The following is a 71,551-nucleotide window of genomic DNA, read 5'->3' as shown; positions in this document are numbered from 1 at the left end:
AAGCTAGTGGCAGTCACATTCCAAGGCTGGATGTCGGGGTAGCGGCTACTCCGCCCGATGTAGATAATCATCTCACACCGAGGGGTCCCGCAGTCCTCGTACTCCCTGCTGGTGTACTCCGGACGCTCATAAATTCCAAGGCGGTCCATGCAGGCGAACAACAATCTGGGAAAGCCAGGCTCCTTTAGGCAGTGGCTGTTGACCCATCCTTCCTCAGCCATCTGGAAAAGATCCGGGGCATAAATTAGTTTCGCAATAGAGCAGAGGTAGGCAGAAATTTTGTAATTCTTTTATTTTGGTCAAAAAGGGCTAATCCGGTCCTAAGGTCACGTCCTACAGCTAACGAAGGCTCTGATACCACCTGAAGCGTCCCCACATAAGTAGAGACTAAATGTGATACAAATATCAGTCCCAGGAGGCTGATAACACATTTATTCGACAGATAATTCAGTTACCGTACAACTCCCGAGGGAGTGGGCGTGAAAGCCACGCAGCGATAAGAAGTAAATAAACAACAGCGGCTAACCAAGCGACTGCCAAAAGACAGCACTCGGGACTACACGGCAGCAGCAGCATCTTGGAAAGGCCAACACCACAGCAGCGTTGGGTGCGGACACAACCTCTACTCAAGGTCTTCGGCGATGAAGTCCGGGTCTTCCTTTGTAGTAACGAAGCAAGGGTGAGTACGAACGTACTCAACAAGTCCAACCCCATCCATGGAGGGGGATACAATCAAGTATATGCACAGGGTATATCAAGGATAGGCTAGGGTTTATTTGCAATAAAGCTAGATTTTTCAACACATGCATAGGCTCATTTTCAAACAAGTTTTCATAAAGCTTTTCCTTTGGTAACCGAAACATTGAGTGGGGTTGATCCTACACAAAGGATCCAAGTTTTATCGCTATCGGACTCCCCGTCCGCCATAGCGCACGGCACAACTGCCGGACTCTTCCAAAATTCAACTCACACACACACACACACCATCCATGCCCAAGTGCTAGTTATGTGACCAAGCCGTAACTCGTCCAATGCCGTGGACACGGCTACCCGGATAGGTTTTAACTCTGCAGAGGTTGTACACTTTTCCCACAAGTAGGGTACCGCATCATGATCACCATAGTGCCGGTGCGGATCCTAACAAAGCCATTACCCACCTTAGCTAAGACTGGCTAGCCCTCACGGAAGCACCCAAGGGGTTCACGGCTCATCCACGAGACCGTAACCGGGACCTAAGTCACCAAGATCTTACTCCTTTTCCATGGGCTCCCGCTGCTCACCAGCACCCCTTAAGACCAACAGTTCAGCTAGTGGGATTTATGCTAAGCCGTTGCCCATACAACGGTCGAGTGGTTGCACGATGGTGGAATTAGGCAAGATGACACATCAACTCGGTCCTTAACCATGACAAGATGGATATCTCCCGACACTGCTCAACCACTAAGGTACGAGCACAACATCCTGGCATCCCACACAAGGAATACCCATCCATCCTGTCTACACATTCCTTTCCTTTGAACCCGGAAAAACATTTTCCCAATTGAACACACACACGCTTATTTTTCGAAAACATAGTTGTAGTGGTGATTGTACTTGAGTAGTAATTTCCTAAGCATTCTAGCGGTGGCTATCGACCAAATAGAGCGAATCATATTTAGAGACAACCATAGGATAACGAGGAATGTTCATAACAATCAAGGGGTGGCTATCCAACCATGTCTTGCGATGAAATAATATGAATTTTGTAAAACAGGCCAATGGGTTGTGTTTGAAAAACTAGGTATTAAATATGCATCAAAGGGTGAGATTGGACTTGCCGTCTTCAAAGCCTTCCGGGAGTTCCGGCTCGTGCTGCTGGTCCTCGGGCTTGGGCTCGTGGTCAAACACCTCTTCGGGGTCCTCCTCGGGCAATCCGCGATCTACGGCACACACAAACGGACACACAAATAAATAAAAGAAAGATCGGTTTTCAACCGTGAGCTCCGAACAGAAAATGCGAACGGAAAATAGGTAGAAAGATTATTTTTGGGAAATTTGGATATGGATCGGCGAAAGTATTCTGGAGGATGAAGTGGTGAAATTTGGGATTAATTGGAGGAAGTTTGGCGCATGAAATGATGGTTAAACATGAATTAGGGGCTTAAACGGAGGTTTAGGACTGATTTATAATAAACCAGGGACCTATTTGTAAATAATTTTGGAGGTGGAGGGGCTTATCCGCGAATAGGTTTATGAGAGTGGTGGAAGGACTGTTTCGCGAATAATAGATTCCTTGGGGTTAGATCGAAAAGGAGGGGTTTCTTCTTCCCTTCTCTCTGTACCGGAACAGAGGAGATGGAAGGGAGGGGCGGCCGGCCTGGGGCGGCGGCCCAGGCTCGCCAGCGGCAAGGGGAGGCAGCGGGAGAGGCTAGAGGAGGCCGTGGGGGCTTCATTTTGCCCGATACCTTGGAGCTTCGGATAGGGAAGGGGCGGCCGGTGGTGGTTCGGTGGAGGCAGCGGCGGAGGTACTTGTGGCGGCGGCGCTTGGCGAGTGGTGTAGGTTGGGGTGGCGAGCTAGGCGGAGGTGCAGTGGCAAGGGAGGCCAGGCGAGCGGCCCTTTTTATAGGCCGGCGAGGGCCGGCCAGCGGTGGGGGACCGGGCAGCTGGCGGTGTGTGGCGTGGGGGTGGGGGCCGGGCAGGCCGGGCAGGCGGTAGGGGCTCGGGCGCCGGAGGTGGGTGTCGCGGGGAGGGCGGCACGGCAACGGTGGCGTGCGGCGGGCGGCACCGGAGGAGAGGTAGGGGCCGGCAGGGTCGGGCGGTGCGGAGCGGGGCCGGAGGTGGGGTCAGCGGGGTCGGCCGGCGCGGAGCGGGGCCGGAAGCGAGGTCGGCGGGGTCGGCCGAGCGGCGGGGCGCGGCCCGAGGCGGCCGGGCGGCGTGGAGCCAGGAAGACGTGGGCGCCGGGAGAAGTAAATGCGCCAGTGGGGGGCGTCCAAAGGAAATGGCGCCAGGAACCGGGAGGAGTGGCACCAGGAAGAAGAAGAGAGGAGGAGAGAGAAGGAGGAGGAAGAAGAAGAAAAAGAAAGGAGAAGGAAGAGGAAAAAGAAAGAAAGAGGGAGGAAACAGAGAAAGAAAAAGGGGGAACCGGTGGCCATTGCGGCACGCGGTCGGAGCACGCGCACGGCGGTCTGACGACGGCACACGGCGAGATTTACGGGCACGGGTAAAGATGATGGCTGTCGGCTTAGGTGCCGGGACGGCGAAATCGCCGGGAAAGTTTTCGATATCCGGGAGCTCAGCGGTAAAAAGATTTTGAAAGCGATTTTTAACGGATGATTTTAGTTGGTGATTTCTGCGGATGTTACACCACCACACACTCGGCAGATAATAAATAGTGTCTAAGCTTAGTGCAGGAGAAATATAGGCACAGACACAATCTCTCAACTGGAAAATACCTGGTCTCTGCGTCCAAGAGTCTTCTGCTCACATAATAAATAACCCATTCTTTTCCTTCAAATTCTTGGACAAGAGCCGACCCGATAGCACACTCATTAGCTTATAGGTACAACCTGAACAGCTTGTTAGCTTGTGGAGGAACCAATATAGGAGGTGACACCAGGTATTGTTTGATATCATCCAATGCCTTGTGCTGCTCCGTCCCCCAAACAAACTCCTGATCGGCTTTCAGTTTTAGCAACGGGCTAAAAGATTGAATCCTTCCAGACAAGTTTGATATGAATCCTCGGATGAAATTGATCTTACCGATCAACAACTACAACTTAGTTTTATTTTGCAGAGCCACGACCTTGTTAATAGCACCAATGATCGTCTGATTAATTCCGATGCCTCACTGATGAACCATGAACCCCAAGAACTGCCCAGCCGACACGCCAAAAGCACATTTATTCGGGTTCATTTTCAACCCATGTTTCCTTGTGCATTCCAGGACTTCACGCAAATCGGCTAAGTGCTCCCTGTACCCTTTCGATTTGACTACAACATTATCGATATAAATCTCCACTAAGATGTTGATAAGTTTATGGAAGATGTAATTCATAGCTCGTTGATATGTAGCCCCAGCATTTTTCAATCCAAAGGTCATGACTACCCATTCGAATAAGTCAATATGTCTAGGACACCTGAAGGCCATCTTGGAAATATCTTCTTCGGCCATCAATACTTGGTTATATCTAGCGTTGCCATCCATGAAACTAATGACCTTGTGTCATGAAGTAGCATCTATCAATACATCAGCTGTCGGCATTGGATAACCATCCATCAGCGTGGCTTCATTGAGATTCCTGAAATTAATACAAACATGGAGTTTTCCATTCTTCTTGTACACAGGAACGACATTAGAAATCCACTCAGCATACCGACATTGCCGAATAAACCCCGCTTCAAATAATCTTGTAATCTCAGCCTTAATATCAGGTAATATCTTTGGATTACAACATTGCGCAGGTTGCTGATACGATCGATATCCTAGCTTATTGGCAACCGATGTTCAACAATAGATCGATCTAAACTAGGCATTTCATGATACTCCCAAGCAAAACAATCTTTGAATTTTTTTAACAACTTAATTAGTTCATGCTTATACTCAGGATCTAACTTAGCACTAATATACGTTGACCTTGGCTTTCTCCCATATCCAAGATCTACCATCTCTAACTCGTCGGCTGACGTAAACTCGTGCGCCAGCTTCCCGTCTTCTTAGGTGAACTCATCCATCAGGACGATTCTTCAGAGCCGACTGCTTGGATCACCTATAGTCCGAAATCAGACATCTTCAGGAAGTTTGTGTCCCAGACTTTGCCAGATATGCAGCTGACTTGTTCATAATTCCACTGTTGTGCATTGGCTACAGCGACGCTGAAAGAAGAATCGGCGGTGACCACCTCAACTGAGTCGTCGATCCATTGGACGAGACATTGATGCATCGTAGATGGGATGCAGCAGTTGGTGTGAATCCAATCTTGACCCAAAAGCATGTTGTAGGACCCTTTACCATTAAAGACAAAGAAAGTATTAGGTAGGGTCTTATGGCCGATGGTGAGGTCAACGCAGAGTGCCCCCCGGGCTGGGGAGACGTTTCCTTCGAAGTCCTTCATCATCATGTCTGTCTTGATCAATTCTTCCTCACCTTTGCCGAGCTTGTGGAACATGGCATACGGCATGATGTTCACGGCTGCGCCGCCGTCCACCAGAAGCCTAGTAATCGGCCTCCCGTCGACTTGTCCCTTTCTTGCAACTGACTCTTTCCTTTGACGTCGTTGGCCGACACCTGTACTCTAGGGTCCACAACTCCACTTCTCCTGGCCGATTCTGATGTCAGCACCTTTGTGGAAGGTGTGCTTTTGCCCCCAACTTCCACCATATTGGTTGGGAACGGATGTTCATCGATCTTCATCGGCTTTGCCAATTTTGAAGGAGCATCAAACTTGAGCCTCCCTTGCTCAATAGCCGATTGAATCTGCTGGCGGAAGACTTTGCACTCATTGGTGTCATGAGATGTGGCATTGTGCCACTTGCAGTACTTGATCTTCTTCAGTTCTTCGGCCGACGGGATTGTATGGTATGGTGAGAGCTTGATCTATCCTTCTTGCAGCTGCAAATCGAAGATCTTATCAAACTTGGAGATGTCGAACCCGAATTTCTCAGGCTCCTTCTTGCCGTATGGGCATGAGATCAGCTTTTTGGTCTTAACCCATTCTACCAAACCAACCTTTGCTTCTCCTTCTAAGTCCGTACACTCTACGTACGCCACTTTCTTCTGGAAGTTCTTTCTCTGATCAAACGGGTGCACGTCTTGGTTCAACAGCCGGTGAACAATCTGGCTCAAATTCTCAAACTCCTGTGAAGTATATTTTTCTTTGATGTGTGGTAGGAGCCCTTGAAAGGCCGCGTCGGCTAGTTGGTTGTCGCTCAAAATCAAACTGTAGCACTTGTTCCTGACTTCTCTGAACCGTTGGATGAAACTAGCCACCAATTCATCACTCCTCTGCCTGAGACTGGTTAGATCTGTCAGCTTCATCTTGTGAACCCCAGCAAAGAAGTACTTGTGGAACTATTTCTCCAAATTGGCCCAGGTGATAATGGAGTTAGGTGGAAGCATCGTGAACCACTGGAAGGTCGACCCAAATAGGGATAACGAGAATAGCCAAACCCTCAAAGCATCTTGCGCAACTGCCTCTCCACACTGAATGATGAACCTATTGACGTGCTCCACCGTAGATATCTCATCTTGTTCGGAGAACTTGGTGAAATTGGGTACCTTGTATCGGTGAGCGAACGGCAACATATCATAGGCCGGCGGGTATGGCGTTCTGTACATGTAGGTCTACATTTTAGGTTTTAGCCCGAACTGATCTTGCATCACCTCGGCTATCTTTGCAGCCCAATCAACCTGTTGCTGCTGCTAGACCGTAGGTTGGAGCATTGGCTGGGCTGCCGGCACCTGCTGTTGAATTTGTGGCACCACGATCGGCTATTGGATAGCCGATGTATGTTGCAGGGGCTACGGCTGGGTCATCTGCCAGGAAGGATCAACGTGCTGCAACACGCCGGTTGTCTCGTCGTACACAACTATTGGTGACCCATCCCTGTGAGGCTCCGGAACACCATCCTCCCTGCTGACTTCTGGTGGATTCTGCTAATAACGCTGGACCATTGGCTGCGAAGCCCATGGTGACCAAGGTTGTACTGGAGATCTCGTGGTCGGAACAAATGACCCTGGAGGCATCCCATATCCAGTGGTCGGATTCCAGACGGGTCCAAATGGCATCCCTATTGCCCCCCATGATGCTGATGCTGGGAACGGCGACGGCACGGTGTATGCTGAAGCAGGTTGGTTCGCCGTCAGATTGAACAAGGGTGCCGTAGCGTTGGTGTTCTGGAGTAACACAGCACCACAACCTCCACTTGACATCTGGATCGACTGAGAAGCTGACTGTCCTACCATAGATGGATTCATCCCGCTTCCGACTGGAATGCTCCTAGGTGGCCCGTACGCTGGACCGTGAAACCCCTGAGAGCTTCCACCATAGAGAGTGCTGAGAACGGCGTTGTGCACGGTGTTGGTCATCACTGCCGCTTGGGTGATCAACACGTGATTGAGAGCCTGGTCAATCATCTCCTGCATCTTCCCTGTATCTTCAGCAATGGTGATTTGATGAGGAGTTGAAAGGGCGTGCTTCTTGATAGGTTCCCCTTTCCTGGTACGGCTGAAGGATTTCAGGCATAGCAATCTGAACTCTTCTACAGCTCTTGCCACCTCGCTCCTCTGATCTTCCTGGAGCTCACTCTCCACGATCTTGATGATGTTTTCATCCGAAACTTCGGCAGTCTTAGGCGCAAATATGTTGAGGCTTTGTAGGGTCCCACCGGGCGTGCCAAAAGTGTGTTGACACAAAAATCGAGAGACGACTCCCGCGCACTAACACACGAAACCCGGTAGAATCTGCTTCGCTCCTTTTCAGGTTGTAGCCTTATCGATCCACGGCGTGCCAGTCAATCTGACCTTTTGATTGATAAGGACATGTAAAGTGTCAAATATAAGAGCAAATCGGCTAGCGTTCCAAATCGCTCCACAGGATGTATTGGCAAGACTGCCGACACAGGCAAAAGACAATCGGCTAGATCAGCCCGATGTGGACGTAGTATATGTAAAGTGTAAAATACAACCTAAACAGTACTACGTGAACAACACTTAAAATAGGTATAACCAGCTATGTGACAGTAGATTGGTACGAGAAAATAAAACAAAAGCCAATCGGAACGTGTTCTAAGCTGGATAATTATGATAAAAACTACAACAAGATTTAATGAATAAAACTTGCAGATCTAGGAAATATCGATAACTTGTGAATAAATCTAGACGAAATGACAGCGATGTGCCCTAAGTTAAAGCCTAGAAAGTATTCGGTAAACGTAGAATTTATAGTCTAGCGATCGAAGCGATGCAGCCCAACTAGCTTGGAAGAACTCGTGAAGAAAAGAAAATGATGGCGAATGTCGCCAACTTGAAAGTAAATTGCAAAAATAGTAGATTTGTCTTGATTATGATGTGTATATCTCCAAACCTTACAAGGCTCCTATTTGTACCCTATACATCAAGATTTCTAATCCTAGTCAGTTATGACAAATCATAAAATCTATCTCTAAAGAAACAAACTTTCTAAATAAAAAATAAAATAAAAATAACTTGCGTAGGAGTCGGAAACAAACTTGACCTCTATCGGCCAAAACCTTCTTCCTGTCGGCCGAACCTCCAACATTTCCAATCGGCTAGAACCCTCCTGCTCGCATCGACTGACTCCATCGGCTACGCCTCCATTATCCTCCATCGACTGCACCCTTGTGATCCCATCGGCAAGGCTCCTGTCTCCCTCTATCGGTACAGCTTTCACCATCATCGGCCGATCTCTTATAACTTCATTGGCTGAGCCCTCTGCAACCTCATCGACCGATTCCACTAGCCATTATCTCTCCACTATGCATTAGCATCTCCTGCTTCCTTTTGGCGCAATCTTTGATGTATGTCAAAAAATAGTGTCAACACTCTCAATTTTCCATTCTTCTTGATGACTGGAACAATCTTTGAAACCCACTCCGCATACCGGCAGGGTCTGATGAACTTAGCTTCATATAGCCGGTTAATTTTAGCCTTAATATCTTCCAATAGCTTTGCTTTGAACCTTATAGCCAGTCGTTTGACTAGCCGATAGACAGGCTTAACAGGTAACTGATGTTCTATGATATACCAGCTTAAACCTAGCATTCCATAATATTCCCAAGCAAAAAAATCTCGATATTCCTTCACTAATGCCATCAACTTTTTCTTGAATTCAGGATGTAACTTGGAACTTATAAACGTTGGCCTTGGCCTATCACCTGGTCCTATATCAATTTCTTCCAAAAGGTCAGCTGATGTAAAACCTTGTCCCAACTTTCCTTCAATGTCATCAGTTGCAGCATCCATTAGGGCTTCCTCTGATGAGCCGACCGTAGATCGGCTTAATGTTTGACAATTTGTCCCACCGAGCATGCCAAGAGCGTGTTGACGTAGAATTCTGACTTTAGACTTCTACATTGAACAAAATGGAGGACCTGGGAGATCTGCTTAACTCCAGTGTAGGTTCCAAATGGGCTCACGAAGGTGCAAGGCGTGCCAGTCAATTTGACATGTAATTGACAAGGAAAATGTTAAATTCCTAAACTGATAGGCGGCTAAGCCTTCTCATAAACAAGCGTTACTTTGAATAAACACCATTAAAATATGTTCAATGTAATCATGCGGTGTAAATAAACAGGAGCATTAATGGCATGTGCCATCGGCTATATGAGCCGACGGGCTAAGTGTTGGGATATGAGGTAGGCTATACTAGCGCAAAATAAAATTTTCTACCGCGTAAACCAGGAAAACTGCCATATAAAGATCACGGGATTACCACTCAACGCAATGATGCGGAAGATGTAGATTCGCGTCGATGCAGCGAAGTCGATTAGCGTAGTCTTACATAGTCGATCACATCGACGTCCAGCAGCTCCTCAGTAGCTCGTCCACGTGCAGCAAGATCCCCCTCGTGCCGCGGCTCGTCGGCGGCTCGTCCAAGTGCTGCAGGCGCAACACTTCCAAGGTATCCACACGTGCAGGGAGGAAGCGTCGCAAGCCGGACTGCTAGGTCCGCGAGTTGCAACACGCGAGGGCGTGGGAGGCGCGGCAGATGTGTTTCGCCAAAAAGGTGTGAACCCTAGGGCACCCCCACCCCTCTATTTATAGAGGTTCCTAACGGGCCTCTGGGTCCGAGGCCCATTAGTACTTCTAAACCTAATCCAACTCGGATCACATCCGAATTGGGCTTCCAGCCCCTTAAGTGTGTGACCCTATGGGTTCGGATACGTATAGACATGGCCCGAGTACTCCTACTCGGCCCAATAGTTGGTAGCGGCCTCTAGCAAGACGTGCCAACTCCTATATGCACACGAAGATCATATCAGACAAACCATCACAACATTATATACATGCTATTCCCTTTGCCTCACGATATTTGGTCTAGCTTCAAGCCGACCGCTCTTTCTCTATCCTGTGATTCGGAATCCCTTTGTAGGTTAACTCTTAACCGTACGTAGCATGGCCATGCATTTTCAGATCTGATCACTCGAGGGGCCCAGAGATATCACTCTCAATCAGAGAGGGGCAAATCCCATCTTGATTGACCATGTCTCATAGCATGCTTCTTGACAAACCCGAAAGCTACCTTTATAACTACCCTGTTACGGCGTAGCGTTTGATAGCCCCTAAGTAGGTCGATCCACATCTTGAATACATGCGACAATCTCAGGTCTAAGGACAAAGCGTATATGTTGTTTAAAGAGAGAACTACTTCTCGTGTTGGATCAGTCCTAGCACATGTCTCCACATGTGCCCACATTATTAGTTCAACATCTCCATGTCCATGACTTATGATACATAGTCATCAACTAATACATGTGCTAGTCTAATATTCATGTGTGTCCTCACATGAACTCCGACTAGGGATAACTTTAGAATAACCATACAAGTAAAGAGTTTCACACACAATTCACATAATTGCAAATCAATTCGAGTAGCCTTTAATGGATATTCAAGGAACACAATATAAATCATGGATATAGATGGAATATCATCATCTCTATGATTGCCTCTAGGGCATACCTCCAACACTAAGATAGATACAAGTCATAAAAGGAGCCTCTGCTAACCATGCGCTTATCAAATAAATTAATAGATCTTAATTAATGTCATGAGACGTGTATTGACTTTAATCTGTTAATTTAAAAGATTAGAACACAGCAGCAAAGACCTCTTGCCCACCACATGTGAGCCGATTAAGTTAACAGATCTAATTAATATCATGAGATGTGTATTGAACTTAGATAAGGTAACACAACTTAGAGGATATTAACTTCGACCTAATAACTTAACAGACTAATCCGCAGCAGCAAGGCCTCGCACACTCCACCATCGCTCAATGACATCATCCCGCTACCAAGTGATATGGATAAGACCCAGCTGATGCATCGGCTCTCATAAGTAGTGTTTTAACGATAAGGATCTGACGGCTAGCAATGCGAAGGGTAGGAACAAAAATCTATTGGACCTAGCATATATAAATCAAGTAAAGCATGTGAGATCTAACCAGCCGATACGATCAGATAATTTGTGAACGCTTAAACAAGATCAAGAAGCCGATAAAGACAACCTAATCAGATCTAAGCCGTTCGATAAATGTTAGCGCTTGATAAAACTAAGAGAGCGCTTGGTAAAACTAAGAGATCGATACGATACAACTTAATAAAACCAAACAACTCGATAGTTGTGAGCAACGTTGAAGACAAATAGAATATTGGACAAAGTCTAGAAAGTTCTACTTGCAATCTAAGTTAACTCAATAAGTAGCCACACGACAAGGGATCATAATATTGGACAATGCCTACAAAGTTCTGATACAGATAATGTAATGACTCGATGACGGTATCTACAAACTCACCTGAGATCGAAGCTGATGCAGCCCTTCGCGCAAGAAGAAACTTGTTAGTTTCTACTCTACTCCTACTCATAGAATTTGGCGGTGTAGCGCGGAAAGGTTATATTGATTGATTGATAATTATTCATTACAAGGCTCATGGGTTTATATTTATACCCCGGAGCAAACAAAAATCCTAGTTGGTTACGACATGAACCGGTACAAATGAATCTAAAACTAAGATAAATCTCCACACTTTTCCTTATTTGATGGAGTCAACTCTATTTCGGATCGGATTCGCCATGTCTTCTAGCGGCTTTTGGAATCTGGTCGCCCGTGGCTGTATTTGGTCAACGCAGGGTCATCAACAGTCTCTTCTTCTGCAAGTCCATCGGCTGTCAAAACCTTATCCTCATCAGTTAAATCTGACCAAAAACCGGTGTCAACAGTGACAAAGTGACGAAAATGTCAAATAAGGAATAAAAGATAGAACTCGGTGTCATATAAGAGTTAGAGTTATCTTCTAGTGTCAAAATTCTCAATATAATTGGAGAGGGTAACGGCTTCAAGCCTTCAACTCGTTTGACTGTGGCATCTGTTTACAACATTTTGATAAAGCTACCGATTGCTCTCCGCGTTAGGCTTGCCCTTAAACCTCCGCGCGGCCCTTGCGAATGCTAGACTAATGGTACCGGGTATCTTCCAGAAAGTAAACTAGCCAATGGCATATCACTTTAATCAGCAATCTGGGATCCGAGATCTCTGAAGAGACAGTATTTAATTTAATTGAGGAAAGTTAGCAATCCCAGCTCACCAAAGCAACAGTATCAATCAGCACATCCTTAAGTACGGATCCACCAACCACACCATGGCATCCATTGGATCTAAATCGTGAGGCGAACATAACACAGCCATCATCACAGCCAACTTGCAATTTGATTTGGTCAATCGGTCAAATGGTCGAGGAGACGAGATCCGTGGCGCCGGCGAGCCGCCGGCCGGCCTGCTCCATGAGCGCCACCATGCCCTGGCATTCCTGCAGCACCATCTCGTCAAGGCCGCCCTTGACCATGGCCGGGAAGAACAGCCAGAACCCCGTCCCGGCCACGAACGCCAGCGTTAGCGGCACCGCGGCCGCCCGCGGGGGCCGCCACCACCCTGGGTGCGACGCCCACCAGCCCTCCGCGGCAGCGCATGCGCCGTGCAGGAGGAAGAACGCGGTCACCTCGCCGCTGGGCGGGCTCCACATGATGTAGTAGAAGATCAGTTCGTGCATGAGGCCGGACACGAGGAACGTCGCCATGACGCCGGCCGCGTTGCCGAGGCGCGCGCGGACGGGGCGGAACACCGACGGCCGGAGAATGGAGGGCACCATGAGGTTCCACCGCCGGCCCCAGAAGTCGCGCAGCGACGACGCCAGGTACGGGTGGTCCACCTGCGGCTCCATCTCCATGCCGAGCAGGTCGTGGATCACGGTGTGGACGGTGGCGAGTAGGAGATCCAGCGAGAAGTAGATGTGCAGGGTGTACAGAGCGAGGAGTTGGTACCGGTTCATGGAGTCCTTGAATTGGTACGCGTAGATGATGGCCGGGATGACGGCGCCGCAGAGGAGCATCCTGGCGGGGCCCCGGACGGGAGCTTTGCTCTTTTCTTCGGCGGCGGTGGACTTCCGGAGCTTCACCGGAAGCGAGGCCGAGCAGACGAACTGGTGGAGACGGAGGGAGGGGTCGAGGGGTCCGCTGCCGGTGGCGAGGAGGAGGAGCTTGAAGGAGCCGAGCCAGGTGAGGAAGAAGCCCGAGGTGCCGCGGAATGTGGTGGTCCAGAAGGCGAAAGGGATCGCGTAGAGGAGCGCGACAACGGGCAGAAGCGCGGCGAGGCGAGGCGCGCCTGGCCGGAGACGCGCCGCGGCGAGGCGGGCGTAGGACATCGCCGCCCACACAGCCGCCGAGACCTTCACGATAGCGTCGAGCTCGCCGTCCATTAGCGCCGTCGCCATGTTGATGGACAAAACGGAAATCGATGGGTTCTCTGCTGCTGTTGCCGAGGTTCTTGCATTGCTTTTGTTATTTGTACCACTTCCTCCTCCCGTGACTTCCGCGGCAGTGTCTGTGACGTCTGACGGAAAAAAATTCAGTGCGTCCTCCCCGCACGCGGATCCCGTGGGCACCAGCTCCTACTGATGACGCGTGTCCAGTAGGATGTCCGCTCGGCTCCGTTCCCAGCGCGTGGCTCGCACGTCTTCGGCTCGCAGCGGACGAGTCCACGACGACGTAGCGCTGGGCTCGCAAGTTGGTTTCAGTTTTGCACCGCCCGGCTCATCACCATGTAGTCAGCGCCGTAATCATAGGATAGCTTCGTGAGTTGGTTCCATCCACAGAGAAAGATCGTAGAAACAGGTCACGCCGCCGCCGCCGACGACGACGATACACGTACTGCGGCCGGCTGTGCGAGTTGCCGCCGGTTGCCTTATGTCTTGTAGCCATGCAAGCCAAAGGGACTCCACCTTCGGAGATCATTCAGATGGTGAGGAGAATTTTTCCCCATCAAATCCTCTCGTAGACACCATGGAAACGACGAACTCTGCCCTAATCAATGGTGCTGTTGATGCAAGACAGGTATGTGCGGAAGCCATGTACCCTTATAACATTGTAGATCTATTTGTGCTAGCTAGATTTGTGGGCGGGAACATCTCAAACAACTGTTTTTACATACGTAGGGGAACATCACTGCTGTCATCGAGTCCGCGTCTACATCAGTTTCTGAGTTACCAGAATCTATGGCACAACAATCAGATACGGTATGAGATGTCAGTTTGACTACTATAAGCATTAAAAAATCATACTATCTATTCCTAGTTATTAAACAGCTTTAAATTTTCTCTCATCGTACAACAGGTATTAGATAAAAATGGACAGCCTTTGATTGCTCCTGAAGTTGGAATGGCTTTCGATTCAGAGGATAAAGCTTACGAGATGTATAATAACTATGCTGGTAAGGTCGGATTCAGTATTAGAAAGAGCCATACGAAGCGCCGAGTTGATAAAACTATATGCCAGAAGTATATAGTTTGCAGTAACGAAGGACACTGTGCTAATGCGTCGTCACAGAAGGATGTTACAAGGACGGGTTGTGATGCCCGTGTTCAGTTTAGTGTCAGCAGAGAGGGGATTTGGAAAGTGCAAAAGGTTGTACTTGATCACAATCATTATCTTGCTAGTCCTAATAAAAAGCACAAGCTGAAGTCCCAGCGTCGTGTTACAGATGCAGACAGGCAGCTGATTGGTCAGATAAGAGAAGCCGGGATGAAGCCAGCCCAGGTGTATGAGTTCATGAAAGAATTTTATGGAGGATCTGACAAAGTTCCATTTGCAAAGATGGATAGCAACAATGAGATCGGTCGCGAGCGGAAGAAGTACTTAGAGTGCAATGATGCGCAGTCATTGTTGGATTACTTGAAGAATAAGCAGAGAGATGATCCTGGATTTTTTTATGCTGCTCAAATAGACGAGGAAGATGGTCGGATAGCTAATTTCTTCTGGGCAGATGGTCAGTCTATTATGGACTATGCATGCTTTGGTGACGCCGTATCATTTGACACCACCTTTCAGACTAATAAGTTTGAAATGCCTTTTGCTCCACTCCTGGGAACGAACCATCACAAGCAAACAATAATTTTTGGGGCAGCATTGATATTTAATGAGAGTATTGAATCATTTGTTTGGCTCTTTGAGACCTTCCTAACAGCTATGTCTGGCAAACATCCCAAAACAATTTTCACTGATCAAGACGCGGCCATGGCAAGAGCAATTGCCTATGTATTCAGAAATACAAGTCATCGTCTTTGTTTGTGGCACATATGTCTTAATGCAGCTAAACATCTAGGACCCTTAATTAAAAAATTTTCTGAGACATTTTTACCTGAATTTAAGAGATGCGTGTATGAAGAGAGATCAGAGCCGCTGTTCATTCAGATGTGGCAGAAATTGTTGAGTAAGTATAAACTAGAGAACAACCAATGGATGGCAAACCTATATGCTTTGAGGAAAAAGTGGGCTACTATATACCGTGACTCTTTTACAGCTGATATGAATTCAACTCAAAGAAGTGAAGGTATGAATAACGTGTTCAAGAAAAGATTTCGTAGAAAACTTGGACTTACTGAACTTCTTGTAGAATGCGAGAAGGTTTCAGCTAGCCTTCGTGAAAATGAGTTAGAAGCAGATTTTAACTCACGCCGAAAGAACCCAGTTACTTACAGTCCAGATTTACCTCTATTGAAATCTGCGGCTGAATCATATACAAAGAGGATGTATTTGGAGTTTGAGGAAGAATTTAAAGAACATTTTTCATTCTCTTGTAAATTGTTGCAAGCTGATGAGTCAATCCTCACATATATGGTTACACATATGCATGCTAATCATGGAGCAACGACTGTTTTCAACAGTGCGAATATGTCCGTTACATGTTCTTGCAGAAAGTATGAATCCATAGGTATGTGCACACATTTTGAATTATAATATAGTTTCTAATTTGAACCAATGGAAACTTATGTTTTTATTATGTAGGTATACTGTGCAAGCATGCCTTCAAAGTTTTCAGTGTGAATGATGTTTTTAAATTGCCGCCGCAATATATAATGGGAAGATGGAGCAAATATGCAAAAAGAGGATTTTATATCGAGAAACCAGAAACCGAGGAAGAAAGTTTGAAAGCACGTGCTGCACGTATGTCACGAAAGGCTACATCCATTACATTGAAATGTTCAGTGTCAAAAGAACTTCTTGAGAATTTGGAGAAAGGCCTAGATAAGTTGGACTTAGAAGCAGATATTGCTATGAGCAAGTTGCAAGAAAAATTCGATGACGTTGTTGTAGTTTCTACTGAATGCGCTACAGACACATTAAAAGGTACAATATCATTTAGAGTTCCACATGTCATAAAGGGCCCAAAGAATAAGCGACTCCAAAGTGCAGTTGAAAAGAATACAACAAAGAAGAAAAAGAAAAGTACTAAGAAGAAAGGTATTCACCCTACCTTGCTGATTTTGTTCCCAGGAAAGGTCCAACTTGTATATTAATTATTTTTGTTCACAGGAGATGGTCCAATTAATGCCGCAGAGAATACATATGAAACTGTTGATCCAAACCAATTGATCGTAAATGACTTAGACTCATTATTCTAGTTTTATATTTTTTTACTAACAACAAATTGTAACAAACAATTTGTTATACATGACACAGGACCTTCATGGTGGCGGTAGCATTGGCGGTTATACTAGTACAATGCAATTTGCAAATGATTCAGCCATGGCTGCGCCACTCATCCATGGAGGAGATACTAATGCTACAGTGCCAAACTTCACAGACTGTGTGTATGGGCAATCTTCTACCATGTCTGCTCCTTTCATGCAAGGCGGATATACAGACCTTTTACATGGTGTTCATCAAGATGCCGCAATGTCCTTATCCGCTAGGAAGTTAAATTTTGATGAGAAGATGTAACTGTGTTGATAGACAACACGCCACTTTGCAGTATTTATTTGTTTCAAGTATGACACATTTGAGATGGATTTTGCTAGTTACATATGATATTTCCTATTTCAGCTGGTTATCAATTTGAAATTAATACATATCCTATTCACTACAGTCATAGAAACATTCACAAAATACTGTGATCATTTTCGGCAAAAATAACCTCGTATATACAAGTTTAAGAAAGGCCAAAATATCATATGTACCTCCAAAAGGTTTGGCACCATCTGAAAAAATCATGGAGAATAATCCTGATCCTGAAGACTTGGTCGGAGAAGCAACACGTGAAAGCCAGGAGCAGAATATTTTATTTATTGTATTACGAGCCGGGCAGTGGAAAACTGAAACCAACTTGCCAGCCGAGCGCTACGTCGTCGTGGACTCGTCCGCTGTGAGCCGAAGACGTGCGAGCCACCGCTGGGAACGGAGCTGAGCGGACATCCTGCTGGACACGCGTCATCAGTAGGAGGCTGGTGCCCACGGGATCCGCGTGCGGGGAGGATGCACTGAATTTTTTTCCCGTCTGACACCGCCGATTCTTTTGCCCGTTATATTGGCTCGTAAAACGATGAACTTGAACAAAACAGTGGGATTCTTTCATGATTTTACCATTTGCAACTCGTCGGACTTTTATAGGTAGGATTTTTCTATTTCTACTAGTACTATGCTTTGATCCCTATAATCTTTCCGGGCTGTCCCAAAGGCAAACCTGAGATGGCATGACACACATGTTTAGGGAGGGGTACTAATCCAAGTTCACTTAGAGCAGTCCCAACCCAAGACACTAACCATAATTTTTATAAGCTCCACATCATCAACAAACTAGAGTAGATACTACTCTTCCAATGCAAACACCATTATTCTATACTTGAATTTAATACTATTCATCTCTCATTATGTTTTCGATGGTGTGTAGAAACTAGGTCTCATGCAAGATATGATTTCCTTCTCTTTCCTCATTTACTCTCTTGCCACATCATCTTTTATCCTAGGTGGCAGCTTATTTAATTCTATGAACACCACCTTAATCATTGGATTGGGACTGCTCTTATTAGAGCAAATCCAGTAGTTCTCAAACCAAAGCCCTAAAGCCAAATGGGGGTTCTCTATTTTTTTTAAGGCCCATAAGATGTCCCCAACTCTACCAATAGTTCTCATGGATAGAGGGCTCCCAGGAGGCCTCAGGAATAGAGAGCGAATGTGTGGGTGTGTGTGTGGGCGGGGGGGGGGGGGGGGGGGGGGGGGGGGGGTGATTTGGATGCCTCCCTAGAACGGGAAGTCTAGTAAAGGGCATGCTGAAGTGCGTTTTTTCCACTTGACCCTCTAAACTTTGGGTAGTAGATTGTTTAGATAGTCTGTTGAAGTTTCTCTTACGACAATATAATGAACAAATCATATTATTTTCTTAAAATTAGCCACTTACCGTTTATGGTTATTCTTCTTCTCCTACCTACCCTTCTCTCCTGGGTTGGTGCAACATTTGTTTCGTCACCAAAGAAGCATGGGAGCATGGTGATGTACTCCCTCCATCTATGTTTATAAAGTATTGGTATGATTTGACACGGTATTCCAAACAACACTTTGACCATTCATTTATATTATATTATATTGTTTAGGGTCATAAACTTATAATCTTTGTAGAGTATATTTACTTACGAATCCAACTTAACCATATAAAGTTTACATTATAAAAATAAAAAATTAATAGTCAAATTATTTTCAAAATTTATAAAATTTGAATGTGTGTGTCTTGTAAATAAAAATGGAGGGAGTATATCTAGAATAGCTGCCATCACAGCTAACTTGGATCACTTGCTGGAGAGGTTGCAGAAGGACTTCAGAACCCTGAGTCAGCGTCGAGCTATGTGCCCAAGATAAGCTAACTGGCGAGTGGAGGTGCACGACTTAATAACGGAATGGAGTCGGCCCCAACCACTTGCAGCGCAGCCAGAGCACCACAAGCCACTGTTGCTGTCTTACATGGGCAATGATAGCAGCAGCACCACGACATAGCCCATCGGCACATAATCGTGTGATGGGTGTGGAACAAGATTTGTTTGACGAAGTGCCCACTCCTACTTCATTAATCCAGCACGCATCAAGGGCATTAATTAGCCAAGCAATCCAAGAAGATGCTTCATCAGAGGTGACCAAGGAGGCTTGGTTCATTCGTGATCAAGTATTTGGTCCTTACTTTGTGCTAGAAAATTGGTCCTTACACAGCCATGTTGCTCTTCCCACGAGGTCACGACAGTTGTTTCAGTCCTTTGTTGCAGCCCTCAAATATAAAGATTATTCTCACCGGAAGTTCATGCAGTCCTAACCCATAATATCCATGGATAGTGTCTATGCTGCCACATGAGCAAAACACTACTTTAGAAACTACACTCTTCAACCTATAATTTCTTGATGTGGGTTCTTAATAAATTCATCATCTTTCTTTTCAATCAATTATATTTGTTCTTTATCAATCATGTATCATCTTCCAATGCAAAATTTAATAGTGTCCAGTGCAAAATTTAATAGTGTCCAGTGCATAGGTTCTCGTGTAGAATCAGTTCTTGCATGAGACTCAGTTTCATCCTCTCTTCACTCTCTCTCATTTAATATAATATCACATAATTAAGCTAAAAGTTTTATGTGGCAATGTAATTAGATTGGGACTGCCCTAACCTGAAATGTGTGGATTGGTGCCCTTAGGGTCTCCACTCTCCACCAAACACTTTTTAGTTTAATTTCTAGTCTAAAATAGAATAAAATTCAATATAATTAATTCAGTAGGTGAAATGATCTGAAATAGCGTAGCAACGTAATTAATCAGCCGTGCAGAAAATATCTTCGCGTACCCATTTGTATCCTATGATGTGCACAATATATAACATTTGTTGCTTTGAGATGCATGTGGGGGCTTTTTTATTAAAAAAAAAAGGAATGCTTAGATGACAGTTGAGTTATTTTGCAGGGGCAGAACACTCGCCTTTTCTTATAGTTGATTTTGACCTTACGGTTTTAACGTTTCTTTTTCTTTCTTCATGCTCGTTGGTTTTCTCTTTCACTTCATTCCTTCTTGCTCGCTGGCGTGCTTGCTCTTGCTCATCAGTTGGTAGGTACTAGGGGTTAGGTCATTAGTATGAATTTGCTTAGGTCACTAGTATGAGGTGGCGAGTCCTGAGACCTCGGCCATTCAGTTGTAAGAAAATAAGAGAATGGTCTGACAGCTCAAAAACCGTTTGAGATGAGGTTTTCCAAACCATCAATGCGTGCTAGTGATGAATAATGGACAAAATTTTGAAACATTATAACGCAACTATAGGCATAAAGACAAACAACTAGCCAATGGCCACGGCCACGGTGCACAGTACCAAAAGTCCGGAAAAGTGCTCGGTCCAATGGTAAATGAAGGTTGTTTCAGAATTTGTCTTAGTCGAACTTTTAAGTTTTCACCACCGATATATAAAATATTACATGGACAGATAATATAAGATATTTGTTACTATAACCATTCCTAAGTATGCCTATTAGAATAGACAATATTTCTTAATCGAAATCCTAAAGTATCATCTTGTTGATCATCGTACGAAGTGTTCTGGATGACCATTACTACTACAGAAAAGTCTATCACCAACGCGCTATCATCGCCAGTTTTATGTAAACCGGCGGCGATATCCTTTTACCGCCGGTTTAGAAGCAAGTATGCAGTGATGATGAAAGCTGACGGTGATGCTTCTTTTCACCGCCGGTTGGTGGCTAGAACTATCACCGCCGGATTTTAACACTAGCCGATAATAATATATGGCACAGAACCGAAAAAAGACTTCAATCTGCTTATGTCCGTCTTGAGTCCGTTGACCCACTCCCTCGGTCCCTCCCTCTCCCAGTCACCCTAGCCCCACCACTTCTCCCTCTCCCTCAGACCCTCGTGACCCCCCCTCTCTCTCTCTCTCTCTCTCTCTCTCTCTCTCGGCCGGCTGGCCAGCACGTAGATCCACTCACCCCTCACTCCCCTCCCTATGCCCCCCTCCGTTCGCCCCTCACTCACGTGCCCGTCGCTCATGGCAGCGGTGGGGCTATGGGGAGTAGCGGCAGGTGAGGGGTGGCGGGGCAAGATTCGCTGCGGTGGTGGCAGGCTGGGCACGCTCGGACGAGTTGGAGCTCCGGTGGCACGACGAGGTGGGGGTCCGGAGGGGGGAGGGGCGGCGATGCGGGGCTCCAGCGGCGAGGTACAGATCCGGCAGCGCGCGTGGCGAGGTTGGGCTCCGGCGGCAGGGAACAGTGAGGTGGGTCTCCAATGGTGCGACGCAGCGAGGTAGGGCTCTGGTGGTGTGTGGTGCGCGTGGCCCAGTAGGGCTCCGACAGCATAGGCCATGCCACGGTGCGGCGACATGTCGCCACGACACGGGAAGCGGCAGCGATGGGGCTGAGGCGACAGCAACGGGGGCGGTATGAGGAGCGGTAACGATGGGGCCGAGGTGGTGGCGGCGGATGGGTCAAGACGCACAGGTGGTGGGGGTCAGTTTTTTTTTTTTGTTTTTGGCCATGGGCATCACAGCCGATTCTTGATCTGTTTGTGATGGTCTCTATCACTACCGACCTAAATCCAACAGGAGGCTAAACCAGCTGTGGTGTTGGGTTTAGAGCCAGCGTTGATAAGGGTTCTGGAGTAGTGAATATTTTTTGTTAGATGAAGTAGAACGCAGCTGAGGAATGTTTTATGCCTACTAAAAAATTAAACACTAGTCAGTTTTTAGGACTCAGCCAAACTCTGTGTATGCGTGTCTACGAAATTTTACATCCGTAGTTACAATGCTTTTAAAGCAGTGGTATTTGTGGTACTTTCCTTTCTTATCCTTCTTACCAAAAAATAATTAAATAGATTTACACATAATTAAAAGGGCATCTTAGTAATTTCTCACTATTTTTGGTACTTGGTCCCACCAAATTGGTACTTTTTGGTATTTCTCTTTTGGTACTTCCTTTCTTTCCACCGTTCGATTTCGCCGGATGAACTACTCTCATTTTTGTCAAGCACTCTAAACTTTCTCTTCAATAAAAAGAAAGATTGGAAAGTAATGCACATCACTACTCTCTCCATTTCAAATTATAGGTCATTTAAATTTTTTCTAGATCCATAGATAGAATTATACATCTAGACATGCATTATATCTATGTGCATCGAAAAAATATGCACCTAAAAAAGTTAAAATGACCTATAATTTAGGACGTAGGGTGTAGAATGTAATTCAAACCACTGCCATCGCTGTCATGGAGAAGGAATTGCAGAAACAATCAAGCAAAGTACCCCCGTGATCCAGAAATCAGCAACCTAATCAAGCTTCATCAGGCATCCCTTGTTACCCGATGCAACATAATGAAATCCGCCGGAAGGTAGCGTTCATGTTCAGAACCAGTGTAAATGAAATCCGCTGGAAGGTAGCAAATTTGCAATTATTCACTTTGGCTTCGGCAATCACCTACTCAAGCTTAATCAGGCATCCCTTATTACCCGATGCAACTTAATCAAATTATAAGTTATTTTACTTTGCACCTAGATATAGATTATGTCTAAATGCATATATGAATCTGACCTATAATTTTTTTTTAGGGGGGGGGGGCGAGCATTTGTGTTCAGAATCAGTGTATGATTGTTTGACATAAAAACATCTTTGCAAATTTGCAATTATTTACTTTGGCTTCGGCAATCACCCATCGTCTAAGAGTTAAGAACTATGTATGATAACAGCGTCAATAGGAATTCACTTTAACTTGGATACCTGATACATCCATTACTTGTACATCTAGCACAAAACCCCCCAAGCTTCTTTCAGATACATGGAACAATTGTACAACAGATTCCATGCAGACAAGTACAGGAGTCCCGCGAATTCTTCAACTACGACTAGGAATCAGAAATGAATTCACATGCCTCTGTATATATACCTCTACATTCATCGCACCGTGTAGGTCAGCCATACTGATGTCAATTGTCAAGGGATGCTGTACAAGTAGATACTGACCATCATGAGACATTGTCCTGGTAATGAAGGCATGGCTGTAACATCAAACATGTTATACAGAGGGCAGCTGGGCACATTCAACTCATCTAATTACAGCCCTTGCCCATCAAAATCTGATCTTACAGGATAATCTAGGCCCTGTAGAGCTGGTATTATTCTTAAGTCCTCCTCTGAGTATGACGGAATAAACCAATACCACTTGTTGTTTCCAAAAACCTGGTAACAGAACATGTTAGAAAAACATTTCATAACAACAAAAGAATGTGTCCTACAGGCATCCAACGATGGCAGCAAAGTTGAATTAAGTCATAGTGCACATAATATCAGAAAACAATCTCGCTAAAAAAAAAACTTGACCTGCGGGGGGTAAGACCACCCCTGGACATTTTGCTAAGAAGACCTTCTCACGCAGGTCGAACCCAGGACCTGAGGAGTGCTACTAGAGCCACCTAACCAACTCAGCTAGAGGCCCGTTAGCAAACAACCTCGCTAAGAGGTATCAATGCATCCGAAATGGCTAGGAAAAAGTTAAAGCTATGAAAGCTGAGATGAATAATTGTTGTCAGGAACTCACATTATTAGGAATTGTACATGTCAATCCTAACTCCTACAGAATTGTAGTCTTTCCTTTAGGAGATTAAATTGTAGATCTTTTACCTACATGTACACATACAGTACATTGAATTGCATACACTTCTTAATTCTGGTCAATCAGCATCGAAAATCCAACACCACTTGCTACACATGTATTATCTTAACCCTCTAGATTGCTTTGATTGTGCCAAGGAATCACAGTGATTAGAAAATGGAATGGTGATACACATTTTGGAGATTTCAATTTTGGAAGTATGAATGAGAAATAAGAACATCAGCTGTAGCTGGCCATACCAGTACGGAAGGTTATAATTTAAACTTTTGATTTTAAATTTAAAGCCACTGGTTAACAGTTCATACTTCCTTTAGCTCAAGCTACTGAAACTGTACGAAACTAGAGGAGATTTGTTTACTCAGAGAAGGTAATGACTTGATGATGCTGTTCATTTAGATGACACAGCAAAGTTCAATATTTGTATGGCCATTGATTGCCGATAAAGTTGATGGTTGCTTGAGCTGTCAGTATTTGTTCGCTAAACAACATCTACACTCTAGTGGGCTTGCTTGTCAGTCACTGGTAACTACTAAATTTTGGCCGGTTAACAGCCAATTTTGAATTTAGCTGGTATACCATCAGTAACTGATTGGTTTCTCTACCAGTCCAGGTCTTGCATTTTTCACACTTCAGGTCTTCCCATCCTCTGTTTTCATCAACTGGTATGCACATGTGATGGTGGTGAAACTACATACTACATGGACAAGTGGTAGAGCCACATTGCAATTGGCACTCATAATTTCAACAGATGTCATATCAATAAAATTGCCCCAGGAACAAGATGCAATTGATTTAAGCTGCCAAACCGCCCATGTGATAAAACAATTATACAAACACAGCATGTATTAATTTAAGTAGTAAATTGTATAGTGCAAGTGCAACGCAATTTTCTCTTTCATTCATATGTGCAATACAAAAAAAACAATCACATAGCTTTATTGAGTAACTTAATTAATCTGATCTATGCCCAGAATGTATTAGAAACATTTTTGGTGGATTGTCAAATTAGTTGATAAGATCTGATTGGTTGATCAAATCATCACAGATTTAGAGTGAAGAGACCAGAAAAAAGCCTGACCTGAGCAAAATTCCTCTTCCGGCCAAGATCATACTTCCAGAATGGAGTAGTTTTTTTCTCATATGCCTGCACTTGTAGCACAACAGATCAGATTTATCCTGTAGCATATTTTCCAGGGAAAAATATTGGAATGTTAGGTACTTGCCTCAATTGTTGTTGTGTTACCAGAAACAAGTGATACATGCATGATCATAAAACCAAGGACACTCAAAGTAAAGGCCAGATTCAGTACTGCCAGGGAAAGGGAAAGTTTCAACAATGTGTCTTAAAAAAATTTTCCAAGCAAAAGAGTTAAATGGAAAGAAAGAGCTTCACAGAATGTATTTACCGAAGGTCAGGAATGTGGTTGCAAGTGCTCCAGGAGTTCCTGGAATCTCAACATCACTGAAGAAAGCAATAAAGTGGGGCAATAAGGACAGGGTAACAAGTGCCGTCTCAAGAAAAGTGTAGAGCTGCATTGTACAAAAGACAACAAAATAACTTGAGCACCCCTATGATCCAAAATGAAATATACTTCTAACAAAGAGAACTGATTTAAATAATCCTTTCATTGTTCAATAAAGTTTTCCCAGATCCTAATAATGGCAAGCAAACATCTCATTGACTTGTGATGCGAACACATCACACCAGCCTCAGAGTAAGGTATTTCAAATGAACCAATGATACATACTCCCTCCGATTCAAAATATTTATTGTTTTAGCCTACTTTACAATATTCAAAATACTTGTTCTACAACTTTTAGGAAATCTTGACCTGCTTTTTCCAGTCTTACCACTCCTTAATTGCACCTTTAAAATACTTCTTTTTTCCGTGCATACACTTCAGAGAATATTAATATGGGTAAGAGGTCCATTTTGTCCACATCCTTAATTTTTGTGCCCAGCTCTAAAACAAGAAGTATTGTGAATCGGAGGTAGTACTGACTTTCCCCATGAATACATCAGTTTGATAGAAATATGCAAAAGTAGGTTGCACCAGCACTGCTGATAATATTAAGATCAGAAGCAGTGCACTATTAAAGTATATTGTACTTAACTATGAAGTACATCACTCATTCCTGACTCAAGACACCCGGTTGTTGGTGAAGTCTACAATCAACAGAAACCTAGAATGATGTTGGCATTTGCGGAGCGGATATGAGATACCTTACACAAGCTCCTAAGTTCTCCTCAAATTTACTTTTGAAAGGTTCTCACGGACCATCAGAGCTTATAAAAATTAATATAAAATATTCACATTTGCAAAGGATAGCTGGTATAGTCAAATAGTGAAATGAAAATGCAAGGGCATATCATGTTTTTTTCCCTCTTAAACACACATAGCATAAAGTCTAACATGAATTTTATCAGTTTGTATATGCAGTCACATTTCGAGTAATCTGGCATTCTGGCCAACAAACCAAGGACAGCTGATTTCACAAGTTCAACCATTCACATAATGTTTTAAATTCATATAGCTCTTTCGCTTTTGTATGATTTATATTATGGAATTGAAATCAGTATTCTCATTCATGCACTAAATGATTAAAAAGTTAACCACAACTAGACCAAAGAAAACTTTTGAACATTAATACATTGGTCTCTAATGGAATAGCTCAAAGATTTATTGCATAAATAAATAAGCTAAATAATGTATACTTCAAACACATGCAGAAAATGTGTTAAGCATCCTACCAGGAAGAGAAGGAAGAACTTGTAGTTCAGTGCCCCAACACAATTCACAACCCATACACAATGATGATCCATCTTAAGCACGCATCTTCCACCTGAAATCAGTTAAAGGCATAGGTATACCACAAAAAAGAGGAATGTGCAATTCAAGCATGTTTGGGTGATGGCCAAACTTTGCCGTGTTCGCCATAGTTCGCCATACCTCTGGCATAGTTTGGCAAAGGATTGGGTCCACAGTTTTGGTAGAGGACCAAACAGCAGCCTAAGAAACTGCACCTAAACTGTGGCGTGACAATGTTTGGCCATGAACCAAATACACCCAAAATCTATAACCAAATTTAAAGTTCTGGGGAAAAAACTTACAAACAGAACAGTGATGGCACCGAGGTGGCTTTAGCTGGTTACATTTCCTGCAGTACCTGATTCTTGGACTCCCTGTATCACTGAGAGCCATAGATTGCTGTGAATTCATGAGATCACTGAACTCTGCGGTGGACAATGGTGCAGTTTCGCCGCTCTCTTCATCAACATCGGGCCTCCAATTTGGTGGAACACCACCAGGGTCAGTAAACACAACAGAGAAATAGCTCCAGAGAAGCATGGCAAGCTGCATCACCAAAAGACAAAATTGTTGCTGTTAGGTTCTAGCATATCAGGGCATCAGGCAACGGGAAAAAGATCACAGTATGAAAAGAATTAAGTAGAGCTGAAGCAAAGCACATGCGTGAAATGCAAGGAGAATCTCTAAGCAAAGCACATCAAGTTGCATCTAGAAATAAAAGTGAAAGATCCAACCCCTCCACCCAAAGATCCGGCAATGGAGTGCCAAAGCCACTGAATCACGCCAAGAATCACCAAAAACAGAGGAAAGGGCAGCGCAAGGGGCCGAGGGTGCACCAGGAAGTGGAAGAGGACGAGGACGACAAGCGCGACGAGGGCGTCGAGCGCCCCTGTGGCGGCGAGCAGCACCGGCCCGTAGTTGCAGAGGACGAGCGCGTAGTAGGTGACACCAACGATGCCGAGGACGAGGAGGATCATGACGGAGCCCAGCCCCCGCAGCGCCGTGCAGAACTTGAACACGTTCCACGCCATCGCCGTCCCCGATCTGTGCATCTCCGGCTCTCCGCCTCCCAAGGCTCGGCGGCACGGCGCCCACCAACCACTGCCGAAGCGGCGTCGAGAAGAAGAAAAGCGGGGACAACCGCGCCCCGTAAGCAGCCGCGTTACTTCGTTTGCGGGATACTACCTGCCGCGGCAGAGAATTCGCCCGGTTTCTTTCCTTCGTCTAGATTGGATTGGGATTGGGGAGGGTCAGGAGACTGGCTGCAAGCTCGAAATGGAGAGCGGTCAGGAGCGCATGACCGACCCGCTCCACCACGGCTGGATTGCTCCGCCTCCGCGCTAGTCCGCGGATCAACGGGCGTTTGGCTATCCTGCGCGTCGCGTCGCACCCTCGGCTCGTTCTCCCTAACGGTTCAAGCACGGCAGTCACCAACTGCGCCTGCGACTTGTTAAGGCAACTATGTCAATTTGCGTTTAAGAACTAGACTGGCATACGAATGTGAATAGGTGATGGTTAAAAAGATTGTTTCCTCATATCAGCCATCCAAAGCTGAACGGGCAACGGAACTTTTTTCCCAATAGTTTTGGAGGAAATTCAAATTTTATTTAGTACGAGAGGTATAGAAGACAGCAAGTAGTACCTATACCATAGCAAATTGAGTGGCAGCTAATAACTATGGAGCAGGAATAATATGTTGGAGGATGAATTGGAGCCTAGCAAAGTTTAAGAAAACAACCCACAAGCTCAGTGTTTGTGCACCATTGATTTGTTACTTGAATCAATGGTTGAGATTGCTCCTTGAGAGGGAGTAGCAAGCAAGAAAACCCTAGCTCCCATTTTCTCCCAAGTCTGGACGTCACTTTAGGAGTGAGGGAGAGCTTAACACACATAGCACAGAAGAGAGTAGAGGAAGAGGAAGGAGAAGCAAATATGTCCAGATTTGGTGGCTCTACGCAGATTTGCCTCAAGCTTGAGATTGGAGGATCAAACGTGCTTGGATTTGTGCTAAATTTGGTGAGCTTGTTCTACACTTAGAGTACTTCGATTTGGTCAGTTGGTTTGAGGTTTGGTTCAGGAGAGTATCAGATTTGAGAGGTGTTCTGTTAGGGTGACTGCAGGTTCGGAAAATGAATAGATGATCAGTTTGGGTGATGAAATAGTATCCAATTGAGATAAAACTTTGTCAGTGATTTGGAGACTTGTGGAATTACAATCCTACCAAATTTTGTGCACGGTGAACCTGTAGTTTGTGAGATATGAATTGATTGTCGAAGGGAACGGAATATGTGTATTCTCTGTTTGACAATTATCATACCTCTTCGTTTGTGGTTGTTATTTCAAATATCAAGTTGCATTATAGTGAATGTGTTGATGCTAGTGTAATCATCTAGAGGTCATAGAGAAGACCCTTTGTAGTTATTTGTTGATTATAGTGGAAGCTTGGAGTGGACCGATTGATCCCATGGGTTTTTACTCCTCACATTGACAAGGTTTTCCCACATAAATCGTTATGGTTATTATTATTATTCCGTTACATATCTGTTGGTAGATGTTCTCCTCGTTATTAATTACAAGATGAGGGATTAATCGGTATATTGCTGCTATCTGTTGGTAGATTTTTTTCGTCGCTATTCATTACAAGATGAGGTATGATTTGCTGCCATTTATCCCAACATAATACGCCACCGTAAACTATGTACCTGCAACTCGCACCTACGTTCACGGACTAGTGCCACTGGGCAGGCATCGAGCATCAGGAAAGTCTTAAACTCTCCTTAATCATTCTTAGAGCTTAGTGATTTGGAAGCACTGGATCGATTACGTACTTAATGGAGCTACTCCTAGCGTCGAGGCTATGCTTTTGTGAGATCCCTGACTAGTTCACCACGGCCGCAGCTTATGGGGCAAAGCTTCTTCGTAAGGTTTGAGCGCGTCGCGCTTGCTGGACCTCCTAATGCCTAATTTATGTTCGAGGAAAAAACAAATATACAGCCACTGGGAGAAACGGGCTGCCAGCGAAAACAAACATAGGCCACGAGTTAAAAGGATTAGTTTCCATGTAACATTATAAGAGAAACATATTAAACACCTTCATAAAACGGATGTGATTAAACAAACTACCTAGGTCATCTCTGCCAGACTAATCGATATAGGATTTTTTGGATTACAGAATTACTGTCAATCGGTTACAGACGATCAAAACGAGCGCCGCACATTCGGCAAGTTTCGGCGTACAAAATCACTACACGGATGCGGCACGCCACAAGTCTGGAAGCTAAACAAACACTGACCTCATGTTCGGCACGCCTGACCTTGGGCGTGAGTTGGAAGCCAACCAAACACAACCCTAAGCTACAATTCAACATGATGTACAACATCATCTTCACTCACTCTGTTTCTTTCATTCACTCAAATCATTCGTGCCCGGGCTAGCTTGTGCTGCTGGTCTCTGGACTGGCTCGTCATCTTCAGATTCTGACCAAGCTCGTCTCTTCCGTTCTATTGCAGATTGAGGATGTCCCTGCAGGAGAAAACAGTACGTGGCAATAGGTAGCTTATTGTGAACCTAAACAGTAAAAGCTAGATCGAACAGGTAATTTGATTTTCTGTAAATATAAGCAGAAGTGGGCATCTAAATTTTTCCAATGGAATGCTTATCAATATTAGATGTATCACCCGAAAAAAAACACATGAACAGGGAAAAGGTAAATAGAAAAATAATGAACATAAATTGAGTACGAAAAAGACCACAACCCTACCATGTCATCTTCAGCATCAGAATCCTCAAGACCAGCAGCAGCAAGAAGGTGATCAGGAGCTCTCTCTGAATTGTCACCGTCGTTATCCCTCAACAAGTTTGCATAGTCATCTTCTCCTTCTGGTTCATCTCTGTATTCATCTTCTCCCTCCTCCCCGTACTGCATCTTTGTCTTGTGATCCTTCCTCCTCTTATTACCCCTCCTCCTCCTCTTTTCACTTACCCCCTCTTCATCTTCGTTCTTGGATCTATCTTTTCTCTTGCCAGGGGTGTGGCTGGATGTTTTCCATTGTTCCTAACAAAAAATATATAATATCGGAACATACCTTTTGCAGTATACAAAAAGGTGACCAGAAGAACATAATTCATACTTCCAAGTTCCAAATAATGATTGTTTTTCATATATGCGTGCCACTATGAAGTAGCTTATTTCATACATGGTTTTCAGTGGCATATTTAAAATAGCATTATAAATGAATGATAATGTGCAAGAATTAATGAGATGGAGTATCCTCTTTTGACATCATCATTTTTTAACAGTTTCCTCTAATTTATGCATAATAACATGTAAAATACCTTCACACGCTCGAAGTGTTCCTCCTGTTGCTTTATTTGCTTTAGCTCGTCCTCTTCCCTCCTCCTTTCTAACTGTTAAATAAAAATACTATATTAACAAGATTACTTCAACAACAAATAATGTCATTGAAGTAAATGCAGCTAATATTCAAGAAAGAGATAGACCTGGAATTTCCTCTGCTCTTCTGCCCTTCGGCGAGCTTCCTCTGCCAAAGCAATCTGGCGGGCAACTTCCATTTTTTGCTTGTTTTGCTGCTCAGCTTGCTCAGCTGCATCACGGTGAACCTTAGCAGCATCAAGCAAATGTTTGCAGTACTCAACATGAGTTTCTATTTTCCTCTCGTCAAAACCATGGGAATGGTACGTAGATGCAACAGACAACAGACTGAACACTCTAATAGCATTCTGAAGTTCACTGACTGTGGCACGAACCTAAAAATAGAAAATGTAAAAGGAGAATCATTGAATACTTCTGATGAATGAACTAATATATAATATGAAGTTGTCAAAATCAATGTCAAGAGCTGTCATCAAAAGAAATGACAAATTTGATGAAGGAAAAAAAATTATGAGGGCTTTTTATTTCATATGTTAGAGCAGTATATATATTACCCATTTCTATGCAAATCCAATCTAGGTCCACATACAAATAAGGCTGAAAGCATTACTACCAATTTCAGAGCATTGGAAATTTGCAGCAACTAATGCATGGAAAGGTAGCTTCATCACAGTAAGCCTGTTTCACTGTTTTGATGCAAGGTTTTGTTGGAATTCTGAAAACAATACTAAGGTTTTATAAAAATGCTTTGCTTTGGAAAACTGTGATGTTTGGAAGCAACAATGCAACAATTCTTATACTCTGAAAACTATGGCATTGCTAAACTGCAGTCTGTTCAGATTTAGAAACTCAGATCTGGACCTCTTTTTCTAAACCATGGTTTTAGTCGTCTTTGGTTTCTAAAACTACTGTTTGCCAATACCTTGGTTTCTAAAAAACAACAAGATCCAAACAGGTTACTTTGTAGGTTTTATTGCCAGTATATATATATAATAATTAGAGACAAGGTAAAAAAAGAAACAGTACATACCTCATCAACTGTTCGTTTTGTCTTTTGCAGAGTAGAAGCTGAGAATTTCTGCATTGACACACCTACATTAAACCTTAGCAAATAATTTGATGGAGCCAAATGTATAGCTCTCAGCAAAGTTTTCCTGCAGTCTTGCCATTGCTCAGCCTCATAGTGTGTTCGGGCAAGGTATAAAAGGATAGTTGCATCTGTGTTGTAGAAGAACTTCCGCAGGCAATTTTGGTACTACAAGAAAGAATTAGCAACATCACCTCAGAATTTTTATGTGTATGCATGAATTAGTAACTTTGCCACAGCTGACGCATGTGCCACAGACGAGGGAGGGAGCTTACCATTTTAACTGCTTGTTGAAAATGACCTTGAGCAAAATATACATGAGCCAGATTGATCCATACATCAGGCATGTGTACAAATATACTTCCAGATGCAGCTTCATGTACCTAATTCATTTCAAATTGCTGACTTAATTATTTAAAGTTCATATACAGCACCAACATGGAACAATGAACTTTACATCCCTCCTGACCTGTGTAAACAACTCCTTAGCAACGTCCCATTTGGCTTTTTCAGCATATAAGATTCCAATACCATTTGCAGCAAACATATTACTACGATGCTGCTTTAGTACTTGCTGGCAAATGTACAACTTCATTAGAATGAACCATTAAGGGACTTGATAAACAAGAGGAACTTTGCACATAGCACCCTATTCAAAGTATGAAATAAGATGTACAGTACACTACAGCTGTAAACACCTAGAAGATATATTTAAATCCCCAAAGTGAGCAACATTAGCACTTAAGTGACCTCCGGTACTATAAAATATTATGGTTTAGTTCTGAGCAATCAGCATAAAGACAGCGAAATACTGAACAAATTCAGGTCATTCTTATTACTTAAGTGGTGCAGTAGACATAAGCTTTGTAAGGGACTAGTGTTGTACAGTTTTCTGTCTTCTACTTTAATGAAATGATCGCAGCTTTCTGGCTTATTCAAGATAAAAAAAAATAAAGACAGCCAAATTGTACCATTCTATTCGATATAACAGGCTCTTTTTTATACTTCTCCAAAAAACTAAATGCGCCAACATAATGTCGTGTCCAGCATCAGTCTGGCACCTAAACTAAACTTCCAGTCTTTCACCATGATAAAGTTCCAATAGGAAATTAAACAGTGATCCAAAGTGATATTATGCAATGTAGGTGGTGTCTCATTCCAAGTCGGATAGTTATCTCTCATAACAAAATTACAACAAAACAATGAAGGGGGCTATTGATGCAACTATACTATAAATAAGGATAAAAAAGCGCAAAAATGCTAGTACCTATTTGCTACTTCGACCAGTTGAAGAGTCAGGTGCTTACAGAAGTTTAATTTCGATTAATCCAACAGTTCCCCAAAAGAAATATGTAAATTCCCAGCAAGCAACAACGTATGAGGCCATTTTCCACTATTTGAGATAAAAATTCCTTTTCTCAATTGAAATCCAGTTGCAGGCTAGAAATATCAGATACCATATGTGGTGACTGGAGTTGCAAATGGATATACTAGCATAAGAAAGCTAAGTAGACGTTCAAGCTGTATTGGCAGCAAGCCCCAGATAATTCAATAGAATATAAATGGTTATAAAAGCAGATTGACTTCTGAGGGGGGTTATATTACTCCCTCCGTTCTGCAATGTTACCATGCGCAGTAGTAGTTCCATGTAAAAGTCGATGTGAAATGACCACCCATACCCCTATTAAATAATATGAACAACCAACTTCTCATTTCTCAAAGCATTTAATTAGAGGTAGTGAGTGGAAATACTGCAACAACTACACTCTATACCCTCAATGGATAAACAATTGAAACATTTTCTCCTGAGGCCATGGACAAACATATGGAACGGAGGGAGTCCTAGCAGTTTCAACAAAGAAAAGTTTTATTCATCCAAAAAAACATAGGAAAGTTTTTGCAATCTTATCTCATTAGGGAAAACTAATATACGCAGGAACAAAAAAGATATGCCACATGAATTGAGCATTTAAATGAAAGAAGAATCTGATAGGGTGTAATGTAAATTTCATAATAGTGAGCCATCCATTTTAACTGGTACAAATAACACATTGGAAATGAAAGCGTAAAGCAGCATACACTCTGATAGAGTTCCATGGCTTTCTCCCTATGAGTAGCCTCAAATTTCGGGGCCTTTTTCTCAGGGCGATTGGCTGCAAAGTAATTCCAGTTCCCCTTCAATAAAATTAAAAGGCATTCATCAAAAGAAGAATAAATACATATAACTGATAAGTTGAAACAAAAGTATGCATGGCAAACAACATAGATGTGAAACTTTTAAGTAGAAACATGCAAATGCTACATGAAATTGTCTGTTGCTGTAAATGCAACTACTGATTCATGAGTCACTAAATGAGTTCACATTTTCAGTTCCACTTTAACTGGGCAGAAGCACCACTGAAATGACATGAGGATTTGCGCCAGCTGATTTGTTTTGGCCAAAGGGGCAAAATAGCCTTTAGCTATTGTCTGTACAGCTCAGTTCAAATTACAGCCACTAGAACTTAGACCAAATTCTGATTCACCAGTTTTATTTACATATAGTTTGAGAAACCTGATGAAAATGAACAATCTTAGCAAGGTTAAAAGCCCATTATTGTTGTAAACTGTTTCATAGTGTCAACAAATTTCCTTAAGTGAAATCAGCTTACATACCAATTGAAGCAAAGAGTAGGCATCTCCCTTGGTGGCCTCCTTAGCATTACGGAAATGCTCCTTTGCGGTAAGCCAGGTTTCATCACTCTGGAGCTCAAGACTTCCAAGCATAGACAACGCATTCGAGTTCTTCTCATCTATCTTTAAAGCATCACCTACCTAAAAACAAAAACATTAATAGTTTTCTCAATTAAACCAAAAGAAATGAAACAGAAGCATTGATCATACCAGTTCAATGCTCAGTTGGGCATTGTTTCTTTGTTTCGCAATAGCCGCTAGCCTCAGGTAGGCATCTATGTAGTCAGGGTACTGTTATTGAAAAACAAGGGAATTATAGCACAACACAAAAGATGCAGGAGATAATTTTCATTGCTGCACAGGAAATCCAACTTAAACAAACACAATGCTATAGAAATATATTTTAGTATTTCATTAGGAAGCCAGTGCAATTACTACCCCCATTCACAAGTAGACAGCACCTTTGGAAGAAAAACACTCAAAAATATAGTTATTTTAACATTTGAGAGGTACACTTATTTCCAATACTACTTTTATTACTTATGCAACTTGATGTCTCAAACTTCAATGCCTCACCATTTATTCTTCTGGTATTCATAAATCGTGTCCAAAGCATGATGCATTACTTTGCATAATTTGGTCAGAAGCGTCAAGCTTTTGTGAATGGGAGAAGTGCAAATATTTGAAAACACAAAACATCTGGCTTTGACATGAAACTATTCTTTTATCTTTCATATGAAAGATGATCAGTGCATGTGTGCCATCATGAGCTTTCAGAAGGGACAGGAGCAGGAGTACCTTGAAAATAATGAAACGGTAAAAGAGGCTTGCTCTGACAGAATCATGACGTTCTTCCAGTAATCTTGCATAATTAAACAGTGTGGTGACCTTATTTGAATGTAACTCAAGAGGCACACCTTCCTCTTCAAGTTGGTGAAAGAAACTCTGATCCTTATACTGACCACTCCAGTTGACCATAGAGCTACCTACTTTCCCATCCATAATTGAAACCCAAAGACCATCACCTAGTGCTTCCTTAAAACTTTGTTCAGCCATCTGAAAGTACAATTAATAAGGGTAGTGCCATGTATCAATGATAGATCATAATATTCGAGTGTGCAGTAAGCAAACCTCAAACTCTCCCTTCTCAAAATGAAGAAGTCCAATTCCATTGAGCAACTCAACAGGAACATCCTCCCCTGCCTTCTTGAGGAGATTACGGGCCTGTGAAGCACTAAGTAAGATTTCATATTCTAAGAATGAAGCAGAACGGGGTGTGCAGTGTACCCAAAAACAGAGGCAAGCAGTCAGCACTAACAAGATAAAGTGAAAAGGATGCAACAACTTATTAGCTTTGACAAGAAGCAGAGCATAAACTGGTAGACCAACTTAGAGAAACACCAGCCCATGTAACTACTATGTCCATGGTTCATCATGCTGATGCACCTAAAACTTTGTGAATAATCATGCCAAGGATATGATGTAGCACAATCTAAAACTCAGATTCTGAGAGAGCAAAGCTGTTTTACTCCACAGTTGAGAAAAAAAAACACATAAAGGAAGAAGACAGTAAAAATACATGCAGAAGGAATACAGAACTAAATAAATCTCAAGCACTAGCAGTTCTTTATGTCTTCAGTCATACAGTTAAGGGAAACAGAGCTCATGAAGCTAATTTTTCATGATTAATTATGTCAAAAACATGTGCATGTTTTGATTGGAAAGAATGGGAGGGGGGTCATAGTAATTTATACAGAACTACACTAGAATATGATATCAGTCAAATGAATAAAACTCAAACCCAACACTAAACAGCCAATTGAAAAGCTTACCGTCTTCAAGTATTCCATAGCAGCAGCCCAGTCAGATTCTACCAACAATTCACCAAGTTCCACAAATGCCTGCAAAGTGATTTCATCGACTTGGGTTATTGCAACTAGGACTGAACAAGAACACAAAGTAACAGAATAAACACCAAACTCATAAAATCTGAGATTGAAATAAAAAATTATCACAGCTTCCATCTACTTAGCTTTATTAAACTTTTGGTTTATCACTCTGACACACTCATCATCCAGTGATGCTTCATACCAGATACATCACTTTAGTCAGTCCTAAAAGTATAGCTCAGTGGCGCACAAAAATAGTCAAGAGGAAAAATCATCTAAACAACAAAATAATGCCCATTTTACATATTTCAAGCCTGGTATGAATGTCTATCCTTTCCTACAACAAATATAGCATGTAACTGGAGTTGACGCAACTACAAGGGTAAAAAAAAATGGATAAATCACTATCACAAGTAAAATAAGTTTGTCATTATATATACTAATAATTAATAGCGATAGAACATGTTTAGAGAAATTAAAATTACACATTAGGGCCAATGTGGTGTGTGTCTTTTGGGGACCAGATCAAACGGACTGCAACAAACTAACTGTAAGACGCTAGCATTCCAATTCTCTAATCATCAGCATTTCAAGATCCATGGAAGGACATGGATTCATCATTTGAAAGAAGCCTCTCACACAAACTACGCCTCGTTCCTGAAGCTCTATATGATAAGACATTTCAAAATGATCATACACAATATTCCTTCCAGTCACAGTAAAGTGATATTTTGGGTTGTGCGCAGCCAAACTATCTTGGCCACAATATTTTCTTTTATAGCCAGATTGGAGATTTGAAAATTACATCAGTATCATCTTGGAAAGCACTTACAAGATTATGATTTTGCAATGCTAAAAAATATATTACAGCAGAAATTAGTACCTGATGATCTTTGGGGTCAATCCGGGTAACTTTCTTGAAGGTTTCTATAGCTTTTTCAGTTTCACCAGATTTTGCATGTATGTGCCCAATAGCCTAGAAGAGTAAACATAAATTTATTTCATAAATAAAACAATATGTTACAAATAGATGAACACAGTGTCCAATTAAATGAATATGCATTACCTTCAAACTTTCACAATTTTCAGGGTGTACCTCCAGCACTTTCTCAAAGCTAGTTAGTGAACTTTTGAAGTCTCCAAATTTTAATTGTATTTGACCAAGTCCTGGTTCAGATCATATTGTGTTACAAACAGAAACTAAATAAAGTGCTCCAAAATGACATTGGTGGACCTAGGGAATAAGATTGAAAATTAGAAATCATAGTTGTGTATGTCATGTAGGCCCTGTTTGGCATGACTCCAGCTCTGAGTGAAGCTGCTCCACTCCAGAACTTCAGGTGGAGTTGACTCGACTCTAGAACTCCAGAACTAAAATGGGGTGTTTGGCTAGATGGGTACTCTCAGCTCCAAAAAAAAACCAATTTCAGTGTGGATTGCCATTGTTGCCCCCAATTCAGGTCCCACTTGTCATCCTCTCTATCCCATCTTCTTCTTCCCCAGACTCCATCTCTTTTTTTTCCGTTCCATTCCTCTGCTCCGCGTTTCCCACCCTCTCTTTTTCTGGCGAACCGAGTTCGCAGCAACCATTCCATTCCTCTACTCCGTCTTTCCCTCCCTCTCTTTTTCCGGCGAACTGAGTTCATAGCAACCTAGAAGAAAGAAACGATGGGGAGGGAGGGACCAGTGTACGCGAACCACACGAGGCCGGCGCTGTTGCAGTCCTGCGCGAGGACACCGTCACCGCAAGCTGCCTCAACGGCGAGTGCGGACACGAACCACACCATCGCCAGCCACTCGTTAATCCGCCCCAGCACCGGCCAGCTGAACGCCAGCACGGCCCAGAGCCTCGGGCCCCAACGACGAGAGGCGCACGCCGGCGCGGCGCGAAGCAGGCCGCAAGAAGCCAGGCGGGGAAGCGGCCAGCGTGCGCACAGGTGGTGGTGGGGGCGAGGGAGCTCACGGCAGAGGCCATCACCGTGGTGGGAGGTGGAGCTAGGCGCGATCTTCTGCGGCGCGACGGCAGAGCTCTTCAGCGACAGCCTCTTCGCCGCCGACGGCCGCCTCTCGTCCCGCTCGCTCCGCCGACGGCATCCTCGCAGCCCACCTGCGGCGCGGGCTCCTGCCGCTCCCGGATGACGCCGCCGCAGAGGGGCGGGTCGTTGAGTCAAAGGAGGCGCGTCAGAAGAACGGCCTCGACGACGATGGGGATGCCGCCGATCTACTGTCACGGTTCATGGCGGCCATGGACGAGGAGGACGGCAGCGAGCTCGACGCAATGTTCCCCACTCCGAGAAGGACAGCGGGGCTAGGCGGCCGGTCGATGGGGCTCGGGCCGCCGGCGTCAGGGGTAGGGCGGCGGCGGGGGTTGGCCGGCCGCCGATCTACTGTCACGGTTCATGGCGGCCATGGACGAGGAGGACGGCAGCGAGCTCGACGCAATGTTCCCCACTCCGAGAAGGACAGCGGGGCTAGGCGGCCGGTCAATGGGGCTCGGGCCACCGGCGTCAGGGGTAGGGCGGCGGCGGGGGTTGGCCGGCCGAAACCCTAGCGCGGCGACGGGAGAATGGTGCAGGCGGCGGCGGAAAAAAACATTGGCGCCGGGTCCCGAGAAAAACAGGCGCGGGGGCTATCAGAGGAAAAGAACGAAACGTTATTTTTGTGTAACGAGTGGCATGGGTGGGTAATTACCCACCAACTCAATGAGGAGGTTTAAAAGAGAGTGTTTTGGAGCAGCAAAAGAGGTGCTCTAAAACTCCACCCCCATTTGCACTACAGCTCCATGGAGTTGGCAACTCCATGGAGTTTTGGAGCTGGGGTGTTTGGCTGAATTTTTTGCTGGAGTTGCTGGAGTTGTGGAGTGGAGCCATCCCAAACAGACCCATAGTTAGTCTATTGTCAGGCTGGAGTTGGAGCTGTTCAATTTCTATTACACAAAAGCGCTCAAATTAACTAGTCTAAGGATATTATATTGTGCTTAATGGTTCATTGGCTCGGTGCTAAGGAACAGCAAAATAGACACAACATGCGCGTGCGTGCTGGCTCATGGCGTGCTACTGTTCAGTGCTGATTATGGACTTCTAATACAAACATGAACCAACCTGACTTGCACCTTGAGGGAATACCTGATTCTACAGATAATTATTTAACATATGCTTTTTTAATGGAAAAGCTTCATCTTTTATCCTTCTACATCCAGAACTATTTGTAGAAACAGCATATTATGTTTCATTGGGCTGTAGTTTGAAAATAAAGGCATCAAATTTAGAGTTCAAAGCATAAATATAATTCTGCACAAAATATAAGTGTTGCTCAGATCTACTAGCAGATATTGGTCCACTAATGATGATCATAGGGTCAAAACAAAGAAGAATCAAGGTAACATGTAACAGATGTTAGGGAACAATTTAATCAAAAAGGATCCTAAAAAATTGAACAATCTAATCAAGTTAGTTAGCACATAGAACATCTCATTATAAGTCCACTAAAAATTCAATGCATCTAAATCATCAGAATATCACAACTCACAAGTAGGAATCAGAGCAATTTAGATAATAAATATATCTTCATATCTGATGAAAGCATGGGCATGTATGCTGAGAAGTTATGAAGAAAAAAAACCGTAAAAATGTAAAAGATAAAAACAAGTGCACGAGAAACTGACCAACATATGGTAACACAAAGTCTTGTGGTTTACTGATTTCTTTAACAGATGCCATGTAATATCGTCCAGCAGTCTCAATGTCCCCCTGAATTTTATTAAATATCAAATATATGCATGACTAGGTGTGGGGAATTATTCTTAATATCCAAAATTTGAACAAAGAAGCAAGTAAAAGAACATCATATTAGTTTGGTAGATATGTTACCTTACTGTGGTATGATCTGGCTAAGTTATAGTAAGCATGTGATTTCAGTAGTCCATGATTGCTTGAAGAGAGAGCAGTCTCAGTCAATTGTTCAACCACAAAATGTTGGCCAGTAAAGAAATAATGGTTCGCAAGGTGGTTGAGTGCCAATGTACAATAAGGATAAATTTCAAATGCTATTTTCATTTTCTCCATTCCTCTGCGAATCCCACCAGCTATAAGGAAGTTGCAACAGTTGAATTAGAAACAAGGGAGGAAAGGCAACATTCAGATTGTAACCTCTTACTTGTGCAGAGCATGTACCTTCATTTGTTTGCAAGTCCATGATTGCTACTGCCACTAAAGCATCAACATTTTGAGGGTCCAGCTGTAACGTTAAGTTCAATTGGTGAAGGCATTGTACTTACCTTAGATTCAAAATTTCTGCCCAACGCAAGAAATAGGGCTTACCTGTAAAACTCTCTGAAAAGCTTGCCGAGCTTTTTCTACTTGTCCAAGTTTATATCGGCAAAAGGCTATGCCAAGCCTTACAGCAGCAGGACAATCAGAATATGCTCGCAGAGCTCGCTAAGTGTACAAAATTCAACAGGGAATGTCAGTGTGTCATAAACATGCAGCACTATCAACGGTCAACAAAGTAATTTGCTCAACCTTGTAGAGGTCTAGTGCGTTCCTATAATGCTCCAGGGATTTTTTGTGCTGCTGCTCTGCTTCACCCATCAAAAAGTAAACAGAGGCCTGTTGCAACAAGTTTGAACATTAAAATAGGATATGAATAAATATCAAATATATCAATAAATAATTATATACTTATATGGCGCCCAGAAAACAAAGAACGTCAAAGCTTGGCACCCAGAACCAGAGCACAAGTTGGCTTGTCACTGTAGCAGCAGCACACAGCATATGGTAGAAATAATAGACTTGGTTATCACGTCTGATGTTTGGTTAGTTAGGAAACATTGTTTAATTAAGAAGATATCCTTATGAATCCAAACTTCTGTTAATCGGTTCCAAAATTTAGACTACTATGGCCTTGCCTCGATTAAACCCTGGCCTTGAACTCATCCAAGCAAGTCATGTCATCATTTATCACATGCTAAAGAGTAGGACAAGGAATAGCTAGTTTGAATGAAACAGCAAGCATTTAACAAACAATGAGAAGGCATGGAATTAAATTGTCAACAATTCTTAAATTTTAAGATAAGATATGATTAAACTTTTGTAGAAACACATATCATGATGACACTTCCATTGGCTCAAATTATAACAAACCGCTCAAATTATAACAAACCAAGTCCAAAATATAAGCATCAGCATTTACCTCCACACAAGAAACAATTTCAAAGTACCAACAATTTGAAAGTACCATATTTCACTATGATTTGACCACTTCAACAACCTAAAGGAAATCACCTGACCAAGTAGAGCCGGAAAATTGTTTCCATCTTCATCCAACACAATCTTGAATGAGTCAGACGCCATTTGCAACTCACCCTTGGCCACACAGAGTTGACCTGCAGAGGAACATCAATAAATCAGCATACTGAAAGCTCCAATCTGGTAAGAACATCAACAAAAACTAAGGAGTAATCTGTAATCATCCAAAATGAAGTAGTATGCTGGAAAAAGGCATTGAAGGTACTACTAATCATGCAGCTGGGCATACATGCTCAAAGGCAAATGCAGTTATCGAAAATAATTACACCCTCTGATTCAAATACATGACATTTTAGAGTTGCGCACAAGCAATAAGAAAGTGAATAAAATGGCCCTATTACCTCATTTACACTACATTGGAAAGTGATGCATCGTTTATTTGTTTTCCTCAAACAATGTACCATTTATTTGTGATAGTGATAGAATTTCTAGATGGCGTGTCTTTTGAGAGAATGGCATCTATTTTGAATCAGAGGAAGTAACACATATAGTTATATCCCAAAATCAATAACAATATCAGGCAACAGTATCGAAATAATAACAGCTGCTCAATCATATTAAGAATGAACTATGATGTGGCAAATACTTGTAGTAGTGAATTTTGTAACTACAAAAGGGCCCTTTCCTATTTCCCCCCATGTGCATCCAATGTTTAATCATTCATTATACAACCACGTGACAGTGTACAGAAAGCTACAAAAGAACAAAACATATGTAATAGATTTAAAATGTTCAAAAAAGTGGAACCTTTTCCAATCCACGTAGAAGGTTCTGTTTCATCTATCCTTGATGCTCTATTGTAATATTGAGTGGCATCTTTAAAATGTGCTTCCTTCTGTGGTGCTCTCTCAACCTTTCCCAAGAAAGTATGGAAAGCACCCAAAGCATTAAGGATTGCTATTCGTTCATACTTCACATCGGCATAATACTCATCGATTTCTGCAAAGATAAAGGGGTGATTCAACAAGATACAGATAAATAGGTCAGGGGCTTTCAAGGAATAGTCAAGAATAGAACTAGCAAGGCAGAATCAAATATTATTCGGTTCAATAATAAAAACTACAGACAGCATTAAAGAAACTAACCAGGACCAGATCCTTCCTCTAGAATCTGACGGAACTGTTCTATCTTTCCTTGCTTGAAGTATTCTCTCTGTGTTAAAAGAAGATTAACAAGATTCAACTCATGAACAGCCATGCAATCTTTAGAGGCAGGCTATATATGAATAAACAACCAAAAGATGCCACAAAAATACTACAGGGTACAGCATTACTTGTAATTGCTTTTCATGTCGTTATTTTGGGAGCTTTTGTTTCTTTTTAATGTTTTGCCCAAAGAGGTGAAGCTGGAATGCATGTTAGAGCTAGGCGAATGAAACACTAGCACAAGTTATTTGTCCAAAGATGACAATGGTGCTATCGGGTTGCAATTTCTGGGACATCACCGGTTACCTTCTCCCTCACTGAGAATGTTCACCTTGCAGAACCAGACCAAAGCTAATATGACTAACAACTTAAATGTACTTTAACAAGTTAACAGCAATCATCAAGATCAGCTGCATCCTCCCAAAGCCATATGGAAGCACAAAATTAAACGGGACCCTAGCCCTAGAAATTCCAGCGCAAATCGTGGGAACAAACAGGAAGCAAGGGTGGGCAACCACGACACCGCCCCATAGAATCAGTCCCCACATCAAGGAGGCCTAGAAATTCGAAGAAGAATCCCAAGGAGAGTTGGGGAATTCTTGGGACTCCGAGCATTAGAGAGATGGGAAGGGGAGACGTACCGCGATTATGAGCCAGAGGTGAAGCGGGGCCTGCTCGGCCTTGAGAATGTCGAGGATGTCGGAGGCGTCGTGGGGGAGCTGGTCCAGCGCCACCCGGACCTCCTCCTCTGTCCCCTGCACCGGGATGTACACGCTCGCCATCCTCCCGGTGCTTCTCACTCCCCCTTCGCCTCCGGAGGGGGAGAAACCCTTGGCAGCTGGGTGGTCCGCCTTCGCGTGCTCACAGGCGGCGACAGATGGCCGGCGGCCGACAGGGCTGGTGGGGATGCAGACCACCGGAGCACGGGGAAGAGGACGGCGTCGATTGTCGAAGGGGAGAGAGAGCCCGACTGGATTACTGGAACTCTGGAAGGCTGGAAGCAGGAATTGAATCGATGTAGGTTGTCCTCTTGTTTGCGGGCGTTCAGGTCCTTAAAAAAAACTAATTTTTTTTCTAAAGATGTATTTGACTTTTTTAAATACATAGATTTTACATGTATCTACATATAATATATATAAGTGTATAACAAAAATTATGTATCTAGAAAAGTCAAAACGACTACAATTTGAAATGGAGGGAGGTTTTTGAATTAATTTGAACTAATAAAACTATAACTGCGCATCTGCAATGTTTATTTAATTTATATGACCTCTATTCGTAATACGATAATAACTTTCTTGGTTCGCTTGATTTTTCAAACATGTATGTTCACATAAATGCACACACACCCTCTTCCTATAATTACATTCACACAAATCCTACTACTATAAGCACATCTAATAGATTGATCTAGCAAATCAATGGAGTCACCACTAGTGCCTCGCTCGATGAAAAATAAATTTAAAAGTCAAATCTTAAAAAAATATTTAATATAAATCTAGTGATACTTATTTTACTTTACTTAACTAATTGTGTAAATAAATATTGTTGTAAATTTGAGCAAAACGTTAATGGTCCCATATATTTATTTTTAAAAACGAATGGAGTATGTGCTTTCAACTTTTAAGGCTTTTTATATGTCATATACGATTTTATAATCCTATTTCATAAAACTTTATAGTTGTAAGTACCAATAATAAAATCATGGACAGATAACTATCATTTGAAAAAAAAATTGACCGAAGTCGGAAAGTCCAACCTTTTTTATAATATTTTATCCCAAATCTGTTTAATTTGCTTCTACGGGGAGTTGAAGCTAGACATGTTAAATGATATTCATATGCTCTAACCACTAGACTAGAGATCTCTTCGTATCATTTGAAACCACCAGGCTACAGATCTCTTCGTATCATTTGAAAAATTGTGAGAAGAAATCCACGTGGAGATTGCATATGTAGCATCTCGTTTCCTCCTTTCCTTCATCTGATGGACTCTTATAATTTTAACGAAAACATAAAGGTTGTGAGTAACCTATGCTTTAAGCTAGCTCGAGCAAAATAACTATGGTGGTGAGAGAAAAAGAAGGCGATCCGAAGACGACCCGGGGGGAGGGAGCGTTGAGGACACACGAGGCCTTCTGCTATACTAATATTCTAGTTGTGGAAAACCAGGCAAGGCTCACCCGTTCCCCGTTCAGTAAGAGTCAAATTCGGAAAACACGACATGTATTCTTTGATCCATAAGTATTTTGTTGCATGAATAATTTTTTGTTGTTTTAGTTTAATAATTTTTCTCAAACAAACAAGATGTACCTTTTTCCACTTGCTTGCATGATTTGTTCTACCTACATGTTGTCCCACTTAAATAACATTTTCTTATAGTTAAGCTACAAATATTTTTCTTATAAAATAAATATTTTTTATGGAAACCCAAACATATAGCTTTTCTTCTAAACATTGAATTTTGTTCCTGATTCAACAAAAAAAATTCCACCCACTTAAAAATATATTCTTAAATCTTGAAAAAAATTATTTAAATATACTCGAGTGTGTTTGAAGATCTTGCTAGTTTTATCTTGTTTTACAGCCAGCAATGGCCCAAGATCTTGGGTACCTTTTGAAAGCGTGTAGACCCTAATTTGAATTTTGATAATTAATAGCAACATTTGTGGAGCAACAATTTCATGCGACATATGAGTATATGTTAGTCCCAGAGATGAATTGAGCTTCAACTGAGATTCACAGTGGAAAGCACAAATGTATAATTGAAGAATTGAGCTTCAAGTATAGGTTGTCTATTTTACCGGTCAAAAGATGTTTAGAGGATGATAATTGATCGGATTAATAGGATAGGTAGCCATACTATCAAGAAGGGTCGATGTTCATTTGCTTGACGATTCTATAAAACCACTTTGCTCAACAGTTGCACTGGGTTCGGAAAAAAAAGAGTGAAGAATAGTTTTGAAAGCATATTTGTGAATGGCCAGCTGGTTCCTAACGGCAAACTATCCAACCTCTTGTGGCTGAGAATCAAATTGACTTAGCTAAAAATTGACTTTGATCTGTCGAGCTAACGTGGACAGTCCCGTCATGGATGACGGACAGTTTGCCGACTAACAATTGTTTGTGGAAAAGTTTCAAAAAGAAAAACAATTGTTTGTGGATAGATCAGGTGAGGTACTGGGAAGACGAAACCTCACAATGGCTGACATTCGGTAAGAGCACGCAAACAGCCTGCCTAACAATGCTAACATTTACACAGATCTAGTGAATGTCCTATGCTGGGCGGAAAGTTCGTCCTCCTAGGGCGGACAGTCCGCCTACTAACTTCTAAGTTTGGACATAACCTTACATGGTTTTGAGTTCGGGCAAAAATTGACCAAATGACAGTCCATTGTGGTAAATTGGAACTTGGACAAAACCAAAATGATTCTGTATGATTTGTCACGATGAACGGCGGATTGTCCGGCATTGTAAGGGCCACCAACCTTGTCATGGTCACCACCGACACGCATTTATTACAAAAATAGTGCTTGGGTTGAACGACGTATTGTCTGGATGGAAATTGAATGGAACGACATAATTTTGAGGGTTGCTCTATATATACCTCATGCTTGGTTATGGGTGAGGTCTCTTGGCACATTGAAAATCCTTCTTGACATACTTGAGGCATAATTCTCATCTCTCCCACTCAATTTGCTAAGAGGTTGAATTCTTTATGAGATTAAGAGCATCCTAGTGCGTTGCATTACGAGTTTGAGTTTTGAGGTACTAGGGAGTTTTCAAGCAAGCATCATCTACTTATTACTCTTGGATGTTGCCGCCTTCTAGATGGCTTGGAGGTTGTAGAGTCCTTCGAGAAGACTGTGAAGGAGTCTATTTTTCCTTATGTGAGGTTTTTGTGCTAACCTCTCATCGGAGCAGTGAAGAACAACACTAATCAATGTGTGGATTCCTTTTTTGATCCAAGCCGGCTCAACACATCAAACAGTGCCTTTGATAGAGTAGCAGTTGAAACATTGAATCCACCTCAACGTGGATTAGGAGTGACTGGCAAGTCATCGATACCACGATTCTCTTGTTTAATTTCACTATTGCAATTTACTTTGAGCATTTACAATTTTAGAGATTGAACTATATCTATCTTATCATCCTAGGTTGACCCTCACCAAGTTTAGAAAAGAGTAGAAAAAGAATTTCTTTTGTGACTCTAACTAAATTTGCTTAGTATCGTGTTTTTAAGTATTCACTCTACTCAGTATTCTAATCCTACACCATTTTATAAATATGTTTATTTTTTATAAGTTCTAAATTTAAATGCCTCTTTTGAAAGGAGACACTAGGCACTTGTCGCCTATATGTCATGGAAAATGTATAATAATTTGCCAAACCAAGGGTGTTATGGCTAGGTCTACCATTCTCATTAGTGGTAATATGTGGGCTGTTAAGTGGACTGATAAAATAAAGAAAATTTGATAAATTAAAACAGAGAGTTTAGCATTATCTTGCGATGGTAAGATCCACGACTACTCCATCCGTTTCAAACTATAAGTTGTTTTGGCTTTTGTAGATTCCTAGGTGTTTATATGCATCTAGACATATAATATATTTAGATGTATACAAACAGCTATGAACCTAGAAAAACCAAAACGACCTATAATTTGGGGCGGAGGAGCAACTAACATCCTCTTTTCATACTTAGATCATGTATTAAACCAATCCATGCTGGGAACGCCAGGGCGATGGTTGTCGTACATACATCTATGGGCTTACCAGAAAGTTTGGACTGGACACTGAGACACATCTGACATGGAGACCATGGCGCAGGATGACATAGTCTACATGGAAAGGTAGGAACTAGTCGAGGATTAGGAAAGTACTTGCTGTAATAAGAGTAGGATTCCTCTAGTCGTATCCGACTAGTATTCTTGTAACCAATCGACCTGTAACCCTGCCCCCGTGTATATAAGGAGAGGCAGGGACCCCCTCCAAAGCAATTCAATACAACCAATGCAATACAACATACATGATGTAGGGTATTAGTATTATGCTATTCAGCAGCCCGAACCTGTCTAAATCGTGTGTCAGCGTTTACCTTTGAGTTCCTGATCTTGACGAGCCCCACCAACCAAAACACTACCTTGGGCACCCCCTCGGTAGGTTGCTGGGTCTAAACACCGACAGCTAGCGCGCCAGGTAGGGGATCTCATCGAGAATCCGCTGTCGAACTCGATGGCACAAGTCATCATCAAGCCAACCATTGCGTTCGAAGAAGGCACGATGTTTGTCTTCGGCTCCTAGGTCTACATTGCAGACGGCACCAGAAGTTTTCGCCACTACATTGTGCCATTGTCTTGATGAGGACATCGCCCTGCTGGACACACACAAGTCATGGTCTTCACAAAGTCACAAGTCGTCACCAACTTGGTTGTCGCGTTCGGTTCGGATTTAGCCGACACCCCTGCACGGTTTTGGCCATATCTCCCTCATACGACATCGAAATGAGATGTTCTTTGATGCGTTGGAAAGTGGATGATGACGCCATTCTTTTGGTTCTAGTCCTAGCTCCAGAAGGTTCATGGATCATTCTGTGTGACCACAACAAAGTGCTGCGTCACCTGTTTGGACCAACTTGGCCTTATATCGTGTCAGGCCTTAAGCCCATGTTGTGGGTGCCTCCCCCCTGGTTGCCCCAAACCCTAGGATGCCCCTTTGGGAATAAAACTCAGTAGTCGCCACCTTTAGAACTCGGGTTTTGTTTAGTTCTAGTTTTCCATCGAGAAACTGAGATTGATTCATTGTAATTGTGATGACAAATTTGTTTACAATGATCCAGGGCCCCTGTTTTTGTTCTCCTCGCCTATGACGATTAGTCCATTCGAATCGAGAGCTTGAACCCCATATTAATCTTTGCTTCATCCATATTTGCAATTTCATATTGCGTGTTTACCGTTCTCTTGCTTGTGTTCTTCGATTCACTTGCAAGGAAAGCCTTTTCGGCGAGGTCAATCAAGTTGTGCTTGGTTGATAACCAACGGAGCAGCGGTGTAGCGGTTGCACGGTTCGGATCGTGTTTAATTTGAAGCCGTATCGTCAATGTCGAGTCTCCACCAAATCGAGTTTATCTATACCTATCGGAAGATCAGGCCAGTGCTACATCAAGTGGTATAAGGATTCCAGGTTAGCCGTGAGGTATACTATCATGTTTCCCCTTTAGATTCAGTTCGTGTTCATCACCTATAGTCCACAAAAAAGCGCAGAAATATTTACACTTTCCGCTATCCTATCACCTTTTTAGCCTTTGCAATTTTCGTTTCAGATTCGCTTTGTTGAGTTCGTGTTTGTGGTCAAGTCTTGTTGCTGATTTAGGTTATGATTCGTGGTCGTAGTTCAATCGCGCCGTTGTTGTTTGTTTGTTTCTGCCACTATCCCATCCACCATTACCCAAACAACAAGTCGAGCCACCACATTACTTGACTTGCCCCGCTAGCCACCTTGTGTAAACTCTCACCACGCCGCTAGCCACCTTGTGTAAACTCTCACCACGCAAATCCTAGATAGGTTGCAAGACGTATTGTGTCGACTTTGCATCGCAGCCCTTCTTGTTTCATCTGGCGAATACCTATTGCTGCATACCAGGGAAGTTTTGCCCTTAGATTTGTTGCTGAGAACCTTTGCTCAACCGTGATCGGTGTTGCAAGGATAGGGAAGCTTTGCCCTAGCCGCTGCCATCTTACCAGCCGAGTTGTGCCTTCCGAAAACCCTACTTCGGGTGACCTTCCTTAAAACGGGCATAACTTTTCGCTCGTAACTCCGATTGAGGTAAATTTTTTTTCAAATTTTCAGAACAAAATTTTACACATAAAATTCAACCCTTTAGCATTTTTGCGATTCTCAGAACTCCAAAAAAACATCTGGAAGTGGGAGTTTTCAAGCTCCTAAGTTGTTGCATGGTTTTCAGCAAACGTGCCTGTTTTTCTGTAGACAATATCACACCTCTGTTTAAGGTGAAAATTTTTTGTGGTTCCATCTTGTGTGATCCCTGTTTGGAGAAAAATATAACAAAAATATTTGGAAAAAATAAACAAAGTGGTTTTCTACTAGTCCTGGAGGGAATATCAGGGAAAAGAATAAAAACAATTGTCTGAGTTGCTCTTTGCTTGTTCTGTGAGTTCTATCCATCGTCCCTTGTTTCAACCTGTTGTGCTGCGCCTAGAACACGCCTTAGCTAGCAATTGTGACTTGTACTTTGGATACTTATTGAACTTTGCTAATCTGCTTCATCTATTGCTAATCCTTGCTGTCGTATTGTGCCTACCCATAGCCCCACATATACTTCTGTCAGCACATGTTCACCTTGCAACTATTACACCCAAGCTTGACAACAAATTGTGCCGCCCTGTTGGCTTTGGTAAGAACACTTGCAAGACGGTGGTAAGCCTCCTAAGATATTGCATTCAACTTTCTCCACCGTCTAGTAGTTCCTAGTTGATAGGGATAATATTTTGGTGTTGTCTTTTGTTGTCTTCTAACAATGGCAGGGAAAGGAGTGGAGTCCCCCTCAGACTTCAACGAGTGTGTTTCCAAGGATGAGCTTCAGAGGCTTCTTGATGACCAGCGCGCATATATTACCGAGAAGTTTGATGATCTGATGTGCAATGTCACCAATCTGGTCACTCGGATTGAAAATGTCGAGCAACGACCTCCCCCTGAGCAGCCACGCCGCCGACCCCGTCCTCGTGTTGATGGTGAGGTGCATGAAGATGATGCTGATGATGATGCTGATTTTGATTATGGTGATCGCAACGTGGACCATCTTCGGCATAATCGCTATGGTATGGGAGGTAATCGTAATCGTGGTAACAATGATCCTTTTGCTAAAGCTAAATTTACCATGATTCCTTTTGCTGGTAATGCTGATCCTGAGGCATATTTAGATTGGGAACTTGCTGTTGAACAAAAGTTTAATTCTCATTTAGTTCCTGCTGAGCATAGAGTTAGACTTGCTACTAGTGAGTTTACTGGTTTTGCTCTCTTTTGGTGGAATGATCTTTGTATTACTGCTAATAATGCCAATCCTACACATCAGACTTGGAATGCGTTAAAATGACATATGAAATCTCGTTTTGTTCCTCCTTATTACCAACGTGATTTGCGTATGAAACTATAAACTTTAAAACAAGGTGAAAAAGGAGTTGATGAATATTATCAGGAATTGCTTATTGGTTTAGCACGTTGTGATATACATGAGGATGATGAAGATAATTGTGCTAGATTATTTGGTGGTTTGAATCTGTGGACACCAAAACTTGGTGCTGGTTAACATAATTGTGATATACAGGATATTCTTGATTACAAAGATTGGAACAGATTCAACCAATTATATCATCTTGCTCTTAAAGCTAAAAGGGAAGTACAGGGACGACGTCAACAACACACTTTCAAGTCCAACCCTAGAAGATCTTTTCAACAGCAGTGTTCCAACATCGACAAGCCCAAGACTTCTGTTGCTAAGAAACCAGTGACACCGCCTGCTTCTACACATGCTTCCAAGGTGAGCAATTTGTCTTCTATGCAGTCCCAACCGCGGAAGAAGGCCATGTCCTTGGGTGCTTCTACGAGCAGCGCCACCAACATTGTTTGCCATCACTGCAAGGGCATGGGACACATCATGAAGGATTGCCCAAGTCGTCGTGCTTACTTGGTTTCCGCTGATGGCACAGAATATGTAAGTGCTAGTGATGTTGAAGATGAATTGGCTCTTGCTGCTAACATTGTTGAAGATGAGAAGAAAGAGGAGAAGGTTGCCATTGATTCTCCGGCTGCCTCGGCAGGTTATGAGAGCCTTCTTGTGCAGTGGGTGTTGACTTCACAATTGGGACATGAGGAAGAGAAGCTCCAACATCGCAATTTGTTCCACATGTTTCTCATCATCAAGGATCGCCGTGTCCTCACCATAATTGATAGTGGGAGTTGCAACAACTTGGTGAATTCTGATTTTGTCAAGAAACTTGGCTTGACCATATGTGCACATTCTAAACCATACCTACTACAATGGTTCAACAACAGTGGTAAGACAAAGGTAACTAGATCAGTGTGCGTGCATTTTTCTATTGGATCATATAATGACTATGCTGATTTTGATATTGTACCTATGCAAGCATGCTCTTTTTTGTTAGACCGCCCATGGGAATTTGATATTGATGCTTTACACCATGGTAGAACTAATAAATATACTTTCATGCATCAGAACAAAAAGATTACTTTGCTTCCTTTATCTCCTGCGGATATTAGGAAACATCATAACAAGCTTGCTGAAATTGTTAAGAATGATCCTGCATTAGATTCATGTCACACTAAACATAATGGGATTAAGTTAAAAGAGGGTGTTTATCTTGCCACCACTGCTACTACTGCTGCTTTATATGATAATCATGATGCACCTTGTTATACTGTGCTTTGTCAAGATGTTTGAGTCACCGATAATCCTATGTCTCGTACTTTGCATCCTGCTATCCCTAACCTTCTGCAAGAGATTGATGATGGGATGGAGTCGAGGACGACTCCAATTCAAGAAGGGGAGGATGATGAGGACATCGTCCTGCTGGACACACATGAGGCATGGTCTTCCCCAAGTCACAAGTCGTCACCAACTCGGTCATCGCGTTCGGTTCGGATTCAGCTGACACCCCTACACGGTTTCGGCCATATTTCCCTCATACGACATTGAAACGAGATGTTCTTTGATGCGTTGGAAAGGGGATGATGATGCCGTTCTTTTGGTTCTGGTCCTAGCTCCAAAAGGTTCATGGATCATTCTGTGTGATCACGCAAGGTGCTACATTACCTGTTGGGCCAACTTGGCCTTGTATCATGTCGGGCCTTAAGCCCATGTTATGGGCGCCTCCCCCTGGTTGCCCCCAACCCTAGGACGCCCCTTCGGGTATAAAACTCAGTAGCTGCCACCTTTAGAACTTAGGTTTTATTTAGTTCTAGTTTTCCATCGAGAAACTGAGATTGATTCATTGTAACTGTGATGACAAATCCGTTTACAGTGATCCAGGGCCCCTGTTCTTGTTCTTCTCGCCTGTGACGATTAGTCCATTCGAATCGAGAGCTTGAATCCCATATTGATCTTTGCTTCATCCATATTTGCAATTTCAGATTGCGTGTTTACTGTTCTCTTGCTTGTGTTCTTCAATTCGCTTGCAAGGAAAGCCTTTTCGGCAAGGTCAATTAAGTTGTGCTTGGTTGATAACCAACGGAGCAGCGGTGTAGCAGTTGCAGGGTTCGGATCGTGTTTCATTTGAAGTCGTATCATCAACGTCGAGTCTCCACCAAATCAAGTTTATCTATACCTATCGGAAGATCGGGCCAGTGCTACATCAGCTCTGGAGGATCTCGTAGAGAATTTCGACGAATTTTCAATTTCTGACCTAGTCAGAGGCTAGGGGATGAGTATGAGTACAACTCGACTTCTCGTTCTAGTCGTATTGACTCGCACGAGCCGGCACAGTAGCCATTGTGTGAGTCGGACTACCCCCAAACTCAATTCCCATTCGGACTCCTCAATGTGGCCACCGCCTATCAGGCGGTCATGTCCAGATCGCAATCCAACTCGGATGAGATCGAGGACCTCGACTACTACTCGGATCCAGATGAGGAGACTCCTTTATCAGGTCTGCAGCAGGTCCTGGTAATCACATCAACTCCACAAGGCAGATTCATCTATTGGCTCAACATGAAGCCACCTGCTCTTTCCAAGAACGACGACTCGTGCCTCATCGCCTACTTTGACACTCTCCCGTACCAGGAGGGAGCTCCTCTATCGCTCATTGCAGAAGAGGATGGCTCCACGTAAGTCATCACCTCTAGCTCGGGAAGTTTCTCACCAGAACAAGAAGTCTTCGTCGTCCTTGCTAGACAAGAGGACGACGAAGAAGAAGTCACGGAGGAGCACCCACAAGCGTGAATTCCATCCAGACGACATATCAGAAGATGAGAAGACTGCCGATGCTGGAGATGAGGCTGATGCGCAAAGAACTCGACAAAGAGCAAAGAACGCTGCGAGAGCAGAATGACGTCACCGCGTCATAGCAGAACTACCAATCAAAAACCTAGACAATGCCTTCGTCGCAGTCCAAACACGTCACCATCGTACTCCGCTGGCTACTGTCGCGTCCATGGACCTGATTACCCAAGCAATGCCCCAGAAAAAGTACACTCAATAGTAGGCGGAGCTGGCAGAACTCGCGTACGAAGAACTTGACCGCCAGAATCCCATACAGTCGGTATAGCACTCCGGATCTTAATGGAGCCAATGTGGCAGTAGTCATAGAGACGCACCACCCAGACCGAGCCAGATCCAAAACGATGCTCCGTGGGGAGTGGCCAGTGGGGCTAGACTAAGCCAAGTGGGAGGCGGCAGCAGGGCAAGCCAGGAAGGACCCTCGGGAAGCTGCGACCACCGTGATGCCCCACCAGAGCTTGAACGCCCTATAGTAGACCTCCGCAGTAAGTTAAATGCCAGCTGCAATGCCCGCACTATCTTCAACGGCCGGTACCGCAAGCATGAGCAAAAAGTCGATAACCTAGGGGATGACGCTGATGGGTTTCATGCCTTCTCTAGACATGTGAGAAGGACAATTTTACTCGAGAAATTGAAGTCCCTAAGTATCACCAAGTATGACGGCAAGTAAGACCCGGTGCGATGGCTCTGATGCTACTCGTTGTCAATACAATCCACTAGTGTAAACAACGGCACCAAAGTAGTCTACTTCCCCATCTGCATGGAGGCAGCACCACTCACATGGCTGGAGTCACTCAAAAAGAACTCTATCAACTCATGGGATGACCTCAAGACGGTGCTCACTAGCAACTACGCAGGGCCAATGCAGCGTCCTAGCAACAAGATTGTCTTGTCCCACAAGAAGGTGAGACCCTGCGGAGCTACGTACGTTGCTTCTTCGACAAGAAAGCCATGATTGTGGATGTCACAGAGAACGACGTCATCCACTACTTCCAAATAGGCTCATCGATCGCCGGATGTTTCAAGACTGCAGAAGAAGATGCCCCAGTGACGTCAAATATCTCAAGATTATGGCACAGACCTAGGCGGATGAAGAAAACAAGGAGATCGAGAGGTTCGAGTCCAACCGCAACAAGGGCCAAAGCAACAACAACCAGAACAGTAATGGCCCGCGCAATGACAAGAACTGCAACGATCGTCCCAACAACAACAACAACTGAAACAACTACTCAGGAATCCAAAACTACAAGCGCAAGCCAGACAATATAGTCGCGGATATGCAACACTCCTCCAAGCCCAACAACAGCAGAGATTCGAGCAAGCCTTCATTCAATGGACTCTGCGTGGGATTGCTTCAGCCTACTCAAAGCCATGAAGGATGCGCCGGAACCATCTGGCGCTAAGGACAAGGGCAATGCCAAGGAAGATGAACACGATGGGGACAACAGGAAGTTCCAAAACCCGTCTAATATAGTCAACTTCATCTTCGGCGGAACCCCCGTCACCGCTACTATGTTGTCCCATATGCTAACTCTACGGGAGATAATGTAGATCGAACCCGCAACACCTACATTCCTCAAGTAGTCTGAGGTGCCAATTAACTTCTACAGGGCAGATCAATGGACTAGTTTCTCAGACTTAGGACGTTATCCTCTCGTCCTGGACCCGGTGGTTGTAGGCTTTAAACTCACCAAAGTACTCATCAACGGTGGTAGCAGCCTCAACATCCTGTTCACCAAAACGCTGAAGATGATGGGCCTCGATGTCACTAACATGTTCACCCCCACGAACTCACCGTTCTACGGCGTTGTCCCATGCAACGCGGCTGTACCCCTTGGACATGTGATTTTGCCAGTTACCTTTTGGACCAGAGAACACTACCGAATAGAGTACATCCGATTTGAGGTGGTAAACTTTGAAACATCGTACCACGCTATCCTTTTTAGGCCAGCTGTGACGACTAACCCCAAATCTCTCGAGTTAATCTTAATCCGAGTCCCTAATCCCCGTCTCAAGCTTCCCTGAGTTTAAGTGCTCAACCTCCAGTCCGGTTCCGACCCCTGAGAACTGACCCCTTTCCACCGCTTCCCCAGTTCCGACCCCAACTCACCCGCCGGATTCTTCTAAGTCTCCCCACCACACCTCCCTTCAATCTGAGCAGTGGACCAACCGAGACTGACCGGTGGACCCACAAAATCTTTCCCCCAGATCTCCCACGACAGGCACACTCGAGTGGCATGCCCGCTTCAGAGTTCCTCCGCCGCGTGGCTCAACTTCTCCGACCCCCGCCGCTCCGCCCCGTCGCCGGCCGCGATCGGATGGATATCCTCGCCCCCTTCCCCAATCGCAGCGGAAGCTCCTCTGCTACCCTTTCTACAGCGTCTCGCGGCTCGCGCCCATCATCACCCCGCCGGACCCCCGGCTGCAGAGTCCGATGCCTCCCGGCTGTTTCGCTGCCCCTCCACAGTCGCGCTGCCCCAGATTGTGTGAAATCAGATCTTAGCTTGATCTCTGACTCTTTTGCAACACGTTTGGGATGCCAGACTGTGTGAGTTTGTGCTGTGACCACACGCTCGCTTTCTGTGGGTCTAACCAGAGTTTGGCCGACCCCGGGTCGCGAGGTTGGACGCGCCCGACCCCTCGAGGCGCTTCTCCGCCTCACCCGACCCCCTTCTTGTGCGGTTCGTTTCGCCGACCCCCTTCCTGTGCGGTTTGCTTCACCCGACCCCTTCTGGTGTGGTTCGCTTCGCCCAACCTTTTTGTGCTGTTTCGCCTAGCCCGACCCTTTAGCCTAAAGTCAGATATGATGGAACTCCTGGAATCTGGTTATGGTTCGCCCGAAGTCGTGTGCAGAACTAAGATAGTTGCTAACTAAGATGGCAAAAGGAAGTGTGTGTCTCCTTTATAAAGCTGTTTGTGTTACATTGTCGACAAGAGTCGCATCTGAGGATTTAACTTGTGCGTTCCCATCTGTTTGGAATACTTCTGAGGTTATGTAATTAATGGAACATTGGCTCTTGCAGATGGCGTATCGCACCAGATCCGACTTTGTGCCCAGCAGCAGCGAGCAAAGGTAGGATCTTCCCCCGCCCCCGCCCCCGTCTTCGCTGGAGGCGATCTTAGCGGCTCAGATCGAGCTGCTGAGGCATCTTGTACAGGAGCAATAACAACAGCAGCAGCCCCATGGGGGAAAGGCACATCAGCAGCCTCATATTGCTCGCTATGAGGACTTCTTGGGGACGCAACCCCTTTGTTCCAGAAGACGCAGGACCCGCTCGACGCCGACGCCTGGGTTTGCACAATCGAATCCAAGTTCGAGCTTCTCACCGCCCCGTGCCCCGACCATAACAAGGCTTGGTTTGCGGCTCAGCAGCTACGTGGTTCCGCCCGGCTCTGGTGGGATCACTACCATGCTATGTTGCCGGCCGACCATGTTGTCAGTTGGAACGAGTTCAAGACCGCGTTCAGAGGGTATCATGCGGACTATCATGCACTACGCCCAAGCTTTCAATGACCTGTGCCGTTATGCCGGCTATCATGCGGACACAGACGAGAAGAAGCGGGACAAATTCCGCCGAGGGCTAAGTCTGGAGCTCAGAGAGAGGTTGAACCCCATTAAGGTGGACACCTATAACGAGTTGGTCAACTTGGCCATCTCGCAAGAAGATTGCATGCAGGCTCTCAAAGCCGACCAGAAGAGAAAGGCCTCCGTGGCATTTCCGAGCCTACCCGCTCGAAGGTTCAGGATGGTTCCTCCGCCGGCGCCCAGCCGACCCCAGCAGTCGGGAAGATGGGTTGCCCAACCCCCGCCTGCGGCAGCGCCTCGTTTTCCTGGTTTCCAACCACAGGCGTCCCGGCCGACCCTACAACCACCACCACGTCCTGCAACTGGTAACTGCTGCTTCACCTGCGGCAATGAAGGGCATTCTAAGGACTGCCCCAGGAATAGGAATCAGCAAACCGGCCAGAACCCCATGGCGAACAGAGGAAGAAGGCCCAAGGTTCAAGTCCGCCAAGAACGGCTCAACTACACCAGCTTGACCAAGCTCCCCGAAGGTGCGCCAGTGATGACGGGTACTTTCCTTGTCTTAAATCAAACTGTTGTTGTGTTGTTTGATTCGGGAGCCTCCCATAGCTTCATCGGGAGTAAGACTAGAGAAAGATGTGAGCTAAGTGTCGGTCACACTAAAGGATCATATGTGATCTCCACTCCTGGAAGGAAGATAGCCTCAGACCAGATCGTTACCCTTGTATCTATCCAGCTAGGCGAGACCCTTTTCAAGGAAAATCTCATCATCCTTGACCTGGAAAGAATAGATATCATCCTTGGGATGGACTGGATGACCAGACACCAAGTGGTTCTAGATACAGCTGCCCGAACTCTCCACATTAACTCACCCTTTCATGGCAGTTCTACCCTACCCTTGAAACACCTCAAGTGCGCACTTCCTTGTGCATACCCTCTATCGGAAGCCCGGCTAGAAAGCCTCCCTTTTATCTGTGAGTACCCGAATGTGTTCCCAGAGGACTTGCCCGGCATGCCACCCGATAGAAATGTGGAGTTTTCCATAGAGTTGATCCCCGGCACCGCTCCAATATCCAAGAGACCCTATCGGATGCCACCTGCCGAGCTGGCTGAGTTGAAGACCCAGTTGCATGATCTGTTGGAAAAAGGCTTCATCCGACCCAGTACATTACCCTGGGGTTGCCCAGCCCTGTTTGTGAAGAAGAAGGACGGGAGTCTACGCATGTGTGTGGACTACCGACCCCTCAATGCGGTGACTGTCAAGAACAAGTACCCACTCCCCCACATTGATGTCTTGTTTGATCAGTTAGCTGGAGCAAGAGTGTTCTCCAAGATCGATCTTCGATCAGGATATCACCAAATCAAGATCCGACCCTGCGACATCCCCAAAACAGTCTTCTCCACAAGATATGGACTATATGAGTACTTGGTCATGTCTTTTGGACTCACCAATGCACCCACATACTTCATGTATCTCATGAACTCGGTGTTCATGCCCGAGTTGGACAAGTTTGTAGTGGTGTTCATTGATGATATCTTAGTGTACTGGAAGAACGAAGAAGAACATGCCGATCATCTTCATGTAGTTCTCCAACGGTTGAGAGATCATCAGCTCTATGCCAAGTTCTCCAAGTGTGAATTTTGGTTAGATAGTGTCAAATTCTTAGGACACACTATCTCTAGGAATGGCATAGCCGTCAACCCCAGTAAGGTACAGGAAGTCATGAACTGGAAGCCTCCCGCCTCAGTACACCAGATCCGAAGTTTTCTTGGACTAGCAGGCTACTATCGGCGTTTCATACCGGACTTCTCCAAGATAGCTAAGCCGATGACTGAGCTGCTGAAGAAAGAGGTCAGATTTGTGTGGAACGACAAGTGTGAAGAAGTCTTCAAGACCCTGAAGCACTTGCTGACCACAGCCCCGGTTTTGGCTCAACCCGACCACTCTAGGCCGTTTGATGTGTACTCTGACGCCTCTGGCACTGGACTTGGGTGTGTTCTTATGCAAGATAATCGAGTCATTGCCTATGCCTCATGTGCATTACGACCTCATGAGCTGAACTACCTGATCCATGATCTTGAGTTGGCAGCAGTGATTCATGCCTTAAAGATATGGAGACACTATCTGATAGGCACCCACTGCAACATCTACACCGACCACAAGAGACTCAAGTACATCATCACCCAAGCCGACCTCAACATGCGCCAAAGAAGATGGTTAGAGTTGATAAAGGACTATGATTTGGAAGTGCACTATCACCCCGGCAAGGCCAATGTGGTGGCCGATGCTCTTAGCCGCAAGACCTTTTGCAACTGCTTGTCGGCAACAACCTTCACCGAGACCCTGTGTCATGAGATGGGAAAACTTAGTTTGGAAATTGTTTCCCTTGGAACCCTCGGCCACATATCTCTTGAGTCTATTTTGGAAGACCAAATAGGGTCAGCACAGCTAGAGGATGCGGAAGTGAGACAAAGCAAAATGAAGATCTCATTGAAGGATGAAGGGTATAAACAATTTCGGCAGGATGAAAATGGGAAAGCGTATTATGGAAACCGACTTGTTGTACCAGCCGACCCCAATCTGAGAAAGCAAATCCTAGATGGGGCTCATCTCTCTAAGTTCTCAATCCATCCTGGCAGCAATAAGATGTACCATGATCTCCGTCAGACCTTCTGGTGGAGTGGAATGAAGCCAGAGATTGCCCGGTATGTTTCAGGGTGTGACACCTGCCAACGCGTCAAGGCCAGTCATCTAAAGGTAGCAGGTACCCTGCAGCCCCTACCTATTCCCTCTTGGAAATGGGAAGACATCAGCATGGACTTCATTGTTGGACTACCTCTTACATCATAGCGACATGACTCCATCTAGGTTATAGTGGACCGCCTGACCAAGACCGCCCATTTCCTTCCTATCCACACCACCTACACGGCCAAGAAGTATGCGGAGTTGTATCTTGACTGCATTGTTTCCCTACACGGTGTGCCTAGGACGATCATGTCTGATCGAGGAGTTTAGTTTGTAGCACGCTTTTGGGAACAACTACAAGCATCAATGGGCACCAAGCTCATCCGTAGCTCAACCTATCATCCTCAAACCGACGGTCAGACCGAGAGAGTTAATCAGATTCTTGAAGACATGTTGAGAGCTTGTGTCATCCGCTATGACAAAAATTGGGACAAGTGCTTGCCCTTGGCAGAGTTCTCCTACAACAATAGCTACCAGGCTAGCTTGAAGATGGCACCGTTTGAAGCCTTATATGGCCAGAGATGCCGGACACCATTGAATTGGTCACAAGCCGGCAAAAGACAAACTTATGGTCTTGATCTAGTGGTAGAAGCCAAAGAGCAAGTGAAGGTAATTCAAGCAAATCTCAAGGCTGCCCAATCTCGACAGAAGAGTTACTCCGACAGGAGAAGAAGACCCCTGCAGTTTGATATTGGTGATCATGTGTATCTTCGGGTCTCCCCGACCAAAGGAGTGCAACGGTTTGGAGTACAGGGAAAATTGGCTCCCCGTTACATTGGCCCATATGAGATTGTGGAAATTTGTGAACCAGTTGCTTACCGGATCCGACTCCCAGAACAGCTCTCGGCCATACATGATGTTTTCCATGTATCTCAACTGAAGAAATGTGTCCAAGTCCCAGCCGAGATCTTAGAGCAAGAGCAACGTCAAATCGAGCCCGACTTGACCTATGCCGAGTACCCGGCCAGAGTTCTCGACCATAAGGAGAGGCGCACCCGACGCCAAGTGGTGAAAATGTACAAGATCCAATGGGATAACCACACCGAAGATGAAGCCACATGGGAAACAGAAGAGTACTTGAACAAACATTTCCCAGATTTCCTTTCCAACCAAGGAGGTAAGGACTGCACCCCCCACTGGTTACTCTTACACCCGAATCTCGGGATGAGATTCTTTTTAAGGGGGGTAGGCTGTGACGACTGACCCCAAATCTCTCGAGTTAATCTTAATCCGAGTCCCTAATCCCCGTCTCAAGCTTCCCTGCGTTTAAGTGCTCAACCTCCAGTCCGGTTCCGACCCCTGAGAACCGACCCCTCTCCACCGCTTCCCCAGTTCTGACCCCGCCGACCCCAACTCATCCGCCGGATCCTTCTAAGTCTCCCCACCATGCCTCCCTTCAATCTGAGCAGTGGACCAACCGAGACTGACCGGTGGACCCACAAAATCTTTCCCCTAGATCTCCCGAGACAGACGCACTCGAGTGGCATGCCCGCTTCAGAGTTCCTGCGCCGCGTGGCTCAACTTCTCCGACCCTGTTGCTTCGCCCCGTCGCCGGCCGCGACCAGATGGATATCCGCGCCCCCTTCCCCAATCGCCGCGGAAGCTCCTCTGCTACCCTTTCTGCAGCGTCTCGCGGCTCGCGTCCATCATCACCCCGCCGGACCACTGGCTGCAGAGCCCGATGCTTCCCAGCTGTTCCGCTGCCCCACCACAGTCGCGCCGCACCAGATGCGCTACGCGACGATTCCTCCGCCAACCCCGACCCCGCCCGCGACAGTCCCTTTCCCACCTTGTCAGAGCTGCGCCCCGACAGTCTGTTGTTTCGTGCTCGCCCACGCGACCGCAGCCCGCCTGTCTTCTCACCTGAGCAACCTCGCTTCTAGCGTCGTTCCCTCGGTCACGTCCATCAGATCCGCCGCACGACGACGCCCGCCTCCACCAAATCTCAACCACCAGCAAAACCGCGCCTGCGCCACCCGGTCTCTGGTGCCCAATGGCCGACGGTGTCCTCCGCAAAGTCCTACACCGCCGCCCCGCTGCTCAATCGCCGCCCCGGCAGAGCACTCGATCGCTTCTTCTCGGTCTTCGTGCTGCTCCAGCTCTCTCTCTTCCGCTCAGCTATAAAAGAGGATGCCAGAGCCCCGTCGGAGTCCCCTTCGCCATCGCTGTTGGAGGTATGCCCTAGAGGCAATCATAGAGATGATGATATTCCATTTGTATCCATGATTTGTATATTGTGTTCATTGAATATCCATTAAAGGCTACTTGAATTGATTTGCAATTATGTGAATTGTATGTGAAACTCTTTACTTGTATGGTTATTCTAAAGTTGTCCCTAGTCAGAGTTCATGTGAGGACACACATGAATATTAGACTAGCACATGTATTAGTTGATGACTATGTTTCACAAGTCATGGACATGGAGATGTTGAACTAATAATGTGGACACATGTGGAGACATGTGCTAGGACTGACCCAACACGAGAAGTAGTTCTCTCTTTAAACAACATATACGCTTTGTCCTTAGACCTGAGATTGTCGCATGTATTCTAGATGTGGATCGACCTACTTAGGGGCTATCAAACGCTACGCCGTAACAGGGTAGTTATAAAGGTAGCTTTCGGGTTTGTCAAGAAGCATGCTATGAGACATGGTCAATCAAGATGGGATTTGCCCCTCTCTGATTGAGAGTGATATCTCTGGGCCCTTTGAGTGATCGGATCCGAAAATGCATGGCCATGCTACGTACGGTTAAGAGTTAACCTACAAAGGGATTCCAAATCACAGGATCGAGAAAGAGCGGTTGGCTTGAAGCTAGACCAAATATCGTGAGGCAAAGGGAATAGCATGTATATTATGTTGTGATGGTTCGTCTGATATGATCTTCGTGTGCGTATAGGAGTTGGCACGTCTTGCTAGAGGCCGCTACCGACTATTGGGCCGAGTAGGAGTACTCGGGCCATGTCTATACGTATCCGAACCCATAGGGTCACACACTTAAGGGGTTGGAAGTCCAAATTCGGATTTGATCCGAGTTGGATTAGGTTTAGATGTACTAATGGGCCTCAGACCCAGAGGCCCATCAGGAACCTCTATAAATAGAGGGGTGGGGGCACCCTAGGGTTTACACCTTTTGGCGAAACACACCTGCCGCGCCTCCCACGCCCTCGCCTGTTGCAACTCGCGGATCTAGCAGTCCGACTTGCGACGCTTCCTCCCTGCACGTGTGGATACCTTGGAGGTGTTGCGCCTGCAGCACTTGGATGAGCCGCCGACGAGCCACGACGAGCCGACGATGAGCCGCGGCACCGGAAGCGATTTGCTGCACGTGGACGAGCTGCTGAGGAGCTGCTGGACGTGACGTGATCGACTACGTACGACTACGTTGATCGACTAAGTACGACTACGTGATCGTCTTCACTGCATCGACGCATATCTACATCTTCCGCACCAGTAGTGCGTCGAGTGGTAATCCCGTGATCCTTATACGACAGTTCTTCATGGTTATACGCGGTAGAAATTTTGATTTGCGCTAGCGTAGCCTACCTCGTATCCCAACAATCGCTGCCTTGCTGCCGTTCCTCTGCTTCGTGCTCAAAGCGCTACCGCCTAATTCCCTGAGGAACTCTCCTCTTCGCTCCACGCCCGCCCTTCCAATCCACCCAGCCGCTTGCTCCTCTGTGCTGCGCAAGAGCTTGCTTGTTTCCACAAGAAGCGCCGCCGCCGCCGTCGGAGCACCGTCGGGCATCGCCGTTGCCTAAGTCCTTGTGCTTCCCTCCTTTCGCCCAAGTCTGATTCTTCCCGACCCCAAGCTTCACCTGGAAGACGAAGGTAAGCTGCCGACCCTTCTCCGCCTCGTCCGACCCCTTCTGCTCGTCCGACCCTTTTTTCCGCCTCATCCGACCCCTTCTGCTCGTCCGACCCTTTTCCGCCTCGTCCGACCCCTTCTGCTCGTCCGACCCTTTTTTCGCCTCGTCCGACCCCTTCTGTTCGTCCGACCCTTGTCCGTCTCGTCCGACCCCTTCTGTCCGCCCGACCCCTGTTCCGTCTCGCCCGACCCTATCCGCTCGACCAACCCCTTCCTCCGTCTTGCCCGACCCTATCTATTTCACCGACCCTTCCTCCACCTCGCCCGAGGGCTCGGCTGTATCCTTTTCCTTGACCCGAGGGTATATGTGTAAAAATCGGGGACTACTCTGCGTTAAGTTTGAGGACCCCCAGCACATCTATTCCTCTAGTCTAAGGGTCCGATCATAAGTTCCTTCCCGTCCGACCCTTATATCTTGATCTCCACCCACTCAAGTACACTTCCCTACCTTTTCTGTAGCTTTGCTACCAGTGTCCGAGCCTTAACTCACAAGTGTTGCTGTTGTTTAAATCGTCTAAAAGTGCTAACTCTTGCATTTGCATTTCGTGTAGAGTTGCATCTCGCCGACGGTGACTACGAGCTGTACCCGGCGCCCGAAGAAGGAGTTGCAGCAGAGCTCCCGCCTCCAGAAGCCGGAGCCGCCCCCGCAGAAGAGCAGTTTCCCTCCTCCTCGTTTGAAGGCAAGCCCCAGAGCATGAACCCAATCTTTCCCAAACTTGCGCATGCATGCTCCATCTTGTCTTGTGCATTTACGTATAGGTGTTGTTTGAAACCGTAGCTTGCATGACTTAGTTCCCTTGAGCTGAACACTAGTCTGTTGGGTCCGAGTAGTTGCTATGCTTAATAGGGAGCGGTAAAAGCCGAGTGATCTCTTATCACTCGCGAGTTTATAGGAGTTGGTTGTTTCTCTTCTGTTACAATTATAAGGACGATGGACGGGGCATGATTTTGGTTAACTCTTTGGTGGTCGGCTGATCGCCCCGTCTGTCTATGAAACTTGTTAAGGCCCGACAGTGGTGGTGTTCGTGATCAAGTGTTTTGAAAGTACTAACCTCATACTCAGTATGGGATGAGGAAGCCGAGTACCGGATTGAACCTAGACGTGAGCGGTCGCCCCATTGTTCTTGGAATGGAGTTCCCCTGCGGCCGCACGTGGTGGCAAGTGTGGTCACAGAACGGCAGAGGCCGGGTCTGTGGAACATTGCACCAAAGGAAATAGGCCCGACACGGGTTAGGGAATTGATGGGGAAGGCCGACACATGAAGCGACCCTCGGTGGTACGCGGATGTCGTGAGGTTAGGTTCGCCATGCATGGTTAAAGAACTCGAATCGATTCGTCTGCCTCTCACAGCTTGAGACTACTTGATCACTATGCTACACTGAGTAACAATGAAATATGATGATGATATGGTCTTGATGATGTTATACCCCTTTGGTTGGTTCTATGTATGCTTAGAGTAAGTTGCTAACTTAGACCGGATAATGAACTTAGAATCTGAGCTAAAACTTTGAAAATAAGGATCTACATAGTGCTTTTGGCAAACAAACCCCCTCAGCCAAGGAGCCGACATGTCTAGAAGTGGTGGAGTAGCTTACTCCCGTTGGTTAAGTCTTGTTGAGCTTAGTAGCTCAGCCTTGTTGTGGCTTTTCTTTTTCAGGTGAAGTTGCTACTCCCGAGTCCTCCCCTGTTGGCACTTGGCCACCCCAACTCCCTCCGGGTTGGACGGTCGAGTGGGATCCCTCCTCGGACGGCGAGGAGAGGGATCACTGATGTCTTGGCAGGCCTCACCAAGGACGTCCGACCCCTGCGTTTAGCTTCCGCCGTTTTACCTTCTGTTGTTTTCCTTTGAACCTTGTAAAACTTTGTTGTTGTTTTGTTGTTGAACTAAAATGGTCATGTTATTTAACTTGGTGGACTTGTTGTATTCTCTGGAAGCAAAGTGTTTGATGAAATTCTCAGTTATTTTCACCGATAAACCGCTTATAAGCGGAAACAAACAGGGTGAGGTCGCTGGCAGGCCAGTTAAGGCCCGCGACAGTGTTCACCCAGCGGTTGAGGTAAACCAATTTTGAAAAGTAAACCTACTACTTCGTCTTTGTGCTGTGCGCCACTTCGTTTTATTTTCATTCTGCATGCGTACGGTTAGAATGCAATAAATAATGCTTTGGGTCAGCTGGCAGCGTGTATGCTATTTGCATCAGTAAAAAAAAGTAACTAAGTGTATAGTGGAATGGATCATCCGTTTTTCATCGGACCTCATTAACTAAGGGCAGGAACTAATTCTATATTCTTTATTCAATATTATGTTAGTATTAATCATGCCGAAGTGTTTATTCATAGCGAACATATTTGTACCTATTTTCCTCTATCGGTTAATTCCGGCCCTTATATACGAAGTTCAATTTGATGTCAACTTTTTTCAATTAGGCCTCTTGGTTAGTTCTGGGCCGTCCCCTCTTTTGGTGAGTTTTGGGCAAACATGTTTTATTTCTCGTCGTGAAATTTTGCAGAAATAGACCTATGCCGCCGTACGAAATGGTGGTAGGTCCGCTTCCACCGGTTGGATTGGCGGTAGGAAGCCCGGAGTGCTGCACATGCATTGTTTTCGCCGTATGAAATGGCGGTAGCTTGCTTTAGCCGTTTCATACGGCGGTAGGTGCCTTCCGCCATTTCAAGTGGCGACAGGCTCCCCCTGCCTGGTTTAGCCGGCCTTAGCGTGGTGTAGCATCACGACTATAGTGGAGTTATAGCCGTTTGAATCGACTATAACTTTGTTTTAATTTTGATTAGTTATTTTTCGTGTAATTTTGTATGATATTTTTAGAAGTGAAATATGTAGTTCAATTGCAATATGTAACTTTGTAATTTGAGAGAGGTAGAGCGATTGAACGAAATAATTGGAAATGATTTAATTCCCTGCCATTAGATACATAGCTGTTTCCAATGAGATTACAACGGATCCAAACGAAAGTCCTAAACCAAGTGGCATGTTGCTAAACCTAGCATGCCTTAGGTAATTGATATAGCCGGGGAAAGAGCCATGTCTACTTCCTAGTAGAACTGGCTCTGCGAGGACTGTGACAGCCCAACTCCATAGTAGCCAGCACCCCTAGAGGATGGCGGAGACGGGAGGCGATCCTTGTTGTGGTGGTAGGGGCACTTGTACCATGGATCGGTGCAAATCAAGTTACGTGCAATGTCAACCGCCCAAGGATTCGTGTCAATTTCGGATTGAAGATCCTCGACCTTAGGCTCTAGGGCAAAGATCTTGCACTTTAGGTAGTGTATGTACTCCTGGGTTGGCTCAGGAAGCGGTGAATCGACCCACTTGGCGTAGCGGCAGTTTCCTTCATCGAGATATGTCTGAACGTGATGTTAGTTTGAAGCACGAGAAGCTTAGGAAGAGTAATGAAGTAATAACTTTACTCACCAACCCATACGGGCATCGAAAGAAACAGCGACTTCCATCACCGTAGCCGTCATAGAGCTGGACAACACAAGCCACGCCATGGTGACACATTGGCCATGCATCCTGGCGGTCGTTATAAAGTCTAAGGGAGTTTGGAGGGGTGTAGTTAGCCCTGTCCTCCAGAGGGAACTCGTCGAGAGGTGCCTCATACTCCATTGGGCCAAAAAAACCTAGCCAAGTGATGGTTGGAATAGGAGCACCCCTCCTCTTCCCCTCCTCTCATGACCTCTCCCTCTTGCGGATGCCATAGTTCTTACTCGTGCTCAGCGGTGTGGAAGGATATGGGAGTCTTACTCGTGCTCAGTGGTGTGGAAGGATTTGGGAGAGGGGGGGTTCAATATAAGGAGTGTTGAGATGAAGACGCGCTGCACCCCCATGTGCTAAGTATGCTGTCGTGTTCAATCATCCTAAGAAATGGTACATATAGCCTTTGCAGGTGCAGGGATGTAGGTGTAAGTGTGGAGTCCCATCCGCCCAAGAAGGCATCACGTTTAGGGTCCTTGCAGTCTATAGTGTAGCCTTTTCAGTGAAGGTTCACGTCAACAGTATATAGTGTAGGCTTTTTAGTGAGGGTTCATGTCAACAGTGTGTAGTGTATGCTTTTTAGTTAGGGTTCACGTCAACAGTGGAAACCACTGTTTGAATACTGAACTTGCCATAGAGTAGTGTAATTGGAATAGTGTGGAATCTTAGTAATCGATGAAAGGAGATGAAATGTTACAACAGTAGAAGCAACAGTACAAGCAACAGTACAATGGCATCCGAGACGCCCAACATGACAAACCTAAAAGAGCACCTTCGCTAGGATAGAATGACTTAGGTAATGTAAATTGGTGGAGAACAAGTAACGTTCTACTGGGTAAACCGGGGAAGTTTCCCCTTCCTCATTGTTTTGGAGGAGAATTCTGCCTCCTATTGTTCCATCTTCTTTTGTCATCCTTCTTCCTGGAGGAGCTGCGCCTGACGAGCTTCGAATTCTTCCTCCTGCCATTTGAGTGTTGCCTCTCGAGCACCTAACTCCTCACGCCATCTCTGCAGTTGATCCTCCTTGACCTTTAAACGGATTTGCCATTGACCTTAGTAGGATGGGTTAATTAGCATAACTGAATACATGCATGCACCTTGCAAATTACAAAGATGACAGTCTGCATGTCCTTGTAACCTTTTCCTTGTTGGTTTCATAATTGAAATTCGTGGACTCCTATAACATAAGAAAGTATCTATATTGATCTTTTTGCTTATTTTTCCTGTTCATACATTGACAGGGTGAGTGACAAGAGCATTGGCTTGTTCTTGCGCTATGTATTCACCAGTAGGTACAAAGAGTTTCTAAGCAAATCCCACAATTCTTCCATGATGACAATGCCCATGTTTGTTTTGTGCCTTAGCAAAGAAGAAACTAGTGGTAAGCAAAACATCTTTTATACTTCTCCTCGTGCTATTGTCAACAAATTATAAAACCAACTATTACTGCAATGCACTGCCTAACTCACTATATTTTCCTGAAGTGTTTGAGTCTGCTAGGGAGTCAATGGCTGCTTTCAAGAGATGGCGTGCTGGTGGTGTGAGGCTGCAAAAGGCTTCCATCCTTGGCAGGAAGAGGAAGACGAAACTGCCTGATGCGCCTTCTACTCCTTGAACCTGGTTTACGGTCTCTATGGATGGAGTGCTTTGAGCAGTTCACCTGATGTTTCATGTATGTACTCTGATTTGAGCTAGTACTGTAAGGGAAAAGGCTAACGACACTTTTATAGTTGTTTAAGTTGACACATATTTGTGCTATAGTCTGGTGCACCTTTTGTGCATATCTATTTAGTGTGACAATACAGGCGACAGCAGCTCTTTTAAGTCCATGCTTCATAAGAAAAACTGGATGTTGTATATCGCCATCTCCTCCCGGACTTTATTTGGAGCAAGTTTCTAATAATCTCAACAAGGCACCTAGCAGGTCTTTCGGACTTTGTTTGGAGCAGTTTTTAATATCGCCATCTCAACGTGGTAGAACTTCCTCACTCAGATTCGAGGTTTCAATTCAGCATGATTTCGGACTTTGTTTGGAACAGTTTTTAATATCGCCATCTCAACGTGGCAGAACTTCCTCACTTAGATTCGAGGTTTCAATTCAGCATGATCTTTCAGTAATAGGTGGTGCGCATTGATAGTGATTTTATGGATTTTAGTGTTTGCGAGATGCAGGTTGACAAAACAAATAAGAATTAGTGAGTTTGATGAGTTTTAAATAAAAGATCTTATTGTAAATGACAAGCTTATGTCATCTGAAGTATGGAAAAGTGAAGATTTGTCAAGTAAAGACTGAAATAAGAGAAAAATACATAGATGCAAGTGAAATTGTATTGTTTCATTGGTTGTTGACTTGCTTAGTCAAATGAAACATGAACAGTGCATAAGGGTTGATTAAGATCAAATATTGAGAAGGAAGGTGACCAAGAGCTTAGGTATTAAGCATAAGTTTTGTATAGAAGCTTGCCCTGTCACAGAATCAATGTGAAAAAAAGTGATTTGGAATTACAATGATAGTTCACTTGGTCACATGGTTGGTATCATTAATCAAGAAAGAAGTTTCAAGTATTAGGCATTTCAAGAAAAAATAATATAGGAGGATTACTTGATCATAATATTAGTAATATTATGAAAGCATATATTTAAAATTAAAGATCATGGTAGTCTACATCTTTTCCCTCTGGCCCTCAAAGTGTTATTCTCTACGATAGTCGAGAATCAACCAATGATCCTTCACGATGAACCTCTTGAGATGGAGAACCCATAGGTCGTGGACAAACTTGAGGCATCGACACTAGAGTTCGAGAAAGGGACTCTGTAAATGAGCATGAAATCTTCTTGAAGCACCATAAGGTACATGCTCATATGATAAATCTCTAGAGTCAGTGACGCTTTGTGCCATGAGCGCACGAAGACTAACCACCTTAATGTCCTTGTTTGTAAAATGTTTAGAAGATTGGTTGTAGATGCCTACGTTTATCGTCAACAACCTTGCAGCTAAAATGTCAATGACACATCAACAATTGGCGGCAAAGATGGGAAATACATCGCCAATTGTAGCTGCAACATGAAGACTACCCATGGTCGAGCTTTTTACCAAAAATAAAGCACTGCCGGGAGATGCCTCGTATCATCATTGAGTTTCCCTTAATCAATAAAAGCAAATAAGCAAGAACATATTCTTATTATAAGTTGCTTTCGGGTATTTTTGGTCATTAACCATTTCAGGTGAAGATAAAAAAGAACGATGGTCATGCGATGTCCAAGAATATGGAAGTTGCATCAACATAACCCCTTGGTGCTCTTTTGTAATACTCTAACCCAATATATCATAGTTATTGAAATTGTTGGCCCATGTGACCCAATTCGAGTTGTAGTTGGTGGGTTTAGTACCACCTTGGAAGTTTAGAGGTGAGGGCCAATTCTTATCATTCCAAACATAGCACCTTCGAGTTAATCCTTTTACAAGAAGCAAGGACGAAAGTGTAAGAGAGGTGTTATGCATATGCAGGCTCGTTCCACGTGAGGAGCTAGGCCGTAAGAAGATTTTGGAGCGGGGTGTTACAGATGGTATTCAGATCATGAACCCTCGCTGCATGTACGCATGTGCATGTGGCTAGGCCCATATAAGTAGTGTAGGGATGACATTGGAAGGCAACACTAGTTTCCCTTTAAGCAAGAATTGACTTACTGTGATAGCCCTAGTAATTAAGCAACTAAATTAGAGAATCATCAAAGTGATTAAGAAACTAAATCAAAGAATCAACAAAGGGATTAAGGAAAAAGTGAGAGCTAACTCTAAATTGCTAAGAGTTAAGATCTAAAAACACCTCAAATTTTGCCAAGTCTTAAAACTCCTTCCTGCTCATAATATCTTGTGAGGCAAAAAGTAAAAACAAATTTTATGA

The 71,551-nt window shown here is 44.5% G+C and overlaps 4 protein-coding genes across 4 annotated transcripts; 1 reads left to right on the top strand and 3 right to left on the bottom strand.

Moving 5' to 3' along the window:
- Positions 1-11,594: 11,594 nt before the first annotated feature.
- On the bottom strand, positions 11,595-13,837 carry LOC117844801 (probable long-chain-alcohol O-fatty-acyltransferase 4). Its single transcript, XM_034725593.2, has 2 exons — positions 12,301-13,837; positions 11,595-11,881 (listed from the first exon to the last, which is right to left on the bottom strand). The coding sequence occupies exon 1, from the start codon at positions 13,480-13,482 to the stop codon at positions 12,439-12,441; it is 1,044 nt and encodes a 347-aa protein (XP_034581484.1). The 5' UTR covers positions 13,483-13,837; the 3' UTR covers positions 11,595-11,881; positions 12,301-12,438.
- Positions 13,838-14,050: 213 nt separating this feature from the next.
- Positions 14,051-16,379, top strand: LOC117854661 (protein FAR1-RELATED SEQUENCE 5-like). The gene is made up of 3 exons (XM_072291363.1): positions 14,051-14,101; positions 14,203-14,283; positions 14,342-16,379. The coding sequence occupies exons 1-3, from the start codon at positions 14,051-14,053 to the stop codon at positions 16,001-16,003; spliced, it is 1,794 nt and encodes a 597-aa protein (XP_072147464.1). The 3' UTR covers positions 16,004-16,379.
- Positions 16,380-22,751: 6,372 nt separating this feature from the next.
- LOC117863260 (probable protein S-acyltransferase 14) lies at positions 22,752-27,908 on the bottom strand. Its single transcript, XM_034746900.2, has 7 exons — positions 27,327-27,908; positions 26,793-27,036; positions 26,433-26,524; positions 25,087-25,210; positions 24,904-24,989; positions 24,759-24,824; positions 22,752-23,247 (listed from the first exon to the last, which is right to left on the bottom strand). The coding sequence occupies exons 1-7, from the start codon at positions 27,540-27,542 to the stop codon at positions 23,122-23,124; spliced, it is 954 nt and encodes a 317-aa protein (XP_034602791.1). The 5' UTR covers positions 27,543-27,908; the 3' UTR covers positions 22,752-23,121.
- Positions 27,909-29,600: 1,692 nt separating this feature from the next.
- On the bottom strand, positions 29,601-44,008 carry LOC117849821 (protein CTR9 homolog). The gene is made up of 24 exons (XM_034731518.2): positions 43,626-44,008; positions 42,925-42,991; positions 42,587-42,778; positions 41,816-41,916; positions 41,054-41,140; positions 40,853-40,969; positions 40,706-40,769; positions 40,403-40,617; positions 40,198-40,282; positions 37,600-37,700; positions 37,417-37,509; positions 36,477-36,545; positions 35,776-35,868; positions 35,443-35,700; positions 34,855-34,935; positions 34,627-34,785; positions 34,051-34,146; positions 32,441-32,545; positions 32,247-32,354; positions 31,915-32,139; positions 30,992-31,258; positions 30,827-30,898; positions 30,252-30,545; positions 29,601-30,013 (listed from the first exon to the last, which is right to left on the bottom strand). Exons 1-24 carry the CDS (start codon positions 43,764-43,766, stop codon positions 29,894-29,896), a joined length of 3,210 nt encoding a protein of 1,069 aa, XP_034587409.1. The 5' UTR covers positions 43,767-44,008; the 3' UTR covers positions 29,601-29,893.
- Between the last annotated feature and the right edge of the window lie 27,543 nt (positions 44,009-71,551).

This window comes from Setaria viridis, chromosome 1 (genome assembly GCF_005286985.2).
Source record: "Setaria viridis chromosome 1, Setaria_viridis_v4.0, whole genome shotgun sequence".
NCBI classification, from domain to species: Eukaryota; Viridiplantae; Streptophyta; class Magnoliopsida; order Poales; family Poaceae; genus Setaria; species Setaria viridis.
The sequence above is the reverse complement of the archived record's forward strand: the minus strand, read 5'-3'. Positions and strand labels throughout refer to the sequence as shown.

Bases quoted from the DNA above. Each gene is read 5' to 3' on its own strand.
- LOC117849821 (XM_034731518.2), bottom strand. From the start codon at position 43,766: ATGGCGAGCGTGTACATCCCGGTGCAGGGGACAGAGGAGGAGGTCCGG. The intron at 35,701-35,775 runs GTTTGCTTACTG...TTGTACTTTCAG, and splicing joins TTGAGAAGGGAGAGTTTGAG to ATGGCTGAACAAAGTTTTAA. The intron at 31,259-31,914 runs GTATGTACTGTT...TTCTATTTTTAG, and splicing joins CAAAACGAACAGTTGATGAG to GTTCGTGCCACAGTCAGTGA.
- LOC117863260 (XM_034746900.2), bottom strand. From the start codon at position 27,542: ATGCACAGATCGGGGACGGCGATGGCGTGGAACGTGTTCAAGTTCTGC. The intron at 27,037-27,326 runs GTGCACCCTCGG...TTGGTGATGCAG, and splicing joins TCGTCCTCTTCCACTTCCTG to CTTGCCATGCTTCTCTGGAG. The intron at 26,525-26,792 runs GTAAGTTTTTTC...AACTGATTTCAG, and splicing joins GTGCCATCACTGTTCTGTTT to GTGGAAGATGCGTGCTTAAG.
- LOC117854661 (XM_072291363.1), top strand. From the start codon at position 14,051: ATGGAAACGACGAACTCTGCCCTAATCAATGGTGCTGTTGATGCAAGA. The intron at 14,102-14,202 runs GTATGTGCGGAA...TTACATACGTAG, and splicing joins GTGCTGTTGATGCAAGACAG to GGGAACATCACTGCTGTCAT. The intron at 14,284-14,341 runs GTATGAGATGTC...ATCTATTCCTAG, and splicing joins TGGCACAACAATCAGATACG to TTATTAAACAGCTTTAAATT.
- LOC117844801 (XM_034725593.2), bottom strand. From the start codon at position 13,482: ATGGCGACGGCGCTAATGGACGGCGAGCTCGACGCTATCGTGAAGGTC.